At 51.8% G+C, this 70,196-nt stretch overlaps 3 protein-coding genes across 5 annotated transcripts in view; 1 reads left to right on the forward strand and 2 right to left on the reverse strand.

The window, feature by feature from the left end:
• Positions 1-4,521: 4,521 nt before the first annotated feature.
• Positions 4,522-38,486, reverse strand: LOC139249527 (metallo-beta-lactamase domain-containing protein 1-like). 3 transcript variants are annotated; one of them, XM_070872453.1, is made up of 6 exons: positions 38,410-38,444; positions 36,002-36,652; positions 13,991-14,056; positions 11,638-11,807; positions 9,026-9,215; positions 4,522-4,843 (listed from the first exon to the last, which is right to left on the reverse strand). In XM_070872453.1, the coding sequence occupies exons 2-6, from the start codon at positions 36,575-36,577 to the stop codon at positions 4,832-4,834; spliced, it is 1,014 nt and encodes a 337-aa protein (XP_070728554.1). In that variant the 5' UTR covers positions 36,578-36,652; positions 38,410-38,444; the 3' UTR covers positions 4,522-4,831. The 3 variants fall into 3 exon arrangements, with proteins under 3 accessions (XP_070728554.1, XP_070728553.1, XP_070728552.1); XM_070872452.1 differs by lacking the exon at positions 4,522-4,843 and having other exon boundaries at positions 8,682-9,215; positions 36,002-36,655; positions 38,410-38,486; XM_070872451.1 differs by lacking the exon at positions 4,522-4,843 and having other exon boundaries at positions 8,682-9,215.
• A 6,137-nt stretch (positions 38,487-44,623) lies between these two features.
• Positions 44,624-57,597, reverse strand: cnpy4 (canopy FGF signaling regulator 4). Its single transcript, XM_070872449.1, has 6 exons — positions 57,463-57,597; positions 53,524-53,650; positions 51,283-51,379; positions 49,160-49,282; positions 47,621-47,738; positions 44,624-47,304 (listed from the first exon to the last, which is right to left on the reverse strand). The coding sequence occupies exons 1-6, from the start codon at positions 57,572-57,574 to the stop codon at positions 47,132-47,134; spliced, it is 750 nt and encodes a 249-aa protein (XP_070728550.1). The 5' UTR covers positions 57,575-57,597; the 3' UTR covers positions 44,624-47,131.
• Positions 57,598-61,905: 4,308 nt separating this feature from the next.
• Positions 61,906-70,196, forward strand: part of taf6 (TAF6 RNA polymerase II, TATA box binding protein (TBP)-associated factor) — a 36,600-nt gene continuing 28,309 nt past the window's right edge. Inside the window, exons 1-3 of the mRNA XM_070872446.1 lie at positions 61,906-62,147; positions 66,407-66,581; positions 68,366-68,452. Coding sequence (XP_070728547.1) covers positions 66,426-66,581; positions 68,366-68,452 — 243 coding nt within the window. The 5' untranslated portion in view covers positions 61,906-62,147; positions 66,407-66,425. The remainder of the gene's footprint in view (positions 62,148-66,406; positions 66,582-68,365; positions 68,453-70,196) is intronic.

Raw genomic sequence — 70,196 nt, forward strand, 5'->3', positions numbered from 1 at the left:
ACATTCCCAGAGGAGGAGCCAGGGCGCAGGTGGTAAAGTGGATCTGCCCAAATGCTGGACGTGCCCAGGCTACCAATAAAAGAGATTGCATGGTTGTAGGGTCCTGTCACACCGTAAATCTACCAGTGACGCATTGAGTAGGGACTGTGAACCCGACCGTGATAAATCTATACTGTAATCATGGACTTCGAATGCAATCACGGTGCAGTGTTACTGAGCAAAGTGCAGACCTACTGGTGAGATTTTCATCACACACTTAAAATACTATTACACGCATGATTCAGATTCTGTTAAAAGAAAGACTTGCATTGATATAGCGACTTTCACAACCACCGGACGCATTACAGCCAATGATGTACATTTTGTTTTGGAGTGTAGTCACTGTTTTAATGTGGGAAACGCAGCAGCCAATTTGCGCACAGCAAGCTCCCACAAACAGCAATGTGATGGTGAGCAGGTAATCTGTTCTAGCGATGTTGATTGAGGGATAACTGTTGGCCCCAGGGAGAACTCCCCCTTCTTCGAAATAGTGGCCATAGGATCTTTTACATTTAACGCCTCATCCGAAAGATGGCACCTCCGACAGTGCGGCACTCCCTCAGTACTGCCCCTCCGACAGTGCGGCACTCCCTCAGCACTGCTCCTCAAACAGTGCGCCGCTCCCTCAGCACTGCTCCTCCAACAGTGCGGCACTCCCTCAGTACTGCCCCTCCGACAGTGCGGCGCTCCCTCAGTACTGCCCCTCCGAAAGTGCGGCGCTCCCTCAGTACTGCCCCTCCGACAGTGCGGCGCTCCCTCAGTACTGCCCCTCCGACAGTACGGCCCTCCCTCAGTACTGCCCCTCCGACAGTGCGGCGCTCCCTCAGTACTGCCCCTCCGACAGTACGGCCCTCCCTCAGTACTGCCCCTCCGACAGTGCGGCCCTCCCTCAGTACTGCCCCTCCGACAGTGCAGCACTCCCTCAGTACTGTACTGGAGTGTCAATGTAGATTTTTGTGCCTGGTGTGGAACTTGAACCCACAATCATTTGACTCGGAGGCGAGGATGCTACCCACTGAACCACACAATGGATATTCATGGTTATTGAGTATGTTTACTTTTATTGTGCTTAGTATTGAACCAGGTGATAATACTGGTCATCATATAAAAGTTGTTAAATAAGGTCGTGACGGCTTTGTGTCTGACTGTGGTGCCTCTGATGAAGATTTAAATTGTATTTCACTCTGTGATCTTGCTTGTGACAGACTCTACTTGGCTGAATATGATCATGTTTTGGACTGGGTTATGTAGGATTGTGAGCTAATAAAGACGCAGTCCCGGCCTGCAAGACCATCGGCAGGCCGGGGCCATTAGAGGGAGCAGCGTACGGCGGTATACCACTGCAGGGAGCAGCGCGTGCTGCTGCAGGAGGGCGAGGGCTGACTGCAGTTTGGGCAGGGCCCAGGGGCAGCACAGGCCCGGCCCACACTGCGATATGTGAGCGCACTGGGTCCGTGCAGCAGAGCTGGTCTCCAGTCGTCCTGGTTAACCCTTGCCCCTGGACCAAGACCTAGCTCTGTCAAGCCCGTGTGGTGGCTGGTGTACAACGGTCACCCCACGTTAAAACAATCCACCCACAGGCACCTTCCACCCTTCAGGATGTTGTTCGGGATCCGGAATATCATTGAAATAGCTGTGAACTCATCTGTTTTTGGTGTGGAAGCAAGTCATCCTCGCTTCGAGGGACTGCCTATGATGAATATAAGCATCGTATTTGAAAGCCGGGACATAGCCTGAAATGAAATGCTGGAAGAAAGTGAGGTTCATCCGATATCTTTCAACAGAGGTTACCATTTTGTAATTTGTTGATGAGTTATTTCCTGCACCTTGTGGGCGCTGCGCAACATTTAATGTTCACATTTCCAACATAGCCGTACAGGGTGATATGAGATACTTGGCCAGGCCGGGAAGTAGGTTCAGATACACCAGGCCAGCAGGACACATGGGCACGGGTTCAGGGTTGTGAGGGCAAGTTTAGAGTAGATACGTCGAGGCATTTCTTTACCTTTTAGGATCTCCAGTCTGTGCATTTATATATAAGCCAAATGCAATCTGGTGCATGCTCGAGGGGCCTGGACAGGTGACCGAAAGCTTGGTCAAAGAGGTAGGTTTCAAAGAGCATCTTCGAGGAGGAGAGATAGGTAGAGAGGCAGGGAGGTTTAGGTAGGTAATACTAGAGCTTTAGGGCCCAGGTGGTGAAGGCAGGGCCGCTAGTGGTGGAGCTATGAGAATCAGGGATGTGCGAGAGGCCAGAATTGGAGGAGCGCAGAGATCTCGGAGGTTGTGGGGCTGGAGGAGATTACAGAGATAGGGAGGGGCGAGGGCCACGGAGGGATTTGAAAACAAGGATGAGGATTTTAAAATCGAGGCATTGCTAGACCGGGAGCCAATGTAGATGAGCGAGCACAGGGGGTGATGGGTGAACGGGGCTCAGTGCGAGTTAGGGTTCGGCCAACAGAGTTTTGGAGGAGCTTAAGATGACTGGAGGATGGAAGGTGGGAGAAGAAAGCAGCTTCTGTGGGGAGGGGGGGAGAGTATTGCAGGGGGTAGGGGAGAGGACTAAGAAGAATAGTGCCCGAGGAAAATCAGCCCGCTGAAGCAAAAATGTCAAGCTGAAGGTAAGCTAGGCGGCCCGAGTATGGAATCAGGTAAAATAGTGAAACAAGTTCGGCAGGGCCTCCCTGGGGGTGCTGCTTACCTGAGAGCCTGCTTAACTAAACAACAACAACCTGTATTTATAGAGCGCCTTTAACGTGGTGAAACTTCCCAAGGCGCTTCACAGGAGTGTTAAGCGATAAAAATTTGACACCGAGCCGCATAAGTAGAAATTGGCGCAGGTGATCAAAAACTGGGTCAAAGAGGAATGTTTTAAATGTTTGAAGGAGTGTCTTGAAGGATGAAAGAGAGGTTTAGGGAGGGAGTTCCAGAGCTTGGGGCCCAGGCAACAGAAGGCACGGCCACCGATGGTGGAGCGATTATAATCAGGGATGGTCAGGAGGGCAGAATTAGAGGAGCGCAGACATCTCTGTGGGGCTAAAGGAGATTACAGAGATGGGGAGATGGTCCCTTAATAAACCTTGAGCATACTTTGTGTTCAGGTTCCCAGCGTGCTGTTCCCTGGCCGGTGACACTGAGCACAGAAAAGGTCACAGCCGCCTGTGCCTGATTATATGGGGAGCCTTTGCCCAATGTGAATTACCAGCCCCATTGTGTGCTACATGGTTTGATGCCCCTGTACCATGTGTCTGTTCGTCCCTCATGAGCAATGCCACGAGCGCCCTGCTAGTTTAAAATAAAATTCACGAGATGTGGGCATTGCTGGCAAGGCCGGCATTTATTGCCCATCCCCCTAATTGCCCCTTGAGAAGGTGGTGGTGAGCTGCCTTCTCGAACCGCGGCAGACCGTGTGGTGAAGGTGCTCCCACAGTGCTGTCAGGAAGGGATTTAATCCAGCAAGGATGAGGGGAACGTGGAGGTGGTGGTGTTCCCATGGGCCTGCTGCCCTTGTCCTTCTAGGGGGTAGAGGTCGCGGGTTTGGGAGGTGCTGCCGAAGAAGCCTTGGCGAGTTGCTGCAGTGCATTGTGTAGATGGTGCACATTCTTATTTTAACCAATACACAGAATGACCGTACACAACCTATGCTGTCACCATCATAGGCAGTCACTTGGAATCGAGAAAGACTTGCTTCCACTCTTAAAATGAGGTGACTGAACAGTCCAATACGCGAACCACAGTCCCTGTCACAGGTGGGACAGACAGTGGTTGAGGGAAGAGGAGGGTGGGACTGGTTTGCCGCACGCTCCTTCCGCTGCCTGCGCTTGGTTTCTGCACGCTCTCGGCGATGAAACTCAAGGTGCTCAGCGCCCTCCCGGATGCACTTCCTCCACTTAGGGCAGTCTTTGAAACATAGAAACATAGAAAATAGGTGCAGGAGCAGGCCATCCGGCCCTTCGAGCCTGCACCACCATTCAATAAGACCATGGCTGATCATTCCTTCAGTATCCCATTCCTGCTTTCTCTCCATACCCCTTGATCCCTTTAGCTGCAAGGGCCATATCTAACTCCCTCTTGAATATATCCAGTGAACTGGCAGGGACTCCCAGGTGTCAGTGGGGATGTTGCGCTTTATCAGGGAGGCTTTGAGGGTGTCCTTGTAACGTTTCCTCTGCCCACCTTTGGCTCATTTGCCGTGAAGGAGTTCCGAGTAGAGCGCTTGCTTTGGGAGTCTCATGTCTGGGGCATGCGGACAATGTGGCCCGCCCAGCGGAGCTGGTCGACTGTGGTCAGTGCTTCAATGCTGGGGATGTTGGCCTGGTCAAGGACACTAACGTTGGTGCGTCTGTCCTCCCAGGGGATTTGCAGGATCTTGCGGAGTCGTTGGTGATGTGGGAGTGTTTTGATGTCTTTATCCAGCTCCGACACCCTTCAATAAAAGCAAAACATGAAATAAAGCCACCCCTCAATAAGACATCAGTATCTGTGCTTTATTGATAACTGCTCTATTATTACAAGCTTGATGAACTTTTAAACCGTTTGTACAAACAAAAATCACAACCGTACTTGCTTGTTGAGTTTTATAAAAGTTACATTAAAAACAGGGCTGTAGATGAAAAAAGGGAACCCTTGTAGTGAAGGAGGTGGCTCTGCCTCTAAGCCAGTTTTGGAATCCCAAGTTTATGAAGAAGATGAGTTATTCTTATTGCAAGAAGTGCCGTGAGATTTAATTCAATGGCGGCTGGACCGTGTGCAACGTTTTCCAAAATCGTCGCATCACTGGTGACTCCGTCACGTGTTACACAGGGCCCTGTAAATGCAAGAACAGAAGGCCTTTAATGCAAAACCGCGTAAGATAGGTCACGAGCATCACCTTAACTGAATCACGTGGGTTCAGGGTCGCCAACTCTGGGCTTATTCCTGGAGGTTTCATCACGTGACCTCTCGCCTCGAGCCCGCCATTGGTCCATCCCCCAACCAATTGGAAGTGGAACAGCCTAATTGTTACCAAATTGGATCCACCTTGACTGTAGGTGAAACAGCCTTCCCCCCCCACCCCATCTCCAATATTTTTATAATTAATAAATGGAAGTGTTGAAAGAAAATGAGGAAACATTTGTTAATGTCCCTATAGCTTTCTTTCCCTGAGCCTTTGTTGACTGCAGTGCCCTGCAGGTTAATCATCAATTCCTGGAGACTCCAGGCCAGTCCTGGAGGGGTGGGCTATGCTTCCCTTAGGAGCAGGGAAGGACAATCCAGTGAGCCTCGTTCGAGCGAGGTTTGGAGCTGAGGTTCTAAGGCCCAGTCTGCGGACCCCCCCCCCCCCGCTCTCATCCAGCGAGGCTCCAGGCCGAAGGTAGAGCTTTGCGAAATGACCCCCAGGATACTTTTAATACACGACTGACCACAGCGCGTTCTGTTTGTAACACTTGTGGGAAAATCAATGGAAGAAATTTTATCTTAGACTAGTTTTATTCAAGGTGATATGTTTAACAAAAATAAAAGACTTGCATTTTTATAGCATCGGTCACAACCTCAAGATGTCCCAAAGCACTTTACAGCCAATGAAGTACTTTTTGGAGTGCAGTCACTGTTGTAATGTAAGAAATGTGGCAGCCAGTTTGCGCACAGCAAGATCCCACACACAGCAAATATCGACGAGCACACTGGGAAGACCTTGTAATGTATTTACTTCAGGGATTCTTCGCTTAAGAATTCAAAGCAACACATTGCTATTAAGTGCAGGCATCAGCTCCCCAAGGATTGTTGGACATTATATGGACATTGCGTTTTAATATTTCCCACTGCAGAAAAAAGCTGGAAACCTGTTGTGGGAGGGGCCTAGGTACTTGTTGTACTCCACATCTGATGGGCGGGGCTGGGCAGTGAAGTTACAATGGCCAGGAGAAGGCAACTCATCACAGGTAATGAGCAAAGATGGAGGGTCCATTGTTAAACAATGTGAACTCGTCAGAGATAGATCAGATGTATCTGGTCAGTGATCAAACCATTACCTGGATCAGATAACCCTGAGAGGCGGGAAACCAGAACAAAAGAAAGCCATTAAGCCCAGACCGGTTGGAAGCAAAACCCCAACACATGGGCTACTCAGAAGCCTCGAAACAAGGAAAAATTTTATTGGGCCAGAAAAGGCAAACAGATTTGGGAGATAAAAGATGGCCTTGTGGCCATAGCTCTCTCTCTTGCTCCACCTCGACAAGGACCGAGCATTCCGTCTGGGATGGATAGACAGTATGGAACTAGAAGAGACACGTTTTCACCAGGAGAAGCGGCGAGTAAGCCAACAAATCGGTGAGCATCATCCCCACCCACGCATCTTTAAGACCACAGCCACTGTGTGAGGAGGTGGCGTGCGTGCTCCCAACCAAGCCTTAGCAGGGTTTTAGTGGGGAGGTTTATCTGCAAGGACCATAGGGGTACGCCCAGCCAGTCGGTACAGATTCAGGGGTACACTGTGAATTGAGCAGAGGGTTTAGACGTTGGGTACTTCGCGATAGGGGCAGTTTAGACACGCCAGGGTATTGGATAGTACTACATCGTCACTGTGTTTACTTGTAGTTTTGCTGTGTTGAGGTAGCTTTAATAAAAGCATTGCCGGTTGAGACCGAGGTATTTGTCCGTGACTCATTCATCACTCCCAGGTCTAGAACTATTGTAACGTGGGGGTGTGTCGAAAACACCTAAGGGAAACCACTTACATAAGAACTAGTTGGTTTATTAATAAAGATTTAACAATCACATGACACGTTACCAGTTCATCCACTAGGCTCACAACTGTATACCTCATTGTGGATGATCTAGAGCCAACGGGCTGGGGTTTTATTGAGTCTTGTGAACATCACATGACTGGCTAAGCCACTCACAATGCAACAGCCCCACAAATCTGTAAGCATATTCACAGGTGCATACATTACAGACCTCCCCATCTCTTCTTTCCATCTTTTTCGGCCACCCGAGAGAGTAGACGGGGCCTCGGTTTAACAAAATGTCCGATTATGTGTGCAATCTCTGGAGTAGGAATTGAACTCACAGCACTCCTGACACAGGAGGCGAGAGTGCTACCCACTAAGCCACGGCTGTTGGTGTTATTATGATCTGGAACGCGCTGGCTGAAAGGGCAGTGCAAGCAGATTCAATCATAACTTTCAAATGGGTTCAATACTTGAAAAGGAGACATTAACAGAGCTGTGGGGAAAGAGCAGGGGGAGTAGATAGCTCTTTCAGAGAACAGACGCAAGCACGATGGCCCAACTGGCCTCCTTCTGTGCTCTGTGATTCTATGTATACGCAATTATTAAATAAGCTGATTCTCATCAGTCCTGACATATTACCGCTGCTGTCTTGTCTGTATCTGCCTCTTCCTTCACCCTTACACAATCAAACGACTTGACAATTTACAATTATCTTTGTTACCCTTTCTGGGGCTATATTTCAATTAGTGGAAGGGCGAAAAGACATCAATCAGCTTCTTGGGAACATTTTGCCAATACAGGTTGAAACTCCCTTATCCAGAACTCCCTTATCCAGAACCACTCCTGGCCACCAGTGGCGCATGCACAGAACTTCGACACGAGCAAATTGAAGTCCTTCCTCACTGCCGACTCCCGCAATCGCTGGCCTGACCCCACGATCCATGCACCCCGCCCCCACCCCACCCTGCCACGATCTCTCTGCTGCACTCCCAACCTCAAGCCAGCCAACCCCGACATCCCCTTGCTCAGTACCTGTACCATCCAATTTAACGTGACCACCTCTCGTCCAGAAAAATCCCTTATCTGGAACAGGCCAGGTCCCGAGGATCCGGATAAGGGGGGCTTAACCTGTAGTACAATTGTGAAAACATAGGCAACTTCATTGGACACACTAATTTCCCCCCCTCTAGAGCATGTCTCTGAGATGCACTATTTCCCTTCAGTGATTGTCTTCAAGATGTGCCCCCCCTCCCCCCTTGGGGTGCAGAGACAGGAGGAGGCCATTCAGCCCCTCGAGCCTGTTCCGCCACTCAATGAGATCATGGCTGACCTGTGACCTAACTCCATACACCCGCCTTTGCCCCATATCCCTCAATACCTTTGGTTAACAGAAAGCTTTCAATATCAGATTTTAAATTAACAATTGACCCAGCACCAATTGCCGTTTGCAGAAGAGAGTTCCAAACTTCTATCAGCCTTTGTGTGTAGAAATGTTTCCTAATTTCACTCCTGAAAGGTCTGACTCTAATTATTAGACTTTGTCCCCTTATCCTAGACTCCCCAACCAGCGAAAATAGTTTCCCTCCATCTACCCTGTCTGTTCCCCTTAATTACTCGAAAACTTTGATCAAATCACCTCTTAACCTCTATATTCCAAGGTATACAAACCTAGTTTGTGTAAACTCCTCGTAATTTAACCCTTGCAGTCCGGGTATAGTTCTGGTAAACCGATGCCGTACTCCCTCCAAGGCCAATATATCCTCCCTAAGGTGTGGTACCCAGAACTGCTCACAGTGCTCCAGCTGTGGTCTAACTTATGTCCGTACTATCCTTCCATCAATTTCACATTTAAGAAGCAGTGCTGCTGTATATTGATCTGATTGATGACTCTTCCAACCAGCCTGGCATCACGTGTGTGCCTTGCGGCCTTATCGCAACAGGCTTTACAATAGCTTCCCCTGGTGTCATGTGTTTGCTTCATGGGTTCTTTGCTTACGAATTCATAGCAACATATTGTTATTAAGAACTAGTTGGTTTATTAGCAAAGGTTTAACAATCACACGATACATTAACAGTTCATCCACCAGGCTCACAACCACCTGCCTCATCGTGGACACCTCGAACCCAACTGGACGGGGTTTTATTGAGTCTTGTGAACATCACGTGACATGGCTAAGCCACTCCCAACTCAACAGCTCCACCAGCCTGTGAGTTTACTCGCAGGTGCATACATTACACCTGTCAAAGCTGAAATGCTGAAGTTAATATCTGGGACTCACCGCCCCCCTTTTTCCGCAAGTTCCACAAAGACACCCCAAGAGGCCATTGAACATCTGAATCCCGCACAGGATGAGCTCAATGGCGCTGAAGCCTATCAGCAAGGAGAAAAGGATCACGTTGAACACAACCACTTTGTCGGGCCTCGTGCATTTGTTCCAGATCTCGGGATGAAAGAGATAGTTTTTTTCGCTGGTGAATAAATGATATAAGGAGTTAAACTTACAAAACTCTTCCTCGGTGCTTCAGTAGAAATTGAAAAAGCTATTGCAAGTGATACGATCATCAGAAGTGTACAGAAAATAATAGCAGTACGTAATTTTTACAGCACAGAAACCGACCATTTGGCCCAACAGGTCCATGCTGGTATTCATGCTCCACACGACCCTCCTCCTACCCCTCTACATCTCACTTCCTCACCATATCCTTCCATTCCTTTCTCCCTCATGTATTTATCCAGCTTCCCCTTAAATGCATCCATTGTTATTTGCCGTAAGTTCCACATTCAGGTCAATAGTTAAGAGGAATTACTTGTTCAATTATAGTCGACACCTAGGGCATTTGGAGGAGCAACATTCCTATGAAATAAGTCTTGATGGTGCAAAGATACCATGGACTGCCCAGGTTTGACTCTCTCGCCTGACCTTTTCATCTCTCTCTCCCTCCTCCTCATGCCTCTCTCTCTTCAGCTTGTCCTTCCTCCTCCCTCCTGCTCTTCCACACCCCCTCCCATCCCACCTTGGCAAAGAAGTTTCTCCTGAATTCCCGATTTCTTTTATTGGTTCATAGGATGTGGATGTCGCTGTCGCTGGCAAGGCCACACTTATTGCCCATCCTGAAATACCCTTCAGAAGATGGTGGTAAGCCGCCTTCTAGAGGGGCAGTTAAGAGTCAACCACATTGCTGTGGGTCTGGAGTCACCTATAGCCCAGACTGGGTAAGGGCGGCAGATTTCCTTCCGTAAAGGGGGCATTAGTGAACCAGTTGGGTTTTGACGACAATCCGATAGTTTCATGGTCACCATCACTGATACTCGCTTTTTATTCCAGATTTATTTAATTAACTGAATTTAAATTCTCTGGCTGCCGTGGTGGGATTTCAACTCACGTCTCGGGATCAATAGCCCGGATCAATTGGATTTATTAGTGATTATCTTGTACTTATAGCCCCTAATTTTAGACTTCCCACAAGTGGAAACATCTTCTCTACATCTACACTATTGAAGCCCTTCCTAATTTTACAGACCTCTTTTGCTCACTCCTCAGCCTTCTCTATTCTAGAGAAAAGAGAGCCAGCCTGTTCACTCTTTCCTGATATTTATAACCTCCCAGTTCTGGTATCACTTTTGTAAATTTGTTTTGCTCCTCCCCCAGGGCCTTTATGTCCTTTTATGGAGCCTCATTGTCATTGTATAGTCGTTTCAAGAAAAGCAATATGTGCCTTGAAATTTCCTGAGCTGGATGCACAAGTTACTATCCAATACAGAATCTAAAATGAGAATCATAAATACAGTCAAAGTAAATACTATCTCTTCATGAAAGAAAGCATTGCATTTATAGAGCGCTTTTCATGAACTCCAAACATCCCACAAGTTTTACAATCAATGAATACATTTGAAGTGTTGTAATGTGGGACACGCGGCAGACAATCTGCGCACAGCAAGCTCCCACAAACAGCAATGTGATAATGATCGGATCATCTGTTGTAGTGATGTTAATTGAGAGATAAATATTGGCCGGGACACCAGGGAGAACTCCCCTGCTCTTCTTCGAAATGGTGGCCATGGGATCTTTTCCACCACTGCAGAGGGCAGACGGGGCCTCGGTTTAACATCTCATCCAAACGACGGCACCTCTGACAGTGCAGCACTCCCTTGGTACCTGGGAATATCCTGAGTATCAACCTGGATGATGTGCTCAAATCCCCAGAGTGGGAATTAGAATCCATATCCTGGTGACTAAGGCTAGTGATTAGATATTAAGGGGACCGGATAGGGTAGCTAGAGAGAAACGATTCCCGCTGGTTGGGGAGTCTGGGACTAGGGGCACAGTCTTAAAAATTAGAGCCAGACCTTTCAGGAGTGAAATTAGGAAACACTTCTACACACAAAGGGCGGTAGAAGTTTGGAACTCTCTTCCGCAAACGGCAGTTGATGCTGGATCAATTGTTAATTTTAAATCTGAGATTGATAGTATATTTAAGGTGGAGATAGACAGATTTTTGAGTAATAAGGGAGTGAAGGGTTATGGGGAGCGGGAGCGGAAGTGGAGCTGAGTCCATGATCAGATCGGCCATGATCTTATTGAATGGCGGAGCAGGCTCGAGGGGCCAAATAGCCGACTCCTGCTCCTATTTCTTATGTTCTAATGTTCTTATGGTAGCTTTCTGTTAACCAAAGGTATTAAGCGATATGGGCCAAAGGCGGGTAGATGGAGTTAGGTGACAGATCAGCCATGATCCCACTGAATGTGGGAACAGGCTCGAGGGGCTGAATGGCCTCCTCTTGTTCCGGTGTTCCTATGAGTGACATGGTGATGAACACAACCAATGGCAGAGGACGAGTTCATCATTCTCCACTTGGCAAAGAAAAGATGAATATATTTGAGACTCTTACATGTCCTCTAGGTCATAATGGGCATTGTCAAGGTCTCCGCTGAAAGGTCTTGTCCAATTTCCATTATTGTACTCACACGTTGGCCCATTCACTAAGCCAAGTATGGAAGTAATGAGGCAGTATCCCGAGCCCAGTGCTCCCAGTGCCGCAAACAGAATGGAGAGGAACATCTGAAAGTGTGGCAAGATACAGATTTATTATAACATTCAAATATTACCTGCAGATTTCATTGCAAAAGCTCATGCAGACACACACATGTCAATATCAATGTCAATCATTCATTATTTCATTCACTTCACTTTGTAATGTGAGACTGTTCCTCGAAGATAATTTTGTTTTTAATCCATCAGGGTAATAATTTCTCACCCATCTCACCCTCAATCAGCTTCCCGCTGGAGTGAAGCTAATCTACAGAACAAACGGGAAATTGTTCAATCTCCGTCGCCTCCAGTCCAGATCCAAGGTCGGCCCATCCTCTGCCATCCAATTACAGTATGCAGGCGACACTTGCATCGGAGGTCGAACTCCAAGCCGTCGTCAACACCTTCACCCTGTGAGAGACTGTAGGTCCCACATTGGACTCATCAGTCACCTGAGAACTCATATTAGTGTGGAAGCAAGTCATCCTCTACTCCAAGGTTCTGCCTAAGAAGAAGAAGAATTTCTAATGTAGCTGATTGTCCCCTGGTTGCCCCCGACCTGACTCTATCTCAAACCTCAGGACTAGGTCCCTTTGGTTAAAGGACATGCGCCTGCACCATTTACAGCGTTCTCTGGGTGGTAATGTAGGAAACGCGGAAGCCAATTTGCACACAGCAAGCCCCCACAAACAGCAATGTGATAATGACCAGATAATTTGCTTTTGTTAAGATGTGTGAATTCCCTATTGAATTTATTAGTGACCATCTTACATTTATGACCCCTAGTCTTGGTCTCCCCCACAAATGGAAATATCTTCTCTACGTCTACCCTATCGAACCCCTTCATAGTCTTTGAAAGGATGAACGGTTTTGATGGAGTGGATACAGAGAGTGTTTCCACTTGTGGGGAAGAGCATAACTAGAGGCCATCAATATCAGATAGTCACCCAGAAATCCAATGGGGAATTGAGGAGAAACTTCTTTACCCAGAGAGCGGTGAGAATGTGGAACTCGCTGCCACAGGGAGGGGTTGAGGCGAATAGTATCGATGCATTTAAGGGGAGGCTGGACAAGAATATGGGGGAGAAGGGAATAGAGGGTTATGTTGATAGAGTTAGATGGGGAAAGACAGGAGGAGGTTCGAGCGGAGCAAAACACCGGCACGGACTGGTTGGGCCGAACGGCCTGTTTCTGTGCCGTATAGCCGATGTATATGTATGTCATTTTAAAGACCTCAATCAGGTCACCCCCTCAGTCTTTTCTTTTTCTCAAGCAAGGAGCCCCAGCCTGTTTTGATAAATATATCCTTATGTAATGTATTTGCTTCTTGGCTTCTTTGCTTAAGAATCCATAGCAACACATTTCTATTAAGAACTAGTTGGTTTATTAACAAAGGTTTAACAATCGGACTACACATTACCAGTTCATCCACCAGGCTCACAACTGCATACCTCATCGTGGATGACCTAGTATCAACTGGCTGGGGTTTTATTGAGTCTTGTAACATCACGTGACTGGCGAAGCCACTCACAATGCAACAGCTCTACAACTATTTTTAGATAGAACTTTAAATCAAGTGCCTCCTTTTGGTAAGGGCACCAGAACCCGCAAATTTCCAAATCAATTGGGAACTTTGCCAAATCAAATTAAAATTTGGTTGCCGGGGGTAATGATGCACTCCAGTCCTCCGGCACCCACCTCTCGCGGAAGGCCGCGAGCGTACCGGTGGACACCGCGTGCTCCATCTCCAGGGACACCCTGGCTCGGATGTAACCGCGGAAAAGAGGCAGGCAGTCGGGCTGAATGACCCCCTCGACCGCCCGCAGCCTGGACCGGCTGATGGCCCCCTTGGCCAGGCCCAGGAGCAGCCTACGAGGAGGCCTTCCGACCTGCCCGCTCCCCTCCGCACAGGGTGCCCAAAGATCAGGAGTGTGGGACTGAAGTGCAGCCAGAATTTGAGGAGCAGCCCCTTCAAATAATGGAAGAGGGGCTGCAACCTCACACATTGAATGTACACGTGGAACACGGATTCCTCCAGACCGCAGAAATTGCAGGCGGCCTGGGAGGCAACAGCTCTACAAACCTTCCACCAAATCAGGTAATGTCCTTGTGAATATGTTTTGCACCTTCTCCAGTGCCTCCATATCCTTTTGATAATTATGGGGACCCGACCAGTATTCCGGCAAACAGAGTCCAGAACCAGAGGAACTCACCCCACATCTATTTGCACAGCATCCGCCACCGCCTGTTGCATGGATGTGAATCGCCGGAAACAAAATCTGTTGGAAGAAGTTATTAAGAAAAAGCAATTAAAATATGCAAGCATACTCTTAAGGGATTGATATTTAAAGTATTGGGGAAGGAGGCCATTTGGCCCCATCACCTACGTGCTGCCTCCCTCAAAGAGCCATTCCCTTGCCCCATATCCTTTTCATGTTTATTTTGTTTTTGAAACAGCCATTTCCCTTTTACTTTCTACTTCCCCACTGTTTCTGCTAGGGTAGTACATGTCCTAACAACCCTCTGTGGGGGTGGGGGCGATGGGAATCCCTTACCCTCTCCTCTAATTCTACCTTCCTGACCATCCCTAATTATAGTCGCTCCACCATCGGTGGCCGTGCCTTCTGTTGCCTGGGCCCCAAGCTCTGGAACTCCCTCCCTAAACCTCTCCACCTCTCTTTTCTCCTTCAAGACGCTCCTTAAAACCCACCTCTTTGACCAAGCTTTTGGTCACCAGCCCTAATTTCTCCTTATGCAGCTTGGTGTCAATTTTTTTCATCTCAAAATACTACTGTGAAGCACCTTAAGACGTTCCACTACGTTAAAGGCGCTATATAAATATAAGTTGTTGTTGTTCATTGTTTTACATGAAAAAAAGATTGAGGAGGAATTTCTTCACTCAGAGGGGGGGTGAATCTTTGGAATTCTCTGCCCCAGAGGACTGTGGAGGCTCAGTCTTTGAGTATATTGAAGGCTGAGATCGAGAGATTATCGGACTCTCGGGGAATCGAGGGATATGGGGATCGGGCGGGAAAGTGGAGTTGAGATCGAAGATCAGCCGTGATCTCATTGAATGGTGGAGCAGGCTCGAGGGGCCGAATGGCCGACTCATGCTCCTAATTCTTATGTTCATTGCAACAACATCATCTGCTTTGAATAGCTTGGAAACATTGCAAATCACCCTGTCATGCTGTGGGAAGTCTCACTGGAAACAGTAAGAGGTGTGGAAATCTTGATAAGGTGAGCGCTGGGTATAACAATCTCGCTTTTCCTCTTCAGTTTTCAGTCACAGGGTTGGGTTTACATTCTTGCAAATGCTGCTGTTAATACCTGACCAATAATTTCAATTTTATGATAAGGAAGTTAATATTTTAACATAAATGAACTACAAAAGCCTCATTGTCAAAAGCTGGACCAGTTTTTTTCAAAACATTTTTCAAGGTAGTGACACAGAATCCTACGGCCCATCATGTCTTTGAAAGGACAATTAGTCCCACTCCCCTGCTCGTTCCCCATAGCCCTGCATTTTTTTTTCTTTTCAAGTTTATATGAAAGGTTTTGATGGAGCGGATACAAAGAGAATGTTTCCACTTGTGGGGACGAGTATAACTAGAGGCCATCAATATAAGATAGTCACCCAGAAATCCAATGGGGAATTCAGGAGAAACTTCTTTACCCAGAGAGGGGTGAGAATGTGGAACTCGCTACCACAGGGAGGGGTTGAGGTGAATAGTATCGATGTATTTAAGGGGAGGCTGGACAAGTGTATGGGGGAGAAGGGAATCGAGGGTTATGCTGATAGATTTAGATGGGGAAAGACAGGAGGAGGCTCGAGTGGGACATAAACCCCGGCACGGACTGGTTGGGTCCAATGGCCTGTTTCTGGGCCGTGTATCCAAAGTAATATCCAATTCCCGGTTTGAAAGTTACTATTGAATCTGCTCCCACCGCCCTTTCACAACAACTCGCTGTGTAAAAACATTCTCATCTCCTCTCTGGTTTTTTTGCCAGTTATCTTAAATCTGTGTCCTCTGGTTACCAACACTCCTGCCCCGGGAACAGTTTCTCTCTATGTAGTCCATCAAAACAGGACATAATTTTGAACACCCCTAACGACTCTCCCCTTAACCTTCTCTGCTCCAAGGAGAACAACCCCAGCTTCTCTAGTCATCACTAGAATTTCAGTAGTGTTATGGTGATTGAGAGAAATCTTCGCGCCATCTCAATTTTAGCTGTGAGGAGCGCCCAACAGGTACAATGCTAATATTTTGTCGTTCTGAACTTGGGCAGTGCCTGAAGAGAGCGTTTTGCGCTATTTTACACTTGGCTGAAGTAATGGTGGCGACATCCGAAACTGCTAGTGGAAGCAACTGTGTACAGTTCTGGTCACATTACAGGAAAGATGTTAACCGAAGGTATTAAGGGATGTGGGCCAAATGGAGTTAGGTCGCAGATCAGTCATGATCTGATTGAATGGTGGAGCAGGCTCGAGGGGCTGATTGGCCTCCTCCTGTTCCTATGTGATTGCACTGGAGAGGGTACAGAGAAGATTTACCAGGATGTTGCCTGGACTGGAGAATTTTAGCTTTGAGGAAAGATTGGATATACTGGGTATGTTTTCTTTGGAACAGAGGAGGTTGAGGGGATACCTGATTGAGGTGTATAAAATTATGAGGGGCCTGGATAGAGTGGATAGGAAGGACCTATTTCCCTTAGCAGAGGGGTCAACAACCAGGGGGCACAGATTTAAAGTAATTGGTAAAAGGATTAGAGGGGAGTTGAGGAGAATCTTTTTCACCCAGAGGGTGGTGGGGGTCTGGAACTCACGGCCTGAAAGGGTGGTAGAGGCAGAAACCCTCACCACATTTAAAAAGTACTTGGATGTGCACCTGAAGTGCCGTAACCCACAGGGCTACGGACCGAGAGCTGGAAAGTGGGATTAGGCTGGGTAGCTCTTTGTCGGCCGGCACGGACACGATGGGCCGAATGGCCTCCTTCTGTGCTGTAAATTTCTGAGATTCTATGATTCAATTTGAACTGATCATTAAGACTGACAGATGACATTAAAGGATACAATTGCAGCAAGGTTTTCCCTCTGCCCAGACAGTAAATACGCTTGGTGACAATAATGTAAAGTGAGAATTGTCTAAGAGTATCCAAAAGATAATTCAAAACTATACTTGTTATTCTGACATTTAAATTTGTTTCAGCAAATCTTCAAGTGACTAATAAAGGTAGTGCATGTTAACTGCGGTTTCCTGTTCTCCAGGGCAGTGCACCATTAGCTAAAAGCTCAGAAACCAAATAAAGTACTTGAAATCTTTGGGACTTGCCAGAGAATGCTGTGCATTCACTGGCTAATTGTTACTCATTGATCCTCGTGCCTGATTCGTACAGTCCTGGCTAGCAATGTCTGAAGGGCAATGACCAGTTGCTTTGTTCATATATTGCCTGCACTATCTTGGTTAGAACTGCTCGAAGTATTCAGCACGCTTCAGCTGGGTAGCACTCTCACTTCTGAGTCAGAAGGTCGTGGGTTCAAGTCCCACTCTCGGAACTTGAGCGCATAAATCTAGGCTGACACTCCCAGTGCAGTACTGAGGGAGCCCCGCACTGTCGGAGAGGCAGTACTGAGGGAGCGCCGCACTGTCGGAGGGACAGTACTGAGGGAGCGCCGCACTGTCGGAGGGGCAGTACTGAGGGAGCGCCGCACTGTCGGAGGGGCAGTACTGAGGGAGCGCCGCACTGTCGGAGGGGCAGTACTGAGGGAGCGCCGCACTGTCGGAGGGGCAGTACTGAGGGAGCGCCGCACTGTCGGAGGGGCAGTACTGAGGGAGCGCCGCACTGTCGGAGGGGCAGTACTGAGGGAGCGCCGCACTGTCGGAGGGGCAGTACTGAGGGAGCGCCGCACTGTCGGAGGGGCAGTACTGAGGGAGCGCCGCACTGTCGGAGGGGCAGTACTGAGGGAGCGCCGCACTGTCGGAGGGGCAGTACTGAGGGAGCGCCGCACTGTCGGAGGGGCAGTACTGAGGGAGCCCCGCACTGTCGGAGGGGCAGTACTGAGGGAGCGCCGCACTGTCGGAGGGGAAGTACTGAGGGAGCGCCGCACTGTCGGAGGGGCAGTACTGAGGGAGCGCCGCACTGTCGGAGGGGCAGTACTGAGGGAGCGCCGCACTGTCGGAGGGGCAGTACTGAGGGAGCGCCGCACTGTCGGAGGGGCAGTACTGAGGGAGCGCCGCACTGTCGGAGGGGCAGTACTGAGGGAGCGCCGCACTGTCGGAGGGGCAGTACTGAGGGAGCGCCGCACTGTCGGAGGGGCAGTACTGAGGGAGCGCCGCACTGTCGGAGGGGCAGTACTGAGGGAGCGCCGCACTGTCGGAGGGGCAGTACTGAGGGAGCGCCGCACTGTCGGAGGGGCAGTACTGAGGGAGCGCCGCACTGTCGGAGGGGCAGTACTGAGGGAGCGCCGCACTGTCGGAGGGGCAGTACTGAGGGAGTGCCGCACTGTCGGAGGTGCTGTCTTTCGGACGAGATGTTAAACTGAGGCCCCGTCTGCTCTCTCAGGTGGATGTAAAGGATCCCATGGCACTATTTCAAAGAGCAGCAGGGGAGTTTCCCCTGGTGTCCTGGGGCCAATATTTATCCCTCAATCAGCATAATTAAAACAGATGATCTGGTCATTATCACATTGCTGTGTGTGGGAGCTTGCTGTGCGCAAATTGGCTGCCGCGTTTCCCAAATTACAACAGTGACTACACTCCAAAAGTACTTCATTGGCTGTAAAGCGCTTTGAGACGTCCGGTTATCATGAAAGGCGCTATATAAAGGCAAGTATTTTATGTGAGAACGATCATGCCTACATAAGTGAGGATGATTCATTTTGTGTTGTTATGTGTGTTTGAGTGATTGTGTGTGATAAGGAGTAAGGATAAACAAGATTTGGAGACACTGGAGAGGGTGCAGAGAAGACCTACAAGGATGATGCCAGAAATGCGAGATTATATATAACAGGAAAGGATGAACAGGCTGGGTCTCTTTTCTCTTGAATAGAGAAGGCTGAGGGGTGAGCTAATAGAGGTCTTTAAAATGATGAAAGGTTTTGATGGAGTGGATACAGAGAGAATGTTCCCACTTGTGGGGAAGAGTATAACTATCAATATCAGATAGTCACCCAGAAATCCAATGGGGAATTCAGGAGAAACTTCTTTACCCAGAGAGCGGTGAGAATGTGGAACTTGCTGCCACAGGGAGGGGTTGAGGCGAATAGTATCGATGTATTTAAGGGGAGGCTGGACAAGTATATGGGGGAGAAGGGAATAGAGGGTTATGCTGATAGAGTTAGATGGGGAAAGACAGGAGGGGGCTCGAGTGGGACATAAACGCCGGTATGGTTCTGTGCTGTATATCCTATGTAATCCCATCTGTATGTTAATACTTTAGGCCCAACAAGCTCATAATGTGTTCATAGACCATCTCATTACATCCCTCAAGCCTTTCTGTTTCCAGCAACACACCTAGTTGTCCCATTTGTACTGTCCTCTTCAATGGCCTCTCCCCGTAATTTATTCCAACGCTCTTTGGGTGAAAATGTTCCACCTGACTTCCTTCTCAGTCCTAAGCAACGCACTGCCTGAGCGGGCGATGGCAACAGATTCAATAATAGCCTTCAAACAGGAATTGGATAAATACTCGAAGGAGAAAAAAAATTGTAGGGATATGTGGGAAAGAGCGGGGCAGTGGGACTAACTGGGTTACTCTTCGAAGGAGCTGGCGCAGATTCGATGGGCCGAATGGCCTCCATCTGTCGCTACCATATATAAAGTATATATCCACAGATCTTTAAAGGTTGCAGGACAGGTCGATAAAGTCGTTAAAAAGGCATAGTGAATGCTTTCTTTTATTAACCGAGGCATAGAACACAAGAGCAGGGGGGTTATGCTTGAACTGTATAAAACCCTCGTTAGGCCACAGCTGGAGTACTGCGTGCAGTACTGGTCACCACATTACAGGAAAGTTGTGGAGAGGGTACAGAGGAGATTTACCAGGATGTTGCCAGGACTGGAGAATTTTAGCCAAGAGGAAAGATTGGGTAGGCTGGGTTGTTTTCCAAGGAACAGAGGAGGTTGAGGGCGACCTTATTGAGGTGTATAAAATTATGAGGGGTCTAGATAGAGTGGATAGGAAGGCCCCGTTTCCCCTCAATAACCAGGGGGCATAGATTTAAAGTAATTGGTAGAAGGATTAGAGGGGAAATGAGGAAGAATTTCTTCACCCAGAGGGTGGTGGGGGTCTGGAACTCACGGCCTGAAAGGGTGGTAGAGGCAGAAACCCTCACCACATTTAAAAAGTACTTGGATGTGCACCTGAAGTGCCGTAACCTGCAGGGCTACGGACCGAGAGCTGGAAAATGGGATTAGGCTGGGTAGCTCTTTTTCGACTGGGGTGGGCACGATGGGCCGAATGGCCTCCTTCCGTGCTGTAAATTGCTCTGCTTTTGTAAGTCTCTTTGCTCCAGTTCCATGTTAGAGCCTACCTCTGACCTCAGGCTAAATGTACACCCTATGTCTGCAGTGTTGGAGCGGAACAAGATGCAGTGGCTACTCTTTTTGGCCTCAGTAGATGAGCAGTGTGAGAACCCTGTACAATGACCTCGAGCATTTTCTTCATGATAGATGCAAGCCTAACTGAACTGCATTTATATAGCGCCTTATACATAGTAAAAACATCCCAAGGGGCTTCATAGGAGTGATTATAAAACAAACATTTGACACCGAGCCACACAAGGGGATATTAGGGCAGGTGACCAAAAGTTTGGTCAAAGAGGCAGGTTTTAAGGAGTGTCCTAAAGGAGGCAGCGAGGTTTAGGGAGGGAATTCCAGAGCTTAGGGCTCGGGCAGCTTGAGGCATGGCCGCCGATGGTGGAGTGATAGAAATCGGGAGGTGGGGGTACTAGAATTGGAGGAGCGCAGGGATCTCAGGGGGTTGGAGGAGGTTACGGAAATAGGGAGGGGTGAGTCCATGGAATGATTTGAAAACAAGGATGTGAATTTTAAGATCGAGGTGTTGCCGGACCGGGAGCCAATGGAGATCCAGCCTTCTAGCACAGATCATGTGTTGGAGTTTTTCCAATTGTTAACGAGTTGCCGTCAAACTACAGTTGCCAACTCTGGCTGCATGTATCACTAGAGGTTTCATCACATGTCCTCCTGACTCCAATGTCCCCGCCCCCACCAAGCCAATATTTAACTAATAAACGAACGTGTTCAACGAAAATGAGAAAAAAAAAATGCCCCCTATGATTTTTCTCCCGGAGATGAATCGTGAACTTCCTGGAAACTCCAGGACAATCCTGGAGGGTTGGCAATCCTGTCCTCAAACCCCTGACAGAGATAGAAGACTCCCTCTTCAAGTTTTCAAATCAATCTTTTTCACACAAAGTCACTGACAGGTTTTATTCTTCTTATTGTTTGTTGTAGCAGTTTTTGTTACAACTGAGTGGCTCGCTGGGCCATTTAAAAATCAACCACATTGCTGTGGGTCTGGAGTCACATATCGGCCGGCCAGACCGGATAAGGACGGCAGATTTCCTTCCCTGAAGGGTATTAGTGACCCAGATGGGTTTTTACGACAATCCGATATCACTGATACTCGCTTTTTATTCCAGATTTATTTAATTAACTGAATTTAAATTCCCCAGCTGCTGTGGTGGGATATGAACTTGAGTCTCTGGACCATTAGTCCCGGTCTCTGGGTTACTGGCCCAGTAAAATTACCACTATGCTCGCGTTCCCCCTTTAAGTTACCATGCTGCTTTAACAGACAACATTCCAACAGTTAACATCACGACCCTGCTCTGTCACAATAAATATCGGTTAGGATCAACGAGAACTATGTGTTAAACAACAATCGTGTACGGAGACTAAAATGAATTCTCACCAAGATGCCACCTCCAATAATCCCTCCGAGATACAGGACCTCCGGCGTCATTTTGTTGAGGTCTTGCACATATTCCACCTCAAAGTTGGGGAAGAGAAGGAGGACGTTGGCCACGATACACAAGAAAGCAAAGGGGTACAAGGAGACCCCGATACACTGAGCGCATTTCCCCGTGCACATTCTGCTCGAAGGTTACAGGCCAGGTGACAACGAGGGCACTGCACAGAACCTGTCGGGTTTTATCAGCAAAGGGCTGGTGACGACAGTTCAGATAAAGCCTACGTTACACTTTCCTCTCGCGAAGGGCAGGCTTTCTGACTCGTGCCACCAATGAATGTGCAGAAAATCTGGGACTTCTCCATCTCTCTTATCTCTGTTTGTTTTTTCCTCGCATATGTCTACCAATGAACGGTAAAGAGATAAGCATGAGAGAGCAGAGGTTGGATACCAAAGCTTTGAACGGCAATAAATGCAAGCAGAGCAATTGGGTTGTTTTGTGTCCAAAAATGATTAACATCTGGAAAACAAAATGAGCTCACATTACAGTAACGGATATACTGAAATACTCACTTCCCAGTCACTTGGATAGGTCCTTCCTCCTCAAGCACTGTAGCCTAGTTTCAGGGGGCGGTTTTAACCCCACTCAACTCAGCAGAAAGATGGTGTGTGGGCAACAACAACCTGTACTTATATAGCGCCTTTAACGTCCCCGGGAGCTTCACGGGAGCGTGATAAGACAAAAAAATAAATTTGACACCGAGCCAGATAAAAAGAAATTACAACAGATGACCAAAGAACATAAGAATTCGGAGCAGGAGTCGGCCATTCGGCCTCTCGAGCCTGCTCCGCCATTCAGTGAGATCATGGCTGATCTTCGATCTCAACTCCACTTTCTTGCACTGTCCTCATATCCCGCGATTCCCTCAATATCCAAAAATCTAGCGATCTCTGTCTCGAATGTACTCAAAGACTGAGCTTCCACAGCCCTCTGGGGCAGAGAATTCAGAGGTTCACCCCACATTTTCAAAATGGATTGAATGTGAAATAATGTCGGGAAGCACCGCCACCGCCACTATTGAAAGTCTGAGGGCCATGTTTGCCACTCACGGCCTGCCTGACATACTGGCCAGTGACAACGGGCCATGTTTCACCAGTGCCGAATTTAAAGAATTCATGGCCCGCAATGGGATCAAACATGTCACCTCAGCCCCGATTAAACCAGCCTCCAATGGGCAGGCAGAGCGGGCAGTACAAACAATCAAACAGAGCCTTAAACGAGTCACAGAAGGCTCACTCCAAACCCGCCTGTCCTGAGTACTGCATAGCTACCGCACGAGACCCCACTCGCTCACAGGGGTGTCCCCGGCTGAGCTACTCATGAAAAGGACACTTAAAACCAGACTCTCGCTGGTTCACCCCAACCTGCATGATCAGATAGAGAGCAGGCGGCAGCAACAAAATGTAAACGATGGTCGCGCCACTGTGTCACGGGAAATTGATCTGAATGACCCTGTGTATGTGCTAAACTATGGACATGGTCCCAAATGGATCGCGGGCACGGTGATAGCTAAAGAAGGGAATAGGGTGTTTGTAGTCAAACTAGACAATGGACAAATTTGCAGAAAGCACCTGGACCAAACGAGGCTGCGGTTCACAGACTGCCCTGAACAACCCACAGCAGACACCACCTTTTTCGAACCCACAGCACACACCCAAAGGATCAACGACGCCATGCTGGATCAGGAAATCGAATCCATCATTGTATAGGATAATAGTGAGGCCACACCTGGAGTACTGCGTGCAGTTTTGGTCACCTTACTTAAGGAGGGATATACTAGCTTTGGAGGGGGTACAGAGACGATTCACTAGGCTGATTCCGGAGATGAGGGGGTTACCTTATGATGATAGATTGAGTAGACTGGGTCTTTACTCGCTGGAGTTCAGAAGGATGAGGGGTGATCTTATAGAAACATTTAAAATAATGAAAGGGATAGACAAGATCGAGGCAGAGAGGTTGTTTCCACTGGTCGGGGAGACTAGAACTAGGGGGCACAGCCTCAAACTACGGGGGAGCCAATTTAAAACCGAGTTGAGAAGGAATTTCTTCTCCCAGAGGGTTGTGAATCTGTGGAATTCTCTGCCCAAGGAAGCAGTTGAGGCTAGCTCATTGAATGTATTCAAGTCACAGATAGATAGATTTTTAACCAATAAGGGAATTAAGGGTTATGGGGAGAGGGCGGGTAAGTGGAGCTGAGTCCATGGCCAGATCAGCCATGATCTTGTTGAATGGCGGAGCAGCCTCGAGGGGCTAGATGGCCTACTCCTGTTCCTAATTCTTATGTTATCACGCCCAACAGCCCAGCAAGGCCAGGCTCACCCAGCAGCCCTGCAGGGCCAACAACACGCCAGCCCAGCGAGGACACAGCCAACACACCAGACATTTGTATCGAGGCGGTCCACCAGGGAAAGAAAGGCTCCCGAGCGCCTCACCTTGTAAATAGTTTTCACTTTGACTTTGGAGGGGAGTGATGTTGTGTATCTGTAAAGCATGCACTCCCATGTTCCGCCACCAGGGAGCACATCCCCTGAAGTCCCAAGGAATCCCAGCATCCCTTGGGAGCACTGTATATAAGCCGGCCCCTAAGGCCTGTTCCTCATTCTGGAGTGTCTTATTAAAGACTGAGGTCACTGTTACTTTAACCTCCCTGTGTGCAGCCTCATCTGTGTTAGGAACACAATACTCTTCTTGGCAACCCGTAACAAGTGGGGTGCCGCAGGAATCAGTGCTGGGACCCCAACTATTTACAATCTATATTAACGACTTGGAAGAAGGGACTGAGTGTAACGTAGCCAGGTTTGCTGACGATACAAAGATAGGAGGAAAAGCAATGTGTGAGGAGGACACAAACAATCTGCAAAAGGACATAGACAGGCTAAGTGAGTGGGCAAAAATTTGGCAGATGGAGTATAATGTTGGAAAGTGTGAGGTCATGCACTTTGGCAGAAAAAAATCAAAGAGCAAGTTATTATTTAAATGGAGAAAGATTGCAAAGTGCCGCAGTACAGCGGGACCTGGGGGTCCTGGTGCATGAAACACAAAAGGATAGTATGCAGGTACAGCAAGTGATCAGGAAGGTCAATGGAATCTTGGCCTTTATTGCAAAGGGGATGGAGAAATACCATCAACGATGTCTTCGCAAGATCCTGCAAATCCCCTGGGAGGACAGACGCACCAACATTAGCGTCCTCGACCAGGCCAACATCCCCAGCATCGAAGCACTGACCACACTCAACCAGCTCCGCTGGGCAGGGCCACATTGTCCGCTGCCAGATACAAGACTCCCAAAGCAAGCGCTCTACTCGGAACTCCTTCACGGCAAACGAGCCAAAGGTGGGCAGAGGAAACGTTACAAGGTCACCCTCAAAGCCTACCTGATAAAGTGCAACATCCCCACTGACACCTGGGAGTCCCTGGCCAAAGACCAGTCCGCCCTAAGTGGAGGAAGTGCATCCGGGAGGGCGCTGAGCACCTCGAGTCTCATCGCCGAGAGCGTGCAGAAACCAAGCGCAGGCAGCGGAAGGAGCGTGCGGCAAACCTGTCCCACCCTCCCCTTCCCTCAACCACTGTCTGTCCCACCTGTGACAGGGACTGTGGTTCCCGTATTGGACTGTTCAGCTGCCTAAGGACTCATGCTAAGAGTGAAAGCAAGTCTTCCTCGATTGCGAGGGACTGCCTGTGATGATGTGTTTACATATGCATGGACGCCGAGCATCGGATGAGATCATAATTTAAACGGGCCTGAGTGGGGAATTCACCTGGTATTAAAGTTGGAGCTGCTGGCAGCAATTTCGCTCCCCTCCCCTCCCCTCCCAGAAGCAAACCTGTCCCCCCCCCCCCCCCCGCTCCCCGAGTGTTGTATTGAAGTATGCTCAAGCCCTGGTGGTCGCAAAAATAAAGACTTGCATTTATATAGTGCCTTTCACCACCACTGGACATCTCAAAGCGCTTTACAGCCAATGAAATACTTTTGGAGTGTAGTCACTGTTGTAATGTGGGAAACGCGGCAACCAATTTGTGCACAGCAAGCTCCCACACACAGCAATATGATAATGACCAGATCATCTGTTTTAGTGATGTTGATTGAGGAATAAATATTTGCCAGGACACCAGGGAGAACTCCCCTGCTCTTCTTCGAAATAGTGCCGTGGGATCTTTTACATCCACCTGAGAGAGCAGACGGCCCCTCCGACAGTGCGGCGCTCCCTCAGTAGTGTACTGGAGTGTCAGCCTAGATTCTTGTGCTCAAGTCCCTGAATTGGGACTTGAACCCACAACCTTCTGACTCAGAGGCGAGGGTGTTGCCCACTGAGCCACAGCTGACACGATCCATAGTGAAACACTCAATAAATTGTATTAATAATCCGATCATGTCGGCTGTACAACCTTTACACCACAGCTCCAAAATGGTTATGAAAACTGATGACTGGTACTTGTAGTAACAGAATCTGCCGACATAGCACAGTGCAAAGGAGACATTCAAAATGGGTGGCGTACTAAACGTGATATATACCGGGCGTTTTCCCCAAGCTATCTCGCTTCTGGTATGCCTCCCAAGTGGCCATTCTTCATGTGTTACCCCGGATCATAGAATGCTATAGCACCGAAGGCCATCCGGCCTGTCGAGCCTGAGCCGGCTCTTAGAAATGGCTATCCAATCAGTCCCACTCCCCCCCGATCTTTCCCTGTCGTACTGCAATTGTTTTACAGTATTTATCCAATTCCCGGTTTGAAAGTTACTATTGAATCTGCTCCCACCGCCCTTTCAGGCAGCGCGTTCCTGATCACAACAACTCGCTGCGTAAAGAAAAATATTTCCTCATCTCCCCCTCTGGTTCCATCGCCAATTATTGTCAATCTGTGTCCCTCTGGTAACTGACCCTCCTGCCCCGAGAACAGTTTCGCCTTATTGACTATCAAAACCCCCCATTATTTTGAACACCTCGATCAAATCTCCCCTTAACCTTCTCTGCTCCGAGGAGAACAATCCCAGCTTCTCCAGGTAATTGAATTCCCTCCTCCCTGGTAACATTCGAGCTAATCTCCTCTGCACCCTCTCTTACAGTGTTAACATCTTTTTTGCAACTTCTCCAGTGTCTCTGTATCCTTTTTGTAATATGGAGACCAGAACTGTGCACAGTGCTCCAAGTGTGGCCCAACCAAGGTTGTGTACAACTCCCACATAACTTCCCTGCTGCTCAGTTCTATTCTCTCGAAATGAACCCCAGTGCTTGGCCATTTTTTATGGCCTTGTGAACCTGCATTGCTATTTGTAGTGATTTGTGAATGTGTATCCCTGGATCCATTTGCTCCTCTATCCCATTTAGACTGTTATTATCCCAGGAGTATACGACCTCCTTATTCCTACCAATATGCCCCACCTCACACTTACCTACGTGGAAATGAATTTGCCACCTTCACGCCCGTTCTGCCTGTTCCCGCCACACCGTGTGGTGTTGGGCCACTTACCCACCGAGTTCCCAGGTTCTTCCGTTTGTGTCGAGGTGTCTGGTGACAGGGCAGAAGGGTCGATAACCCGGGGGCACAGATTTAAGGTGAGGACCGGAGACGACTTGAGGGAAAACATTTCTCATGCAGTGAGTGGTTAGAGTTTGGAACGCACTGCCTGGATACAGATTCAATAGCAGCCTTCAAAAGGGAATCGGAAAGTACGTGAAGGAGAAATAACTGCAGGGCTACGGGGAAAGAGTGGGGGAGGGTAGGACTAACTGGGCTGCTCTTCGAAAGAGCGGGGCAGGCTCAAGGGGCCGAATGGCCTTCTTCTGTGCTGTACTATTCAACGTGGCATCATCATGTCCCTGGATGAGAGGAAGCAAACAGACAGGTTGGCCACTCCAGACGCTTGCTATGTGTGGTCATGGTGCGAAGACAGGACTAGTGTCAGCTGTCAGGCCCTCCATAACTTTATCGGCACAACAGCAGCTGCTCTCTGTTACATCGGATATACGACACAGAAACAGGCCATTCGGCCCAAACAGTCGTTGACTGCCCGTCCGTCTGGGTTCTCTCACTGTTTAAAACGTGGGGGATTTTTTTATTAATAAATTCAAACATTTCAAAAAGCCAATCATTAGAAATGAATTACTTCGAAGCCATAGTTTGGTTTGTCAGCTGTGGCCCAGTGGGCCAGGTCAGTGATTGGAGCGTGGGCAGGTACAGCAGGAGTGGCGAGAGACTGTGGAGGGATGTGACCGGGGCCCGGGAGAGGCGAGGGCCCAGGGGCAGCACGGGACCAGCCCACACTGCGATATGTGAGCTCACTGGGTCCGTGCAGCAGAGCTGGTCTCCAGTCGTCCTGGTTAACCCTTGCCACTGGACCAAGACCTCGCTCTGTCAAGCCCGTGTGGTGGCTGGTGTACAACGGTCACCCCACGTTAAAACAATCCATCCACAGGCATCTTCCACCCTTCAGGATGTAGTTCAGGATCCGGAATATTAGGTCCTTCATCCCTTTTTGGCGTGGAAGCAAGTCATCCTCGCTTCAAGGGACTGCCTCTGATGAGTGGGTAGCACTTTCTCTCACCTTTGAGTCAGAAGTTGTGGGTTCAACTCCCATTCCAGGGTCTTGAGCACAAAAACAAATCCAGGCTGACACTAACACAGTGTTGAGGGAGCGCCGCACTGTCGGAGGTGCCATCTTTCGGATGAGACGTTAAACCGAGGCCCCGTCTGCTCTCAAGTGGGCGTAAAAGATCCCATGGCATTATTTCAAAGAGTAGGGGAGTTATCCCCGGTGTCCTGGGGCCAATATTTATCCCTCAATCAACATAACAAAATAAAACAGATTATCCAGCCAAGATCACATGGCTGTTTGTGGGAGCTTGCTGTGTGCAAATTGGCTGCTGCGTTTCCCACATTACAACAGTGACCACACTCCAAAAAGTACTTCATTGGCTGTAAAGCGCTGTGGGACGTCTGGTGGTCGTGAAAGGCGCTATATAAATCCAAGTCTTTTTAATTATTTGAGTGAGGGCAGTGGCAGGTCAAGAAATCCATCTTAAGGCTCTGTCGGGTTTTTTCCCACTTGTTCTCAACCACAGACACTGATCACTTCAGAGATTTACATGCTATAATCTTGTAATGAGATAATTTTTTCTAAATGTCATGGACTAAGAATAGATTTTATACACACAGTACTTAGTTCCTGATTACTATATACCACAACATTACATTTGTTATCAAAGTGGGTTACGCAAACGAAGTTGCTCCATATTGTTTGCTGGGATGCACCGTGCACAGTAATGCATGAGTCCAGTGTTAAACCTCAACAAACTTTGCTCTTCGTGGCAATCCTGAGCTTATCATTCTTATCATTCCATCTATCGCCAGTGGGTCAGAATCATCGTCAACACCAGGGAATGTTTCCCAGCCTTCAGTGAGGACATATCTCATACCGGTCAGCACCCAGCGCCCACACCGGTCAGCACCCAGCACCCACACAGGGTCAGCACCCAGCACCCACACACAGGGTCAGCACTCAGCACCCACACAGGGTCAGCACTCAGCACCCACACACAGGGTCAGCACTCAGCACCCACACACAGGGTCAGCACCCAGCACCCACACACAGGGTCAGCACCCAGCACCCACACCGGTCAGCACCCAGCACCCACACACCGGGTCAGCACCCACACAGTGTCAGCACCCACACACCGGGTCAGCACCCAGCATCCACACACCGGGTCAGCACCCACACAGTGTCAGCACCCACACACCGGGTCAGCACCCAGCACCCACACACAGGGTCAGCACTCAGCACCCACACACAGGGTCAGCACTCAGCACCCACACACAGGGTCAGCACCCATCACCCACACCGGGTCAGCACCCAGCACCCACACACCGGATCAGCACCCAGCACCCACACACAGGGTCAGCACTCAGCACCCACACACAAGTCAGCACTCAGCTCCCACACACAGGGTCAGCACCCAGCACCCACACACAGGGTCAGCACCCAGCACCCACACAGGGTCAGCACCCAGCACCCATACACAGGGTCAGCACCCAGCACCCACACACCGGGTCAGCACCCACACACCGGGTCAGCACCCAGCACCCACACACAGGGTCAGCACCCAGCACCCACACACCGGGTCAGCACCCAGCACCCACACACAGGGTCAGCACCCAGCACCCACACAATGTCAGCACCCACACACCGGGTCAGCACCCAGCACCCACACCGGGTCAGCACCCAGCACCCACACACAGGGTCAGCACCCAGCACCCACACACAGGGTCAGCACCCAGCACCCACACACCGGGTCAGCACCCACACAGTATCAGCACCCACACACCGGGTCAGCACCCACACACCGGGTCAGCACCCAGCACCCACACAGGGTCAGCACCCAGCACCCACACACAGGGTCAGCACCCAGCACCCACACACAGGGTCAGCACTCAGCACCCACACACAGGGTCAGCACCCAGCACCCACACACAGGGTCAGCACCCAGCACCCACACAGTGTCAGCACCCAGCACCCACACAGGGTCAGCACCGAGGGGTCAGCACCTTCAGGAGGAGGGGAGAAAGTTGAAAACACTTCAAAAAGGCAAGGTGGTGAAAAAATAAGGAAGTTCTGCATAAATACGTAAAGGAATTATCACAATGTCATAAACGGTTTGTTCCAGATGTGATAACATTTATTGGGCTCATGTACTCAGGCCATTAGTCACTGAATTTTGCAACACGATCGTGCGATTGTCTGAGATTTTATATTTATTTCTGTTCCTCAAGGTCATCGGTTGTCAGTTCCAAAATCCTCTCTCTGTGTACAGACTGAATCATAGACCCGTCACCCTCCCGGAGTTGTATTGAAGTTTGCTATTTAAAAAAAGGTCTTATTTGCATAAGTTACAGATTTATTAAAGTCTGCAGCGGTCCCCATACACTCGGTACGAACTGACACTGGTACAAAACCGTATTTCCTGTCATCGATCAACAACGAATGGATTCTACATCTTACCAACCACTGTTCTCAGTGTCATGTAGGCAATACAGTACTGAGGGAGTGCCGCACTGTCAGAGGGGCAGTACTGAGGGAGCGCCGCACTGTCGGAGGGGCAGTACTGAGGGAGCGCCGCACTGTCGGAGGGGCAGTACTGAGGGAGCGCCGCACTGTCGGAGGGGCAGTGCTGAAGGAGCCCCGCACTGTCGGAGGGGCATTACTGAGGGAGCGCCGCACTGTCGGAGGGGCAGTACTGAGGGAGCGCCGCACTGTCGGAGGGGCAGTGCTGAGGGAGTGCCGCACTATCGGAGGGGCAGTACTGAGGGAGCGCCGCACTGTCGGAGGGGCAGTGCTGAAGGAGCCCCGCACTGTCGGAGGGGCAGTACTGAAGGAGCCCCGCACTGTCGGAGGGGCAGTACTGAGGGAGTGCCGCACTGTCGGAGGGGCAGTACTGAGGGAGCGCCGCACTGTCGGAGGGGCAGTACTGAGGGAGCGCCGCACTGTCGGAGGGGCAGTGCTGAGGGAGTGCCGCACTGTCGGAGGGGCAGTACTGAGGGAGCGCCGCACTGTCGGAGGGGCAGTACTGAGGGAGCGCCGCACTGTCGGAGGGGCAGTACTGAGAGGCGCCGCACTGTTGGAGGTGCCATCTATTGGATGAGACATTAAACCGAGGCCCCGTCTGCTCTCTCAAGTGAATGATAAAGATCCCATGGTACTATTTCGAAAGAGAGCAGGGGAGTTATACTCGGTGTCCTGGCCAATATTTATCCCTCAATCAAAATAACAAAAAAAAAGATTATCTGGTCATTATCACATTGCTGTTTGTGGGAGCTTGCTGTGAACAAGTTGGCTGCCGCGTTTCCCACATTACAACAGTGCCTACACTCCAAAAAGTATTTCACTGGCTGTAAAGTGCTTTGAGATGTCTGGTGGTTGTGAAAGGCACTATACAAATGCAAGTCTTTCATAGAAACATAGAAAATAGGTGCAGGAGTAGGCCATTCGGCCCTTCTAGCCTGCACCGCCATTCAATGAGTTCATGGCTGAACATGCAACTTCAGTACCCCATTCCTGCTTTCTCGCCATACCCCTTGATCCCCCTAGTAGTAAGGACTACATCTAACTCCTTTTTGAATATATTTAGTGAATTGGCCTCAACAACTTTCTGTGGTAGAGAATTCCACAGGTTCACCACTCTCTGGGTGAAGGAGTTTCTCCTCATCTCGGTCCTAAATGGCTTACCCCTTACCCTTAAACTGTGACCCCTGGTTCTGGACTTCCCCAACATTGGGAACATTCTTCCTGCATCTAACCTGTCTGAACCCGTCAGAATTTTAAACGTTTCTATGAGGTCCCCTCTCATTCTTCTGAACTCCAGTAAATACAAGCCTAGTTGATCCAGTCTTTCTTGATATGTCAATCCCACCATCCCGGGAATCAGTCTGGTGAACCTTCGCTGCACTCCCTCAATAGCAAGAATGTCCTTCCTCAAGTTAGGAGACCAAAACTGTACACAATACTCCAGGTGTGGCCTCACCAAGGCCCTGTACAATTGTAGCAACACCTCCCTGCCCCTGTACTCAAATCCCCTCGCTATGAAGGCCAACATGCCATTTGCTTTTTTAACCGCCTGCTGTACCTGCATGCCAACCTTCAATGACTGATGTACCATGACACCCAGGTCTCGTTGCACCTCCCCTTTTCCTAATGTCACCATTCAGATAATAGTCTGTCTCTCTGTTTCCACCAAAGTGGATAACCTCACATTTATCCACATTATACTTCATCTGCCATGCATTTGCCCACTCACCTAACCTATCCAAGTCACTCTGCAGCCTCATAGCATCCTCCTCGCAGCTCACACTGCCACCCAGCTCACACTGCCACCCTTACTCACTTTGTGTTGTGAACGAGTCAATGTTCCAGTCCATTGTTACTGACTAGTCTTTGAAAGAGGGCCCCCATCCCAAAAGGGCCTGTTGTTCAGGGCCATTCGGCCTCATGGTGCTGCAGAGCCACACACTGATCATAGAAACATCGAAATTTACAGCGCAGGAGGCCATTCCGGCCCATCGTGTCCGCGCCGGCCGACAAAGAGCCGCACGGCCCTCGGTCAGCAGCCCTGAAGGTTACATATAAACCTATGAACAATGACGGAAAGGTAAAGAGCACCCAGCCCAACCAGCCCGCCTCACATAACTGCGACACCCCTTATACTGAAACATTCTACACTCCACCCCAACCGGAACCACGTGATGTCCTGGGAGAGGCCAAAACCAGATAAAAACCCAGGCCAATTTAGGGAAAATCAAATCTGGGAAAATTCCTCTCCGACCCATCCAGGCGATCGACACTAGTCCAGGAGATCACCCTGGCCGTATTCTATTCCCTGCAGTACTTACCATTATATCTGCGCCGTCCAACAAAAGGTCATCCAGTCTAATCCCAATTACCAGCTCTAGGTCTGTAACCCTGCAGGTTACTGCACGTTAAGTGCCCATCCAACCATCTCTTAAAAGTGGTGAGGGTTTCTGCATCCACCACTCTTCCAGGCAGCGAGTTCCAGATCCCCACAACCCTCTGCGTAAAGAAGCCACCCTCAAATCCTCTCTAAACCTTCCAACCAACCACCTTAAAACTATGCCCCCTCGTAATAGACCCTTCCACCAATGGAAATAGGCCCTTACTATCCACTATGTCCAGGCCCCTCAATATTTTGTACACCTCAATGAGGTCTCCTCTCAACCTCCTCTGTTCCAATGAGAACAAACCCAGCCTATCCAATCTGTCCTCATAACTAAGATTCTCCATTCCAGGCAGCATCCTAGTAAATCTCCTCTCCACCCTCTCTAGTGCAATCACGTCCTTCCTATAATACGGCGACCTGAACTGCACGCAGTACTCCAGCTGTGGCCTAACCAAAGTATTATACAATTTAAGCATAACCTCCCTGCTCTTATATTCTAAGCCTCAGCCAATAAAGGCAAGCATTCCGTATGCCTTCTTAACCACCTTATCCACCTGGCCTGCTACTTTCAGGGATCTGTGGACAAGCACTCCAAGGTCCCTTTGTTTATCTACACTATTAAATGGTCTACCGCTTAATGTGTTCACCCTTTCCTTATTAGCCTTCCCAAAGTGCATCACCTCACACTTCTCTGAATTAAATTCCATTTGCCACTGCTCTGCCCACCTGACCAGTAGATTGATATCCTCCTGCAGCCCATGACTTTCCTCTTCATTAAAATTGGCTGTGTGGTTGATAGTGTCATCTGCAAACTTCTTAATCATACTCCCTATATTCAAATCTAAATCGTTGATATATACCACAAAAAGCAAGGGACCCAGTACTGAGCCCTGCGGAACCCCACTGGAAACATCCTTCAAGTCACAGAAACATCCATCAACCATTACCCTTTGCTTCCTACCTCCAAACCAATTTTGGATCCAACTTGACACTTTGCCCTGCATCCCATGGGCTTCAACCTTCGTGACCAGTCTACCACGTGGGACCTTATCAAAAGCTTTGCTAAAGTCTATATACTACATCGTACGCACTACCCTCATCGACCCTCCTGGTTACCTCCTCAAAAAGTTCAATCAGGTTAGTCAAACATGATCTTCCCTTAACAAATCCGTGCTGACTGTCCCTAATTAATCCGTTCCTTTCCAAATGCAGATTTATCCTGTCTTTCAGGATTTTTTCCAATAATTTTCCCACCACTGGACATGCTGCCAATAACCGTAAGCAACACTGACCTTCCCATTCGCAGACTTGACAAACCCTCCGGCCATTCTGGGAAACAGCAGTCCCTAGTTATCGCGATCGGTAACATAGTGGTGGTGTTACTGGACCAGTAATCCAGAGACCGAGACAAATGATCCAGAGACGTGAGTTCAAATCCCACCGCGGCCACTGGGGAATTTAAATTCAGTTAATTAAACAAATCTGGAATAAAAAGCCAGTATCAGCGATGGTGAGCATGAAACTATCGGATTGTCGTAAAAACCCATCTGGGTCACTAATGCCCCTTTAGGGAAGGAAATCTGCCACCCTTACCCTATAGGTGGCCTATAGGTGACTCCAGACCCACAGCAATGTGGTTGACCCTTAAATGACCCTCTGGAATGGCCCCTCAGTTATACCAAACCGCTCCGACAAAGTGGGAGTAACACGGACTGCAGCGGTTCAAGAAGGCGGCTCACCACCACCTTCTCAAGGGGCAATAAATGCCGGCCTTGCCAGCGACGCCCACATCCCGTGAACGAATTGTTAAAAAGCTGGTATCGACCCGCTATCCAGACGGACGGGATTGTGGGGTGCCCCCTCATCACTGACCCAGCAGCAGGGGTGCCAGGCCTCGCCCTCCCTCCCTCGGAGACAGTGGGCAGCGACCGACCCAATCCGCACAGGCCATGGACAATGTGGCCTTCCGCTCCACAAGTGGACGATGAGGGAGGACCCGAAGTGCGACTGTGGCCATGAGTCGCAGACCGCGGAACACATCACATCGACCTGCCCACTGCGATCTGCTGCGGGAGGGACCTCATTTTCCCCACTCGGCATCTCAGGAGGCCGGCGAATGGAGAGCCAAACGAGACGAGACGAGACGTCATACCTTGGTGTCATCCTGAAATAATGAGCTTCCGGCCACATATTCGCAGTATAACTCCCTCAGTACTGCCCCTCCGACAGTGCGGGGCTCCCTCAGCACTGCCCCTCCGACAATGCGGCGCTCCCTCAGTACCGCCCCTCCGACAGTGCGGCACTCCCTCAGTACTGCCCCTCCGACAGTGCGGCACTCCCTCAGTACCGCCCCTCCGGCAGTGCGGCACTCCCTCAGTACTGCCCCTCCGACAGTGCGGCACTCCCTCAGTACTGCCCCTCCGACAGTGCGGCGCTCCCTCAGTACTGCCCCTCCGACAGTGCGGCGCTCCCTCAGTACTGCCCCTCCGACAGTGCGGCGCTCCCTCAGTACTGCCCCTCCGACAGTGCGGCGCTCCCTCAGTACTGCCCCTCCGACAGTGCGGCGCTCCCTCAGACAGTGCGGGGCTCCCTCAGTACTGCCCCTCCGACAGTGCGGCGCTCCCTCAGTACTGCCCCTCCGACAGTGCGGCAGTCGCAGTCAAAGATAAAAGCGGCGGGGTATAAAGACGCAGGAATCAGTCGCTTCACAGAACAGGCTGGTACTCCTTTATTACTCTGAAGGGTGGCCCATGCCCAGGAACAATCACGTCAGCCAAGGCCTGCACCTTCTCTCTGTGCTGCGCCTGGAGCTGGGGGTCCTCGCTCAGTTGCTGCCAGCTGCCGTCATCGCCCTCTCGTTCAAACAGGTCCCCGCACACCACCACCGTGCCCTGCTCCGTGCCCCGCACCAGGACGCTGACGTCACTGCCGCAGTGGCCGGGGGTGGCGAAGACCTCGAGGTGCTCGTCGATGGTGAACGGCAGGCCGGCGCGGAAGTCATGGCTCAGGTAGATGTCCCCCCTGCAGATGTCGTAGGACACGATGAAGGTGGCGTCGGGGAACAGGTTGAGGTTGCCCACGTGGTCGGAGTGGCCGTGGGTGCAGACCACGAAGGAGACGTCCTTGGGCTCGAGGCCATGTCTCGCCAGGCTCTGCAGTATTACCTCCCTGTCCCAAGGGTTCCCGGTGTCCACCATCACCACCCGCGGACCTTTAACCAGGGTGATGGAGCCATCGGCTCTGGTGTTGCCGTCTTGGCCCGTGTAGGCGTAGCCCTCTTTGATGACAAAAACCGAGTAAGGGTCACCCAATATGGCGGGTGCGGCCACTGGCTGTGTCCGAATTTTTAAAGCAACACTCATGGTCACACGGCGACGTTGGATAACCGAGAGGAAACTTCAAACGCAACCCAACGGATGTCAACAGATGTTCTTATCCTGCTTCAAGACAAAAAGAAAAGGCATTGAAAACCAAATAAAGCGGCTGCACAAAGCTCGAGACATTCCTGCTTAAATACAATGAGTCTGTATTTGTGTGGCTAGTGGCTGTGGTCAGTGGTCAGCACTCTCTCTCGCCTGGGTCAGAAACACGGAAAATAGGTGCAGGAGTAGGCCATTCGGCCCTTCGAGCCTGCACCGCCATTCAATAAGATCATGGCTGAACATTCCCTCAGTATCCCTTTCCTGCTTTCAGGCTGGTTGTGGGTTCAAGTCCCACTCCAGGCCGACACTCCCAGTGCAGTGCTGATGTCCCACAGCAAGCAGGACAGTGACCAAGGGTTAGTGACTGGGCCGTTTCCCACCCCCTCACCATCACCCCAAGTGTTGCAGAGACATGTCTGTTCCTCCCGCTAATAGGAAGACTCGCATTGATACAGTGCCTTCCAGAGCAGACGGGGCCTCGGTTTAACCTCTTATCCAAACAGCACTGCTAACTGAGCTGGAGGGGAGCCCTGGTACACACAGGTTTAACCAGGATTCTATTTGCTTTGTACACACAGCATTAACAAAGGTAATACATTTCTCTCTCCCCCCACCCCCATCCCTTGCTCCCCCTTGTCCTGCTCGCTCCCCCCTCATCTCTCTCCCCCTCCTCCTCCTCCTCTCTCTCCTCCTCCTCCTCCTCCTCCTCTCTCTCTCCCTCCCTCCTCCCCCTTCTCTCTATCTCTCCTCCCCCTTCTCTCTCTCTCTCCCTCCTCCCCCTTCTCTCTCTCTCTCTGCTTTTGTCACTTCATTACACATCTAGATTTGCTGTGCATTTCCCCTCATTGCAAAGCTTGGGTTAAATTCATCACTTGCTGTGGGACTGAGCCACACAGAGCAGAGAGGAGGGTAGAGGGAAGGAGAGAGAGAGAACAGAGATCCCACAATCTCCACCTCTCACCCCTGCTGGAGAGTGTGTGGGTAACATGGGGAGAGAGAGGGGAGGGGAGGGGGAGAGAGGGAGAGAGAGGGGAGGGGAGAGAGAGGGGAGGGGAGGGAGAGAGAGAGGGGAGGGGAGAGAGGAGGAGGGAGGGGGAGAGGGGGGAGGGGAGGGGAGAGAGAGGGAGGGGGAGGGGAGAGAGAGGGGGAGAGAGAGAGAGGGAGGGGAGAGAGAGAGAGGGAGGGGAGAGAGAGAGGGAGGGGAGGGAGAGAGAGAGGGAGGGGAAGGAGAGAGAGAGGGAGAGAGAGAGGGAGAGAGAGAGAGAGGGAAGGGAGGGAGAGAGAGGGAGGGGAGGGAGAGAGAGAGGGAGGGGAGGGAGAGAGAGAGGGGGAGGGGAGGGAGAGAGAGGGAGGGGAGGGAGAGAGAGAGGGAGGGGAGGGAGAGAGAGAGGGAGGGGAGGGAGAGAGAGAGAGAGGAGGGGAGGGAGTGAGGGGGGGAGAGAGAGAGAGAGGGGGAGGGGAGGGAGAGAGAGAGAGAGGAGGGAGAGAGAGGGGGGAGGGAGAGAGAGAGGGGGGAGGGAGAGAGAGGGGGGAGAGAGAGAGGGGGGGAGAGAGAGAGGGGGGGAGAGAGAGAGAGAGAGGGGGAGGGGAGGGAGTGAGGGGGGGGAGAGAGAGAGAGAGAGGGGGAGGGGAGGGAGTGAGAGAGAGAGAGAGAGGGGGAGGGGAGGGAGAGAGAGAGAGAGAGGGGGAGGGGAGGGAGTGAGGGGAGAGATGGGGTGGAGGGAGGGAGAGGGACTGGAGCAGTGAGGGGGGAGGCCAGGACCCGGGCTAACCTGAAGCGGGGCCGGCCTGCCGGAGCATGCGCAGTGCGGGCCTGCCGGAGCATGCGCAGTGCGGGCCTGAGCTCAGATCCGGGAACCGCCCGCCTCACTCTCTGCTCCCGCCAACCAATAAATCCACCAGCCTAAACACAGGGGACGGGGCCCGCCCGCGCTCACTGCCCAATCAGCCCTGCACTGGGCTGCACCTTGCCTCTTGTCTGCTGCTTGACTGCAACAACTTGCATTTATATAGCGCCTTTCCCCACTTCAGGGGGTCCTAAAGCGCTTTACAGCCAATGAAGTACTTTTGGAGTGTAGTCGCTGTTGTAATGTGGGAAACGCCAATTTGCGCACAGCAAGCTCCCACACACAGCGATGTGATAATGACCCGATCATCTGTTTTAGTGATGTTGATTGAGGGATAAATATTGGCCCCAGGACATCGGGGAGAACTCCCCTGCTCTTCTTCCAAATAGTGCCATGGGATCTTTTACACCCATTCTCATCCTGGTTTACAAATCCCTCCATGACCTCGCCCTGCCCTCTCTCTAACTTCCAGCCGCACACCCCCATCAGATGTCTGCCCTCCTCAAATTCTGCCCTTGAGCATCTCTGATTATAATTGTTCAACCATCGGTGGCCGTGCCTTCAGCTTCTCGGGCCCCAAGCTCTGGAACTCCCTGCCTAAACCTCTCTACCTCTTTCCTCCATTAAAATGCTCTTTAAAACCCACCTCTTTAACCAATCTTTTCATCATCTGCTGCAATTTCTTCTTAGGTGGCTCGGTGTCAAATTTATCTCTTTTATCTTTTACACGGCTGTGAAGCACCTTGGGACGTTTTACTACATTAAAGGCACTATATAAATAAAAGTTGTTGTAGTAATGTAGGAAACGCGGCAGCCAATTTGTGCACAGCAGGCTCCCACACACAGCAATGTGATAATGACCCAGATAATCTGCTTTAGTGACGTTCGTTAAGGGATAAATATTGGCCCAAGGTCAAACTTCCCTGCTCTTCTTTGAATATTCCAGTGGGATGTCCACCTGAGAGAGCAGATGGGCCTCAATTTAACCTCTCATCTGAACAACAGCACCTCCGACAGTGCGGCGCTCCCTCAGTACTGCCCCTCCAACAGTGCGGGGCTCCCTCAGTACTGCCCGTCCGACAGTGCAGCGCTCCCTCGGTACTGTTCCTCCGACAGTGCAGCGCTCCCTCAGTACTGCCCGTCCGTCAGTACAGCGCTCCCTCGGTACTGTTCCTCCGCCAGTGCGGCCCTCCCTCAGTACTGCCCCTCCGACAGTGCGGCGCTCCCTCAGTACTGCCCGTCCGACAGTGCAGCGCTCCCTCGGTACTGTTCCTCCGCCAGTGCGGCCCTCCCTCGGTACTGCTCCTTCAACAGTGCGGCGCTCCCTCAGTACCGCACTGGAGTGTCGGCCTAGATTTTTGCACTCTTGTCTCTGGAGTGGGATTTGAACCCAGAACCTTCTGACTCAGTGACGAGTGCGCTCACCATTCAGCCACAGCTGAAACTGATGATGAGGCTTGAGTGGAACAAATTGCATTTATATAGCCCCTTTAACGTAGTAAAATGTCTCAATGCGCTTCACGGGAGCATAAATCAGGCAAAATTTGACACCGTGCCACGTAAGGAGATATTAGTCAAGTGCTTGGTCAGGTAGGAGCAGCTTAAAGGAGATCGAGGCGGAGAAGTTTAGGAAGTTCCAGAGCTTAGGGCCCTGGCGGCTGAAGGCAGGGCGCCAATGGTGGAGTGATTAAAATCAGGGATCGGCAAGAGGCCAGAGCAGCTGGATTTTGTTGGTATTAAGGGTTACGGAACCAAGGCCGGTAGGTGGAGTCAAGATACAGATCAGCCGTGATGTAATTGGATGGCCGGAACAGGCTCAAGGGGCAAAATGGCCTCCTCCTGTTCCGATGCTTCCTGTGTGACCCTGCCCTGAGTCTCAGGCACCTGCTCTTTCTCCCCTACCGGTACTTGCTGGGTCATGGCTCGTGCTCTGGTACGTCATCTACACTGCGAGCCAGTCCCACGGGGTATTCTATCCTGCCAGGGCACCAGGAACAAGCCCGATAAGGTGAGGCCACGAGGAGAACTGGTCCAATCATACAGGGGCAAAAAGACAAAGGTCCTGCCCACAGATGTTAATCCAGTTGTGCACGCAGGCATCTTGTGAATATCTTGTAGGCTGCCTGTGAATTTCATCGGAGGGCAGTGTGCAGTGATGTGCTCCAGGGTCTGATTGGGAGCTCCACAGTGGCATGATAGGGATGCTTTAATCTTCCATCTAAGGAGAAGGTGGAAGTATCTACCATGACCAGTTCTGAGGCAGTTGATGGTTGTCCAGTTTGTGGGGAAGGTTTGATCCTTTAGGTTGTATTCTAGCTAGTGGGTTCAAGTCGCACTCCAGAGCACAAAAATCTAGGCCGACACTCTGGTGGAGTACTGAGGGAGCGCCGCACTGTCGGAGGGGCAGTAGTGAGGGAGCGCCGCACTGTCGGAGGGGCAGTAGTGAGGGAGCGCCGCACTGTCGGAGGGGCAGTAGTGAGGGAGCGCCGCACTGTCGGAGGGGCAGTAGTGAGGGAGCGCCGCACTGTCGGAGGGGCAGTAGTGAGGGAGCGCCGCACTGTCGGAGGGGCAGTAGTGAGGGAGCGCCGCACTGTCGGAGGGGCAGTAGTGAGGGAGCGCCGCACTGTCGGAGGGGCAGTAGTGAGGGAGCGCCGCACTGTCGGAGGGGCAGTAGTGAGGGAGCGCCGCACTGTCGGAGGGGCAGTAGTGAGGGAGCGCCGCACTGTCGGAGGGGCAGTAGTGAGGGAGCGCCGCACTGTCGGAGGGGCAGTAGTGAGGGAGCACTGCAGGAGGTACCACTATTTCGAAAACAACTGTGAATTTTGAAATTGAGGCATTCCTTAACCAGGAATCAATGTAGGTCAACGAGTACAGTGAATGAGACTCGGTGCGAGTTGGGACACAGGCTGCCGAGTTTTCGATGACCTCGAGTTTACGTCGGGTAGAATGTGGGAGGCCAGCCAGGAGCGCATTGGAATAGTCAAGTCTAGAGCTGTAACAAAGGCACAGATGATGGTTTCAGCAGATGAGCTGAGGAAGGGGCGGAGACGGGTGATGTTACGGAGGTGGAAATAGGTAGTTTTAGTGAAGGCGTAGATATGGTCGGAAGACAAGCTACAATATGCATTATTTTACATCTAAATGAGTATGGTTCGTATACAATACTTTCTATTCACTTAAAAATGATTTTGTTGGATCTCATTACACTAAATAGTTCCCACTCTTATCGTCTTCATGTGTCAAATAATCATCAGATTGGTATCAGCCATCTTTACTTCAGCCATTACAATAAGCAATTTATTGTAATTAATACAATTATTATTACATTTACAAGCAAACAGCTGGTTGGGATAAACCAGACCTTCCAGTTCTTACCTATAGTCCAAGAACTTCAAAGACAGAGTGTATTGTGAAAGAGTCCCTTTATTTTATATATATATATATATTTAAAGTATAAACATATTTAGAAACAATGAACATATGAAACGAATACAATATAAAACTTCTGTGGCTATAGGGAAAGCTACCTTAAAGATGTAACAGAAAATAGTATAGGCTGCAACGTGTGCCTAAAACAATTGAAGTGTCGCTGAGCTGGGGCAGGAGGGCTACACGACGAAACAGAAGTAGTACAGCAGTCTACGGGTGCTTACCGGACAAACCCGAGTGAGCGCGGACAATGGTTCATTGCGAAGGTTTTTAAAACACAAAAGCGCCACGATGCGCGGAGAACATTCACGATCCCGGTTACTGCTAATACCGGATCCTTTGGGACAGTTCCTGCTCTCGCCCCGGCTGTTCCTCCTGGAGCAGTGCTTCCTTCCACCTTGCGTGTGATCCCTTGGAAGATTATGGCTTCAATGGGGGCAGTTTACGAACTCCCTGCACCCACCGGTTCCCCAGGACAATGAGGACAATACCCGGGTAACCCAGGAGAGGGTGTGCAGTGTCCACGGGCTTGATGTCTTCTATAACCAGTGGGCACCAGAGCACAGTCCTGTCGACACGGATGACAGGATAATTTAGTTGGGAAGGTTCCCTTTGCTTTTGTTGGGACTTAGTCCTCACTCCCAGGACTGGAGCACTCCCATGCAGTACTGAGGGAGTGCCGCACTGTCGGAGGGGCAGTGCTGAGGGAGCGCCACACTGTCGGAGGGGCAGTGCTGAGGGAGCGCCGCACTGTCGGAGGGGCAGTGCTGAGGGAGCGCAGCACTGTTGGAGGGGCAGTACTGAGGGAGTGCCGCTCTGTCGGAGGGGCAGTACTGAGGGAGCGCCGCACTGTCGGAGGGGCAGTACTGAGGGAGCACCAAACAGTCGGAGGGGCAGTGCTGAGGGAGCGCCTCACTGTCGGAGGGGCAGTGCTGAGGGAGCGCCGCACTGTCGGAGGGGCAGTGCTGAGGGAGCGCCGCACTGTCGGAGGGGCAGTGCTGAGGGAGCGCCGCACTGTCGGAGGGGCAGTGCTGAGGGAGCGCCGCACTGTCGGAGGGGCAGTGCTGAGTGAGTGCTGCACTGTCGGAGGGGCAGTACTGAGGGAGCGCTGCACTGTCGGAGGGGCAGTACTGAGGGAGCGCCGCACTGTCGGAGGGGCAGTGCTGAGGGAGCGCCGCACTGTCGGAGGGGCAGTGCTGAGGGAGTGCCAAACAGTTGGAGGGGCAGTGCTGAGGGAGCGCCGCACTGTCGGAGGGGCCATCTTCCAGATGAGACATAACACGAGGCCCCGTCTGCCCTCTCAAGTGGACGTAAAAGAGCACATGGCACATTTCGTAGAAGAGCAGGGGAGTTGTCCCCAGTGTCCTGGGGCCAATATTTATCCCTCTATCAACATCACAAAAACAGATTATCTGGTCATTATCGCATCACCGTTTGTGGGAGCTTGCTGTGCGCAAATTGGCTGCCGCGTTTCCCACATTGGAACAGTGAGAACACTCCAAAAGTACTTCATTGGCTGTAAAGTGCTTGGAGACATCTGCTAATCGTGAAAGGCACTATGTAAATGCAAGCCTTAGTTGTTTAATTTGGTTTATTTTAAGTTTGTCTGGAGCCAGGTGTTTTTTTCCCCATATATCGTGGTGCCCTAAACAGGGGCCCCAGTGGTGATGGTTCTGGTTTGGTGACCTTGGACCAACCAGTGTCCTCCTTGAAGGCCCCGGGCCAATGAGGTAGATCACAGACCCGCGGGATACCCGCACACGGTCAGGTGATCAGGGCGCCATCGTGTGCTGCAGATTCAGGCAGAGTGCGGTGGGGACAACCTGATTCATTGGTCTGACAAACCAGTGAGTCTTCAAAGAAGTTAGCAAGGCCACAGGATGGCAAAACGTGGCATTGACCCCAAATTCTGAATAGTGGTGGACACTTTAACAAAAAACATAAACAGGCCAGCACATCGGACGGTGTCTGATGCCAAAAGAATGTCGGATGGAAGGCCTTTGCTGCAATCCCCCAGACCAGTCAGCACAAGCGGTTACCCAACACGGGACCCAGCCAAGAATCGACAGCACCGCTTCAAAAAACATCAAACGCAAAGCCACGGAGCTGGGATAGGGATAAGGAGCTGGATTTAACTCACTCGTTGAGTGTCGGCTACATTTACTTCTGTATAAATACAACCGGCACGAACAATCCGAGTCTAAAAACAGCTACGGCTCCAAGTTAAAGGGTAGCAGGTCCCACCGCATTGTTCTTCATTTAACACCATGGAGCCTCGGACACTGAATGGCCCCATTACTTCATTCGCGGTGAGGGCCGGCCTTACTGGTGGGCGTACCGTAGCCAAGAGGGTCTGATATCAACGGCTTCACCAACGCTGCCTCCGCAAAATCCTGCAAATTCATTGGCAGGATAGGTGACACCGACGTCAGTGTCCCCGACCAGGTCAACGTCCCCAGCATCGAAGCACTCTACTCCTGGCGAGCCCCAGGTGGGCAGAGGAAACGTTACAAGGGACACCCTCAAAGCCTCCTTCATAAAGTGCAACATCCCCACTGACACCTGGGAATCCCTGGTCAAAGACCGCCCCAAGTGGAGGAAGTGCATCCGGGAAGGCGCCGAACATCTCGAGTCTTCGTCGGGAGCACGCGGAAACCAAGCGCAAACAGCGGAAGGAGCGTGCGGCAAACCAAGCTCCCCACCCACCCGTCCCTCCAACCACCGTCTGCCCCACCTGTGACAGAGACTGGAGGTCCCGCATTGGTCTCATCAGTCACCCTAGAACTCACGTTAGTGTGGAAGCAAGTCATCCTCGACTCCGGGGGGACTGCCCGAGAAAGAAGAGGAGAGACGACCTCTGCGAAGAATTTGCCAAATCCAACGTCAGCTTCCAACAGACTGTCATGACCCTCAAGCAGGGCAAACTTAAAAGTTCCAAGAGCAAGTTCCCAAACACGTGGAGAGCAGCGAACGGAGCTTCTCCAAGCTGAGGCTCCTAAAAACCCTATCTGCGATCGACCACGGGAGACGGCAGCCTCTCTCCACTTGCCAGCCGCTCTATCGAGAATGACGCGGCTCAAAGTATCTCGGCGAACCAATTTGTTACTGTTATTTATTATTTTAGTGTTTAATTTAATGTTTAGCTTATTTGGCACTTGGCTATAATGTTTTTTGTAAATATCGTTTAAATTATAAAAAAAACTTTTGAGATTACAGTTTTAGTTCTGAAACTGTGCGCTAATATTATTACAAACGTAAACACAGAGAGAGAGGTGGCAAAGTACATGTTTGTCATTTTCCCTCAAAGGCCGGTTCTGGGTACATGCACACCATTACCACTACTGTAAATCTACCTCGTCTCGCGCTCCTTTAACAACCTCTGTTAAAAAAAAAAAGTCTTCCATCCTCTGACCCAGTGTTTGGTCGCCTGTCCTAATCTCGCTTTACGTGGCTTGGTGCGAATTCTGGTTTGATAATCACTCCTCGGGATGTTTTGCTACGTTAAAGGCGCTACATGATGCAAGCTATAATAAATCCACACTTTGCTCTGGAGTGGTTGCTGTGGCTACAAAACCCCATGTCCAGGAGATGGATCGTGTACAAGTTCTGTGCTTCAGTGCACTGCAGACACGCATCGCCCTGTTTGGGTCTCCGGAACTGCAGACAATTTTATAAACTGGATTTAAACACGGGCCTAAGAACGTGCTCCTTGCCGCCCACCTCAAACAAACTGCGGCACGTTCAGTGTTTGGGGGGGGGGGGGGGGGGGGGGGGGGAGTGCCTTCTGCCGTCTCGGGAGTTTAATTGGGCACCTCGTCCACGTTCCCGGAAGAGGGATAGCTGATGTTTTGCAGGTCTGAGTGCACGAGGGGAGGCAGGGCTCCGAGGAGCCTCTGGGGTGAGGGGGTAACGTTTACAGTGAAAGCCATCCTCTGGGCACTCCCTAGTGACCAGCTTCAGCGTGGCACCGGCAGAAGGTTGACGCCTGGCAACGTGCCTCGTAAAGGAGGTGGCGAACGGGGCCAGCGAAGACCCAACGAAGGAAGCGTTCTCTTAGGGCACCGGCGTTTATTTTTTCACATTAAAGGGCTGGTTGCCAATTCAATAAATCACCAGCAGTGTCCCAACAAGGCCGAAACCCAGTGAAGCGATTTGGACGATACCAGAAACTGTGAGGGAACAGATTTGTTGGTTCAATACGGAGTTTGAGCTCACTGGAGTTACTCTTGTGGACCTCTTAGAGGCCGACCATTTGCAGAGACGACCTTTGGAGGGTCCTGGGAGTGAGTGGATTCCCCGGGTAGCAGGAAATCGGTGCAGGTTTGTGCTCAGCTTCCCCTGCGCATTAAAGTCAGAACATAAGAATTAGGAGCAGGAGTCGGCCATTTGGCCCCTTGAGCCTGCTCCGCCATTCGATGAGATCGTGGCTGATGCAGGATCTTGCGGAGACATCGTTGGTGATATTTCTCCAGCGACTTGAGGTGTCTACTGTACATGGTCCATGTCTCGGAGCCATACAGGAGGGCGGGTATCACTACAGCTGTGATCTTGGCCTCAACTCCACTTCCCTGCCTGCTCCCTTAGCCCTCATTATCGTTCAAAGTACGGACTGTTGCAATATCCACGGGAAACCGATACAGACCTGTACCTAGTGTGCGCCATGCTGACTCTCTCAGGCACCGAGTGGTGCAATGGAGGGGAGTTAGAAAACAAAACATTGAGAGAATGTAACCAACGCGCATTGTACCCTTTACAGCTCTGGGACAAACATGCCCAGCGGTTTGGCGGTTTTGCGAGACCCACACCTGCACTGCAGAGAGTAGCCAAAAGGGAGACTGCTTATTGAAAGGAGTGTCCAAGCGGTTTGTCTTGGGTGGGCAGCTCCGTGGCATGGGTCACGGATAAAGTTTACGATCACAAATTCATTCCAAGTCGCCGATACTGTACTAACTTGAGCGCTCAAACAGGGAGCAAGAAACAGAACCACAAATAGGCCTGGTCAGGCTGGAGTGTCAGAGTTCAAGGCCAGAGGGTCAGGGTTCACGGCCGGAGGGTCAGGGTTCACGTCTGCGTGTGGACTGGATCTCCCTGGATTGAGAGGCTATGCATGAGAGAAAGAGAGCGATGAAGATCAAAAGAGTCTTCATTATCCGTACCGGACAGGATAATCTCGGCGTCGTCAGTCACGGGCATTGCGATCGTTTCAGGCTGCACCTGGTCAGAGTTCAGCCGCATCGTGATGTGCGACTTCCGGTTCGCTCCCCGTCTCCGCTCCTTCGCCAAGTCTGCCGTCGGTCCGCGCGTTCCCTTCCTCTTTCGCTGTCGGCCTTTTCTTCTCCTCGCTGATGGCCGAGTCACCCTTTCGTCCTTTCCATACCTCGAGCAGGCAATCTGCAAACGGAGAGAGCCAAGCCAGTCATAACTGGGACAAAGCAGTTCAGCTTGACCAGCACCCCACACCCCCCCACTTCAACATTCACTCCCTCCACCAATCACTGTAAATCCATGCCCCCTGGTTGTTGACCCCTCTGCTAAGGGAAGAGGCCCTTTCTATCCAGGCCCCTCACAATTTTATACACCTCAATCAGGCCTTCCCTCAGCCTCCTCTGTTCCAAAGCAAACAACCCCAGCCTAGGTCAACCTTTCCCCAGAGTTAGTGAGGGGTAAAGGGCAGAAAACAGCCATGTACCACGCCCACGGGACTGACCTTGATCATCCTTTGTCAGCACATGGCTCGCACACAGAAACCTCTCCAGATTCAGGTCCTGATGGTGAAAGTACCAATCCTCCACGACCTCCTCGTACCGTTCCAGCATGTTCTCGCACTGAAAGCAAAAAGATCAGCAGTTGTGGTACCCGTGGGCGCACTGGAACAAGGACCAACTGTACAGTTCGCTGCCCCCAACTCAGGGCGTCGGCCCCCGCACAATGTTCCCCGTCATTTTTTTTTCGTGCGCGGCCTAAATTTCCGCGCGCACAGCGTAATTTCCATTACAAAGCCAGTTAGAAGCCTGCGCAGGACCGCTAGGCTGTCGCACAGCCGCGTGGCTTAGCGGGGAGGTAGCCTCAGCACCATTTGATTGGTGGAAAAGTGGCCAGGAGTCCCACTCCCGGTTGGGAAAGTGCGGATTGGAGAGGGCGATGCTCCCTGCAGTCGAATAGTCCGAAAAGAACTGATATTTACACAGCGCTTTTAACGTAATAAAACATTCCGTGGCGCTTCACAGGAGCGTTATCAGAAACAAAATCGACACTGAGCCACATCAGTAGACACGAGGGCAGATGAGCCAAAGCTTGGTCAAAGAGGTAGGTTTTAAGGAACGTCTTAAAAGGAGGAGAGGGGTGACAACATTTGTTGGCAAGGGTCACACGTGAAGATTGGCCACCAGGGCACGGTGCCAGTGTCTGTGGAACTGCTAATGCCTTCAGCAGAGAAAGGTTAGAAAATAAAAGGGTGACTCCTATCTGGAGAGGCTCAGGGGGCAGATGCACGGCCCCCTTGGGCGGGAACCAGGAGGAGAGAATGTGGTAAATTTCTATCCTGGACTCTCAGTAATGGCTTTTGTAAACTGCTGTTCCAGGCTGAGAGAGGGGCAGCACTTACAGGCCGCAAACTCACACCCAACTTCACATTTTACACCAGCGACTTCACACTGGGGAGCGGCCATTCACCTGCTTTGTGGATGGGCCATAAAAGAGACGGAGATACAGCGGCCCGGGAGCAGCAGGAGGCGGGCTATCTCAGGGAGCAGCCCGAGCTGGGGCCGGGGACGGGGGCAAACGGATTGGAGGTCACCAAAATCAAGGGCGCTGATTGGAGCGCGGGCAGGTACAGCGGGAGCGGCGAGGTCGGGGCGAAGGAGCGGTGAGAAATTGTAGAGGGACGTGATCGGGGCCCAGGAGAGGCGAGGGCCCAGGGGCAGCACGGACCAGCCCACACTGCGATATGTGAGCGCATTGGGTCCGTGCAGCAGAGCTGGTCTCCAGTTGTCCTGGTTAACCCTTGCCCCTGGACCAAGACCTAGCTCTGTCAAGCCCGTGTGGAGGCTGGTGTGCAACGGTCACCCCACGTTAAAACAATCCACCCACAGGCATCTTCCACCCTTCAGGATCTGGAATATTAGGTCCTTCATTGAAACACCTGTGAACTCATCCCTTTTTGGTGGAGGCAAGTCACCCTCGCTTCGAGGGATCGCCGAAGAGGACCCCAATAAAAACCGACGTAAATGGAACAAGCGCCTTTCACCTGCTTTTTCAAGTCTGTGACCTCAGCCGAGGGCTCGTCCCACATTTCGAACGGTATTCCCAGCTCCACCTTGACACCCTTGTTTACCAGGTTCTTCAGTGTCAACATAGTCTCGCTGGTGCCCTGCAAACAACAGCACGACATGCTCAGGGGGCACAGCACAGTTGGCCACCAGCTTTCCCACAACAAGCCCTACCTGCTACTGATACAACATACAAGTCACACCACCAACAGCTGGCATTTATACAGCACCTTTGACAGAGTAAAAGGTCACAATGCGCTTCACAAGAGCGGTTATCAAACAAAAGCTGACACTTTTGACACCCTGGGATGAAGGGGTTGTCTTATGAAGGAAGGTTGAGCAGGTTTGGCCTATACTCATTGGAGTTTAGAAGAATGAGAGGGGATCGTATTGAAACATACAAGATACTGAGGGGGCTCGACAGGGTAGATGCAGAGAGGATGTTTCCCCTCGTGGGGAAATCTAGAACTAGGGGGCATAGTTTCAGAATAAGGGGTCGGCCATTTAGAACAGAGATGAGGAGGAATTTCTTCTCTCAGAGGGTTGTAAATCTGTGGAATTCTCTGCCCCAGAGAGCTGTGGAGGCTGGGTCATTGAATATATTTAAGGTGGAGATAGACAGATTTTTGAACGATAAAGGAATAAGTGGTTATGGGGAGCAGGCGGGGAAGTGGAGCTGAGTCCATGATCGGATCAGCCATGATCGTATTAAATGGCGGAGCAGGCTCGAGGGGCCGAATGGCCGACTCCTGCTCCTATTTCTTATGACACCGAGCCACATTAGGAGATATTAGGGCAGATGACCAAAAGCTTGGTCAAAGAGGTAGATTTTAAGGAGCGTCTTAAAAGGAAGGAGGAGAGGTAGAGGGGTTTAGGGAGACAATTCCAGAGCTTGTGGCTCTCGACAGCTGAAGGCACGGCTGCCAATGGTGGAGTGATGAAAACCAGGGATGCTGAAGAGCCTAGAATTGGTGGAGCGCAGAGATCTTGGAGGGGTGTAGGGACTGGAGGTGGTTACAGGGATAGGGAGGGGTGTGGAGGGGGAGGGCATTACAGAGATAGTGAGGGTTGTAGGGCTGGGAGGTTACAGAGATAGGGAGGGGTATAGGGGCTGGAGGAGGTTACAGAGATACGGAGGGTTGAAGTGCTGGAGGAGGTTACAGAGATAGGGAGGGATGTAGGGCTGGAGGAAATTCTACACCACTAAATATACACACAAACACACATTACATCAGCCAACATTTTAGAAACATAGTTAATTACATCAAATTACCAACTTGTTTTTACCGTCGCATTTCATGCATTATAATTTTCACATTTAAGAGCATTATGATTTTAATCTGAGAGAATGCATCAATTGTGATTGTGTTTCGAACAGTGGAAAACATCTTTCGTGGTGAAAATCATTTCAGAATGTTCCTGGGTGACAGGTGGTCAGTCAGCAGGGTCCAGATTGCAAGGCAGTGGGGTCGCGCAGCGCATTAATCGCCACTGGATGGACAGGGTGCATTCCCATCCCTGGGTAACGCTGGCCAATGGGCAGTAAGGATTTTGGGGGCAGAATTTGCTGTTGGAATAACAGCAGGGCCAATGGCACTCGCCCTTATTTATACAGGAGCAGTACAGCAGCTACAGGTGAGGAGCAGATACGGAGTTAAACGCGGATATCCGGAGATTACACTGCTCCACCGCTCGCTTTGCCGAAATGGCACCTCGCCCTTAGCCACCCCGTTAGGCCTGGTCATTTCAACCCAGAATCTGCGCATCGCATCTACGCTGAACTGTGTGAAGGCACGATTTAGGACTGAGATGAGGAGGAATTTCTTCAGTCGGAGGGTGGTGAATCTTTGGAATTCTCCACCTGAGAGGGTGTAGAGGCTCAGTCGTTGAGTATATTCAAGGTGGAGATTAATAGATTTTTAGGAAAGAGAATCGAGGGATATGGGGATCGGGCGGGAAAGTGGAGTTGAGGTAGATTAGCTATGATCTTACTGAATGGCGGAGCAGGCTCGAGGGGCCGAATAGCCGACTCCTGCTCCTATTTCTTACGTTATGTGTACACTCACTGGTATTTGTGCTTCTGAAAGTATCTCACTTCTACCTTTGCGTATCTTAAGCTTCCTGGTCGCTCTGCGTGCACGCTGTATTGCAGGATCCGTTCACAGATATTATCCATGGCATCCGTTAATCGAGTCTCCCTAGGGAAACAGGACAGTCACTAGATGTAAACAAAGCCACCGCCACTGACTGAACCCCAACAAGCCCGCCGAGAGGTTTTGGCAAAACAGAAAATTATTGTTTCACTAATTTGGATAAGCAGGAGTTGCTCTGGAATTTTCTCCCTTCTCTCCGTGACATTTTCCCTCTCCCCAAGGCGTCGACTCTTGCTGGGGTCCAGCTTCGGGAGTGACAGCAGCCCTCCTTCATTGAAGAAAAATTTATATAGCGCCTTTCACGACCACCGGACGTCTCAAAGCGCTTTACGGCCAATGAAGTACTTTTGGTGTAGTCGCTGTTGTGGGAAACGCCAATTTGCGCACAGCAAGCTCCCACACACAGCAATGTGATAGTAACTAGATAATCTGTTTTTGTTACGTTGATTAAGGGCTAAATATTGCCCCAGGACAAGGGGAGAACTCCCCTGCTCTTCTTCGAAATAGCACCGTGGGATTGTTTACGTCCATCTGAGAGAGCAGACGGGACCTCGGTTTAACGTCTCATCCGAAAGACGGCATCTCCAACAGTGGGGAGCTCCCTCAGTACTGCCCTCCGACAGTGCGGAGCTCCCTCAGTACTGCCCCTCCGACAGTGCAGAGCTCCCTCAGTACTGCCCCTCCGACAGTGCGGCGCTCCCTCAGTACTGCCCCTCCGACAGTGCGGAGCTCCCTCAGTACTGCCCGTCCGACAGTGCGGAGCTCCCTCAGTACTGCCCCTCCGACAGTGCGGAGCTCCCTCAGCATCGCACTGCATTGTCAGCCTAGATTTATGTGGTCAAGTCCCTGGAGTGGGACTTGAACCCACGACCTCCTGACTCAGAGGCGAGGGTGCTGCCTGCTGAGCCACGGCTGACACTATCTTAACAAGAGAGCGGTGAGAATGTGGAACTCGCTGCCACAGGGAGGGGTTGAGGCGAATAGTATCGATGCATTTAAGGGGAAGCTGGATAAACACACAAGGGAGAAAGGAATAGAGGGATACGGTGATGGGGTGAGATGAAGTTGGTGTGGAGCATAAACACCGGCACGGAGCGGTGGGGCCCAATGGCCTGTAAATTCTATGTAACTTTTGCTAAGGGATAAGATGAGAAGGTTCCTAAACAAATTACATGCTTACTGGGCCTAAAGATTATTTTCATACAGGCGTGAGTACTCCCTATCCCATTCGGTCACTTTCACAGGCACGATCATTCAAACACACACGACACAAAATGAGTCATCCTCATACAGAATCATAGAATGGTTACAGTATGGAAGGACATTCGGCCTGTTGAGCCCGTGCTGACTCTCAGCCAGTCCCACTCCCTTGCCCTTTCCCTCTTGCCCTGCAAACGTTTTTCCTTCACTGTACACTCACATGGGCTCATTCATTCCCACATGCTGCAGATACTTCGAGCAGTTCGAACCAAGATCGTGCAGGCAATGTGTGAACAAAGCAACTGGTCGTTACCCTCCAGTCGAGAACCAGGGGTCACAGTCTCAGGATAAGGGGTCGGCCATTTAGGACGGAGATGAGGAGGAATTTCTTCGCTCAGAGGGTGGTGAATCTTTGGAATTCTCTGCCCCAGAGGGCTGTGGAGGCTCAGTCGTTGAGTATATTCAAGGCTGAGATCGATAGATTTTTGAATATTAAGGAAACCAAGGCATATGGCGATAGTTCAGGACAGTGTTGAGGTTGAAGATCAGCCATGATCTAATTTAATGGCGAGCAGGCTCAAAGGGCTAAATGGCCGACTCCTGCTCCTAATTCTTATGTTCTCTGTCTCTCACTTTCTCTACCTCCATCTCTCTGTCTGTCTCTACCTCCCTCTTATGTCTTACGTTCTTATGATTGTACAAATCAGGCACGAGGATCAATAACTAACTATTAATAGGAGTTACTTCTGAGGAGGTGCTGTTGATTGTAGGAGACCCTTGTGTCAGCAGGAGATGCACTTAAATCAAGCAAAATGCTCTATGCCATGGTCTGATACGAAGTTGTCCCTTCACCCTCTATGCTGTAGGGGGAGCTGTTGGGGGCATGATGGGCTAAAATTTAGAGGATAACACATCGAACATCTGAAAACAAAGCAGAAAGCACCAGCACGGGTTGGTGCGCCCACAGCAGATTATTGTGCTGCACTTACGAGGTGTTGTACTTGATCTTTTTCTTCCTCTTCCCACTGTCCAGCACCTCCCCTAGCTCCAGCACCTCCTTGGAACGTCTGGTCTTGTCCAGTGCGGTCTGCAGTTCCACCGTCAGGAACTTGCACACTTCACACAACACGGGGGAGAAAATGGGAAGTTAGGAAATGGACCCTGCGAGACAGGTGTTTCAGTTGGATTCGCGTCCCCCTGTGCTTACGGTTTAAAATGCCCGCCGGTGTATACAGCTCACGGTGCGCTGCACTGACAGAGAGGTGAGGCCACTGCAAGGGAAAGAACCTGCATTGCTATAGCGCCTTCCACAACCTCAGGACATCCCAAAGCGCTTCACAGTCACTTTGCGCACAGCAAGCTCCTACAAACAGCAATGTGATAATGACCAGATCACCTGTTTTAGTGATGTTGGTTGAGGGATAAATATTGGGCCCAATACACCGGGAGAACTCCCCTGCTCTCCGAAATAGTTGCTGTGGGATCTTTTACATCCACCAGCAGATGGGGCCTCGGTTTAATGTCTCATTCGAAAGGTGGCACCTCCGACAGTGCGGTGCTCCCTCAGTACTGCCCCTCCGACAGTGCGGCGCTCCCTCAGTACTGCCCCTCCGACAGTGCAGCGCTCCCTCAGTCCTGCCCCTTCAGCAGTGCGGCGCTCCCTCAGTACTGCCCCTCCGACACTCCCTCAGTACTGCCCCTCCGGCAGTGCGGCGCTCCCTCAGCCCTGCACTGGGAGTGTCAGCCTAGATTTATGTGCTCAAGTCCCTGGAGTGGGGCTTGAACCCACAATCTTCTGACTCAGAGGAGACTGTACTGCCCACTGAGCCACGGCTGACACTAAAACCCATCCCGAGCTTGGCAGGACAACCCAACACGTCCCACTCCTGACGTGCAATTTCTTCCTTCACTTCATAATTTAAGCACCGAATCATTATGCAGCCTTCACCATGAAAATAATGTACTCTTAAAACTTGCATCTGACTTTTTTTTTTAAAGTTCAAAACAATGATACAGCTCATGCAGGCGGTGAGGATGTGTCAGAACCTCTGCCATAACATGGATGGACCTCACCGAGCTCGATCCTTGGGTCCGAAATTTGCTTCCGATTCACAAGGGAGAACGAACCACCCTTTACTTTTATATTGCCAGGTGATTCCCCCGTGGTTTGTGCATCGTTTCCTAACAAGGGAGCACACTGCCTGAGGGGGTGGAGGACTACTGAGTCGTGGCGACTGAAAAGACATTTTGTTCCATCAACACAACAGAGTATGATGGGGCAAAGCATCACAGGAAGTATACGCTACATACAAGACTTTTAATCTTAATATAACAAAAATCTGACATCTATTTAGATTTACAGCAGAGAGACAACCCATTGGGCCCAACAGGTCCGTGCCAGTGTTTATGCTCCACACCAGCCTCCTCCCACCTTACTTCATCTCACCCTATCAGCATTTCCCTCTATTCCTTTCTCCCTCGTGTACTTACAGCTTCCCAACTTCTTATGGGTTATGGGGAGTGGGCAGAGAAGTGGAGCCTAGTCCACGATCGGATCAGCCATGATCGTATTGAATGGCGGAGCAGGCTCGAGGGGCCGTATGGCCGACTCCTGCTCCTAATTCTATGTTCCCCTTAAATGCATCTATGCAATTTGCCTCAACTGCTCAAGAATTCCACTACCCTTTGGAATAAAAAGAGAGGAAATGCTGCAAATGCTTCAGCAGGCAACCGGTTGTGACGAAAGGTCACCGGCCTGAAACGTTAAGCCCGTTTCTCTCTCCGCAGACGCTGCCTGACCTGCTGAGCGTTGCCAGCATTTCCTGTTCTTTCAGATTTCCAGCATCCGCAGTATTTTGCGTGGGCACAGGTGCACGGACGGACACAGAGAGGCAGGAGTGGGGCGCAGGCGGAGGCAGGAGTGGGGCGCAGGCAGAGGAGGGCAAGGGGCGCAGGCGGAGGGAGGAGTTTGGCGCAGGCGGAGGCAGGAGTGGGGCGCAGGCAGAGGGCGGCGAGGAGCGCAGGCGGAGGCAGGGGCATAGGCGGAAGAGGGCGAGGGGCGCGGGTGGCGGAGGGCAAGGGGCGCGGGCGGAGGAGGGCAAGGGCGGAGGAGGGCAAGGGCGTGAGTGGAGGAGGGCGAGGGGCGGAGGAGGGCGAGGGCGGAGGAGGGCGAGGGCGGAGGAGGGCGAGGGTGGAGGAGGGCGAGGGGCGTAGGCGGAGGAGGGCGAGGGGCGGAGGAGGGCGAGGGCGAGTACGAGGGGCGGAGGAGGGCGAGGGCGGAGGAGGGCGAGGGGCGCGGGCGGAGGAGGGCGAGAGGTGTAGGCGGAGGAGGGCGAGGGGCGGAGGAGGGCGAGGGGCGGAGGAGGGCGAGGGGCGCAGGCGGAGCAGGGCGAGGGGCGGAAGAGGGCGAGGGGCGGAGGAGGGCGAGGGGCGCAGGCGGAGCAGGGCGAGGGGCGCAGGCGGAGGAGGGCGAGGGCAGAGGAGGGCGAGGTCGGAGGAGGGCGAGGGGCGCGGGCAATGGGGGGGCGAGGGCGGAGGAGGGCGAGGGCAATGGGGGGGCGAGGGCAGAGGAGCGCGGGCGGAGGAGGGCGAGGGGCGCGGGCAATGGGGGGGCGAGGGCAGAGGAGGGCGAGGGGCGCGGGCGGAGGAGGGCGAGAGGCGCGGGCGGAGGAGGGCGAGGGTGGAGGAGGGCGAGGGGCGTAGGCGAAGCAGGGCGAGGGGCGGAGGAGGGCGAGTACGAGGGGCGGAGGAGGGTGAGGGACGCGGGTGGAGGAGGGCGAGGGCGGAGGAGGGCGAGGGGTGTAGGCGGAGGAGGGCGAGGGGTGTAGGCGGAGGAGGGCAAGGGGCACGGGCGAGGGGCGGAGGAGGGCGAAGGGGGCAGGTGGAGGAGGGCGAGGGGCGCAGGCGGAGCAGGGCGAGGGGCGGAGGAGGGCGAGGGGCGCAGGCGGAGCAGGGCGAGGGGCGGAGGAGGGCGAGGGGCGCGGGCGGAGCAGGGCGAGGGACGCAGGCGGAGCAGGGCGAGGGGCGGAGGAGGTCGAGGGTAGCGGGTGGAGGAGGGCGAGGGCAATGGGGGGGCGAGGGCAGAGGAGGGCGAGCGGCGCGGGCAATGGGGGGGCGAGGGCGGAGGAGGGCGAGGGGCGCGGGCGGAGGAGGGCGAGAGGCGTGGGCAATGGGGGGGGCGAGGGCGGGGGGGGGGCGAGGGCGGAGGAGGGCGAGGGGCGCAGGCGGAGGAGGGAGAGGGGCGGAGGAGGGCGAGGGGCAGAGGAGGGCGAGGGTGGCGGAGGGCGAGGGGCGGAGGAGGGCGAGGGTGGAGGAGGGCGCGGGGCGGAGGAGGGCGAGGGGCGCAGGCGGAGGAGGGCGAGGGGCGGAGGAGGTCGAGGGGCGCGGGCGGAGGGCGGCGAGGGGCGCAGGCGTTGGAGGGCGAGGGGCGCAGGCGGAGCAGGGCGAAGGCGGAGGAGGGCGAGGGTGGAGGAGGGCGCGGGGCGGAGGAGGGCGAGTGCGGAGGAGGGCGAGGGGCGCAGGCGGAGGAGGGAGAGGGGCGGAGGAGGGCGAGGGGCGGAGGAGGGCGAGGGGCGGAGGAGGGCGAGGGGCGCAGGCGGAGGAGGGAGAGGGGCGGAGGAGGGCGAGGGGCGGAGGAGGGCGAGGGCGGAGGAGGGCGAGGGGCGCAGGCGGAGGAGGGCGAGGGGCGAGGGCGGAGGAGGGCGAGGGCGGAGGAGGGCGAGGGGCGCAGGTGGAGGAGGGCGAGGGGCGAGGGCGGAGGAGGGCGAGGGGCGATACAGCTCCCTAACACCACGCCCTTTGCCGACACCCGGATCAGTCACAGGAGGGGCCAATGGCCCGCCGCCATCTTGGATGCGCGGTTGCTATGGGCGAGCGGCCCTGACCTTTCCCCCCGGGCCCTGACCTTTACCCCCACCCCGGGGCCTCACCCTCGCACTTGGTGGGCAGCCTCTCGTCCTCCACCTCGGCCCCCGCCGCCCCCGGGCCGCTCCGGCCGAGCAGCGACACTGCCAACAGCAGCAGCCCCGCCACGGCCGCCATCTTCGCATCCGGCCCAGCCACCCGCGCCCCCTCTCGGCCAATCGCCGGCCGGCGCCACTGCCCCACGTGGCCCCTCTGCGTCACCGCGCTGCCGACGTGGCGTTTCCCAATCCGGCGCCCCATTGGCTGCTGCTCCAATTTAAATCTCCCGCTCCTTGCCATTGACACTCAGACAGGCGGAAGTGAAGCTGGTTGTGAATGGAAACCAAACATGGAGGGAGGAGGGAGGAGGGAGGAGGGAGGAGGGAGGAGGGAGGAGGGAGGAGGGAGATGGGAGATAACATGGTCACTCATGAATCTAATTGGGTATTCTGAAGATAATGGGTATTCTGAAGATACCTCTTTACCCAGAGAGTAAAGAACTTGCCTTATAACTGACCACACTCCAACAACTGCTCCGTTGGCGGTAAAGCGCTTTGGGGCGTCCAGTGGTTGTGAAAGGCGCTATATAAATGCAAGTCTTTCTTTATTTCTGTAGCGCCTTTCACAACCACCGCGTGTCCCAAAGCGCTTTACAGCCAATGAAGTACTTTTTGAAGTGTCATCGCTGTTGTAACGAACAGCCAAATCACCATTAAAAAAAAAAGGGCAGGTGAAAAGTGTTTGGAGTGTCCCCCAGATCGGGGAGCACTTGATTTAATTTATTATGTTTTCCTCAAAAGAGTTGTAACGAACAGCCAATTATCGCACATCAAGCTCCCGCACACAGCAATGTGACAATGACCCAGAAAACCTGTTTTAGTGATGAGAATGTGGAATTCACCACCACGTGGAGTGGTTGAGGTGAACACCGCAGATGCACTTAAGGAAAAACTAGATAAGTACACGAGGGAGAAAGGAATAGAAGGATATGCTATTAGGGTGAGATGAAGTAGGGTGGGCCTTTTTGATGGGCCATTAAAGACAATGAGTAGCCCCCAGGGTCACCAAAAAATCATCACAGCAATTGCCCCTTTTAGGGTGTCACTAATATGGGATGGTCCAGTCAAACTGAAATGGTGACAAAATAAACATCAAGTCGCACCAAATCGAAGGACATTCTGGCTATTGAGGGTGTGCAGCGATGGTTCACCAGACTGATTCCCGGGATGGCGGGACTGACATATCAAGAAAGACTGGATCAACTGGGCTTGTATTCACTGGAGTTCAGAAGAATGAGAGGGGACCTCATAGAAACGTTTAAAATTCTGATGGGTTCAGACAGGTTAGATGCAGGAAGAATGTTCCCAATGTTGGGGAAGTCCAGAACCAGGGGTCACAGTCTAAGGATAAGGGGTAAGCCATTTAGGACCGAGATGAGGAGAAACTTCTTCACCCAGAGAGTGGTGAACCTGTGGAATTCTCTACCACAGAAAGTTGTTGAGGCCAATTCACTAAATATATTCAAAAAGGAGTTTGATGAAGTCCTTACTACTAGGGGAATCAAGGGGTATGGCAAGAAAGCAGGAATGGGGTACTGAAGTTGCATGTTCAGCCATGAACTCATTGAATGGCGGTGCAGGCTAGAAGGGCCGAATGGCCTACTCCTGCACCTATTTTCTATGTTTCTATGATATCTTCCCAGCTAAATCAGGATGTTATCATTGATGGCGGCAAGAGACTGCGGTGCCTACCGGTTGCAGAAGTCATCAAGTGCATCAGCAAACAATGCACAGTCCTTCTCCAGGGAAACCCGGGCACGGACAAGACTGCGGGAGGACTGCCTGTCCTGGACCTACATATTGCGTTTTAGCCAGGCCCAGGAGCAGGCCGATGAGAAGATCCAATGACTTACCCAACTACCCGGCGCTCTGTACCAGGCGGCCAAGGCATTTCACAGCAGCGTTATCAAACAAAAGTTGACACTGAGCTACATAAGGAGATATTGGGACAGGTGACCAAAAACTTGGTCAGAGCATCTTAAAGGAGGAGAGAGAGGTCAAGAGGTTTAGTGAGGGGATTCCAGAGCTTAGGGTACAGGCAGCTTAAGGTACGGCCGACAAAGCTGGAGTAATTGAAATCACAAAAGGCCAGAATCAGAGGAGTGCTGAGATCTCAGACAATTTCAGGGCTGGAGGAGGTTACAGGGTGATACAGCGGAGGAGGCCATTTGGCCCATCGTGTCCGAGCCAGGTCTTTGAAACCAACAATTAGTCCAGCTCCCTGCAAAATTTTCCCCCTTCAAACATTTATCCAATTCCCTCTATGAAAGTTATTTTTGAATCTGCTTCCACCACCTTGTTCTATGCCCCTTTGTAGTGCACTTTGTGACTTTGCATGTGCATGAATCAGGGATCCAAATAAATGCACTTCCAGTCAATGAGACCTGCCTGCGGATGCCAATAGAGACTGATAGCAAGTCCACAGGTCACTCCCGGTTAAGCAACACCTCAATTTTAAAATTCTTCTCCTTGTTTTCAAATCCATCCATGGCCCTCACCCCTCCCTATCTCTGTAATCTCCTCCAGCCCCACAACCCCCCCGAGATCTTGGCGCTCCTCCAATTCTGCCTTCCTGCGCTGCCCCCGATTTTCATCGCTCCACCATTGGCGGCCGTGTCTTCGGCTGCCTGGGCCCTAAGCTCTGGAATTCCCGTCTTAAATCTCTCCGCCTCTCGCTCTGTACCCCTTTGGTGAAGGTTTTGGTGATCTGCCCTCATTTCTTCTATGTGTCGAATTTTTTGTCTTATAATACTCCTGCGAAGTGACTTGGGACGTTTTACTACGTTAAAGGCGCTATATAAATACGAGTTGTTGTGTGGCTAGGTGTCAAATTTATTTGTTTTGTCTTATCATATCATAGGCGGTCCCTCGAACGAGGATGACTTGCTTCCACGAGTTCACAGGTGTTTCGATGAAGGAGCCGATGTTCCAGTCCTGAACTCCAATCGAAGGGGTGGAAGATGTCATGTATGTAACCACAATGTAACACCACTGTATTACTGTATACACTCAACCTAGATGCACACCTTGACCACAAGGGGTGAACTTGTGGGAGACACTCCTTACCTGATCACACAGGTATAAAAAGGGAGGTCCCACGTAGGGTCATTGTCTTTGGAGTCCTGTAAGTAAAGAGAGCAGGTCACAGAGTGACCTTGTCCCCAGAATGTGCCTCGTGTGTTTTCATGCTGTAGAGTAAGGACTTTACAGAAGATGTTTGTGACTGTTGCACACCAGCCACCACACAGACTTGGCAGAGCGAGGTCTTGGTCCGGTGGCAAGGGTTAACCAAGACGACTGGAGATCTGCTCTGCTGCACGGACCTAGTGCGCTCACATATCGCAGTGTGGGCTGGCCCGTGCTGCCCCTGGGCCCTGGGCTCTTCTGGGCCCCGTACCCTCATCTGTTGCACCTCCGCCACAAACATTCACCGCATCTCGCATCACCGCTTCTGTTACATTGTCTTATAACACTGCTGTGAAGGCTCATCATCATAGGCAGTCCCTCGGAATCGAGGAAGACTTGCTTCCACTCCTGAAGTGAGTTCTCAGGTGACTGAACAGTCCAATACGAGAGCCACAGTCCCTGTCACAGGTGGGACAGACAGTGGTTGAGGGAAGGGGAGGGTGGGACTGGTTTGCCGCACGCTCCTTCCGCTGCCTGCGCTTGGTTTCTGCATGCTGTCGGCGACGAGACTCGAGGTGCTCAGCGCCCTCCCGGATGCACTTCCTCCACTTAGGGTGGTCTTTGGCCAGGGACTCCCAGGTGTCGGTGGGGATGTTGCACTTTATCAGGGAGGCTTTGAGGGTGTCCCTTGTAACGTTTCCTCTGCCCACCTTTGGCTTGTTTGCCATGAAGGAGCTCCGAGTAGAGCGCTTGCTTTGGGAGTCTCGTGTCTGGGGCATGCGGACAATGTGGCCCTGCCCAGCGGAGCTGGTCGAGTGTGGTCAGTGCTTCGATGCTGGGGATGTTGGCCTGAATGAGGACGCTGATGGATAGTGGGGCGTCAAATGTATTTTTTTTTGCCCTAGAACACTACTGTGAAGGGTATTGGGACATTTTAATACGTTAGAGGCGCTATATAAATATAAGTTGTTGTTGTTGTAGCCGCCAATAATGACTGACAGCGAGGGAAGTGATCACGTGGTGAGGGAAGGGCGGTTCCGTGACGTCACGGCGTATCCAGCGTCAGGTCCTGGTTGACAACCAGCTGAGAAAATACAGAATATAATACATTGAGAGGGGCTTCCCTCCTCCGAGGGGCCTGGGTCCCGCAGAGGAGGGTGTACTCCAGCGGGAGGGGGCTGAGAAGATTTATTGAGGGGGGAAGGTGGTGGGTTGGGGGGGGGAAGGAGGGCGGAAGGGGGAGTTGTTCTCTATGCAGCTGCCAGGACCTGGCGGGCCAGCGGGCCGGGCGGCGGGGACAAGATGGCGGATTCTGCCGAATTTGAGGCGCGTCTGCGGCCGGCCTGAGGGCAGCGGGAGGCAGCGGGAGGCCAGAGCCAGGGCCCGAGGCGGCGGGGAGCCGGGCAAGCAGCGCGTCCGGGGCCCGACACACACACATCACAGAGAGAGAGAGACCAACATTATACCGCGTGAAGCGGGGGGTGGAGGGCGCGCCCCCCCACCAGGACCCGCTTCCTCAGCCTCAGGTCAGTGGCACCGGCACCGGCACCGCACCGGGGGCCGCTCCCCCGGCTGTACGTGTGGGCCAGCACTGGCCCTCCTGCCCCACCGCGTGTCCCGCCACAACACGGGCTGCAAACTGGCGCTTCCAGGCGGCCGGTGGTGTCGGCGCTACATCAATGCAACTCTCTCTCTCTTATTTTTCTTTCAGGGTTTAGCTCTCAGAAGGAGAACACTCCGGCACATTTCATATTCCCACACCTTGTACTTGCAGTGCTGAGGGAGCGCCGCACTGTCGGGGGGGGGGGGGGCAGTACTGAGGGAGTGCCGCACTGTCGGAGGGGCAGTACTGAGGGAGTGCTGCACTGTCGGAGGGGCAGTACTGAGGGAGCCCCGCACTGTCGGGGGGGGGGGGGGGGCAGTACTGAGGGAGTGCCGCACTGTCGGAGGGGCAGTACTGAGGGAGTGCCGCACTGTCGGAGGGGCAGTACTGAGGGAGTGCTGCACTGTCGGGGGGGGGCAGTACTGAGGGAGCCCCGCACTGTCGGAGTGGCAGTACTGAGGGAGTGCCGCACTGTCGGAGGGCAGTGCCGAGGGAGCGCCGCACTGTCGGAGGGGCAGTGCTGAGGGAGCGCCGCACTGTCGGAGGGGCAGTGCCGAGGGAGTGCCGCACTGTCGGAGGGGCAGTGCTGAGGGAGCGCCACAATCTCGGGGACTTGCATTTATATAGCGCCTTTCACCACTACTGGATGTCCCTAATCCATTTACAGCCAATGAAGTACTTTTGAAGTGTAGTCACTGACACAGCAGCCAATTTGCGCACAGCAAGCCCCTACAAACACCAATGTGATAATTACCAGAGAATCTGTTTTAGTGATGTTGATTTGAAGGATAAATATTGGCCCCAGGACACCGGGGATAACTCCCCTGATCTTCTTCGAAATGGTGCCATGGGACCTTTTACATCCACCTGAGAGCAGATGGGGCCTCGGTTTAGTGTTTCATCCGAAAGATGTTCTCACATCATTTTTTAAAAGTTTTAAAATTCACTTGAACTCTCAAATGTTAGCCGAAAAACCCTTCCTTTCTGGGTGCATCGCAGCATGAGTGTATAAGTGCTTAAGTAACTTCATTCGAAGTGCAATAAGTTAACGGCGCATGAAGAGACCATTCGGCCCATCGTGCCTGTTCCGGCCGACCAAGAGCTACCCAGTCTAATCCCACTTTCCAGCTTTTGGTCCGTAGACCTGTAGGTTACGCCACTTCAAGTGCACATACAAGTATTTTTTTTAAAGGGTTTCTGCCTCTACCACCTTTTCAGGCAGTGAGTTCCAGACCCCCACCACCCTCTGGGTGAAAAAAGCTCTCCTCAACTCCCCTCTAATCCTCCTACAAATTACTTTAAATCTAGGCCCCCTGGTTATTGACCCCTCAGCTTGGGGATACAGGTCCTTCCTATCCACTCTATCTAGGCTCCTCATAATTTGCGTGTGTTTAATGGTTTTCTTTAAATTATTCTATAAATGGGCTAACAATATGAGTAATATGTTTCTCTCCGAAGTCTGGTCTGTCAAAGCAGTGAGTGTTGTGTACTGTTTGGTGGAGGGTCGATAGCGATTCCTGTAAATACGAAGACTGTAATGTGAATTTTTATCTTTCTCCTCCTCCTTGCTCACTAACGACGGAGAAGAAAAATAGGAGCCAGCTTTTTAACTGGATAGTGGGAGGAGTGTGTTCAGAATAAGGCTGAATGGGTAGGAGGAATCTTCACGTAGTTTGCTTAACTAAGTTCTCGTTAGCCTGCAACTATATTGTGCTGCAGATTCTTGACCTGTTTGGGAATCCCCGTTTCTAAAAGGTTGTATTCGAAGCTCCTTGACACACTGTGTGTGTGTGAGTGAGTGAGAGAGTTGCTACTTGCTGAGAGGGCTAGTTCAAGTGAGGTTGGAATACAGTTACCATCGACTGTAGCCCGTAGAGGGGTATGTCATTTGGCTGTGGCAAACCCGAAAATTATTGTTTCACTCCGACCTTTCCTAATTTGGGTAAGCAAAAAAAATGGTTCTCGAATTTTCTCTCTCCAAACCGCGCCTCTTCCCCCCCCGTGACCCTCTCCCTCTCCTGACGGTGCTGACCCTTGCTGGGGTCCAGTTTCATGAGCAGCCCTCCACTACCTTTACCCAGAGAGAGGTGCGAACATTGAAGCACCTCTCTGCCCCCCTCACCAAGGCCTTGTGTTTAAGACGCACGAGCTGTGACCTCGGCTGCTGTCCTTCCGATAGCTGTTTTACCAGAATGGCACCGCGGAGGAGGGACTCGTTACGGGGAGAGACTGGAGAAGCTGGGCTTGTTCTCCTTCGAGCAGAGAAGGTTAAGGGGAGATTCGATAAAGGTGTTTAAAAGAAAAACAACTTCGTCATTTTGAATTTGTTCCTGGGATGTGGCTGTTGCTGGCCAAGGCCGGCATTTATTGCCCATCCCCCTAGTTGCCCCTTGAGAAGGTGGTGGTGAGCCGCCTTCTTGAACCGCTGCAGTCCGTGTGGTGAAGGTGCTCCCACAGTGCTGTTAGGGAGGGAGTTCCAGGATTGTGACCCAGCGACGATGAAGGAACGGCTGATATATTTCCCAGTCGGGATGGTGTGTGACTGGGAGGGGAACGTGGAGGTGGTGGTGTTCCCATGGGCCTGCTGCCCTTGTCCTTCTAGGCGGTAGAGGTCGCGGGTTTGGGAGGTGCTGCCGAAGAAGCCTTGGCGAGTTGCTGCAGTGCATCTTGTAGATGGTACACACTGCAGCCAGGGGGCGCCGGTGGTGGAGGGAGTGAGTGTTGAAGGTGGTGGAGGGAGTGAGTGTTGAAGGTGGTGGGTAGCGTGTCGATCAAGTGGCTGCTTTGTCCTGGATGGTGTCGAGCTTCTCGAGTGTTGTTGGAGCTGCAACTCATCCAGGCAACTGGCGAGTGTTCCATCACACTCCTGACTTGTGTCTTGTAGATGGTGGAAAGACTCAGGGGGTGAGACACTCACCGCAGAATACCCAGCCTCTGACCCGCTCTTGTTGTCACAGTATTTATGTGGCTGGTCCAGTGAAGTTTCTGGTCAATGGCGACCCCCAGGATGTTGATGGTGGGGGATTCGGTGATGGTAATACCGTTGAATGTCAAGGGGCGGTGGTTAGACTCTCGCTTGTTGGAGATGGTCATTGCCTGGCACTTGTGTGGTGTGAATGTTACTTGCCGCTTATCAGCCCAAGCCTGAATGTTGTCCCGGTCTTGCTGCATGCGGGCACGGGCCGCTCCATTATCTGAGGAGTTGTGAATGGAACTGAACACTGTGCAGTCATCAGCGAACATCCCCACTTCTGACCTTATGGTGGAGGGAAGGTCATTGATGAAGCAGCTGAAGATGGTTGGGGCCTAGGACACTGCCCTGAGGGACTCCTGCAGCGATGTCCTGGGGCTGTGATGATTGACCTCCAACCTCTTGATACAGTAAATAAGGAGAAGCTGTTTCCAGTGGCTGAAGGGTCAGTAACCAGAGGTCATAGATTTAAGATAAATGGCAAAAGAACTAGAGGGAGATGAACATTTTTTTATGCAGCGAGTTATTCTGATCTGAAACGCACTTCCTGCAACTTTCAAAAATATTCAGAGCTGTGGGGAAAGCGCAGAGGGAGTCGGACTAACAGGATAGCCCTTTGAAAGAGATGCGATGGGCTGAATGGCCTTCCTCTGTGATGTATGAATCAGTGAAGTTGTCACCTTGATTGCTCTGCAATATTAGGAACTTTTAGGGTTAGGGTTAGTTTTTTAATTCTGTGTGGCTCATAAGAACATAAGAAATAGGAGCAGGAGTAGGCCATTCGGCCCCTCGAGACTGTTCCGCCATTTAATACGATCATGGCTGATCTGATCTTGGCTTCAACTCCACTTCCCCGCCCGCTCCCCATAACCCTTGACTCCCTTATCGCTCAAAAAATCTGTCTCACCTTAAATATATTCAGTGACCCAGCCTCCACAGCTCTCTGGGGCAGGCAGGGAATTCCAAAGATTCACCACCCTCTGAGAGAATAAATTCCTCCTCATCTCCGTCTTACATGGGCGATCCCTTATTCTGAAACTATGCCCCCTAGTTCTTGTAATTAGGGCATCGCTAATTTGTGGATCACCGTAGGAAACCTGTCTGGCATCTCCTGAGATGTGCACTGGGCAGTTTGGGTGAATGGGACGGTTGTTCGCAAGTGGCTTGTGTTTAATTTCTCCCTCCCTGCCCTGTGTGTTTTTTCACTGCAGAGTATGATGGGAGGTTAGCATGGCTGAGGAGAAAAAGCTGAAGATCGGCAACACACTGCTCCCCACGGAGTCCATGAAAGTGATTGCCGAATCCACCGGAATCTCCCAGCTCTCCGAGGAAACCTGTCAGAGCTTGACTGAAGAGGTCAGCTTCAGGATCAAGGAGCTCGCACAGGTAAATCTGCACTCATACTCTCGTCTGGCTTCACCATCGCCGGTCAATGCGCTCTCCACACCAGTGCGGAAATCCTTTCAGACCAAAGACCCTTCCTCTTGCATGGGAATCTAGTGTGTAAAAGAAACCCAGCGAGCGATGAAATCCAATGCTGCTGGAGTTTGTGCAGTATGTGCTGCATTTACCTGTTCAGTGTCTCTCTCACCTGTACTTGAGCTCAGTTCTCCCTCCCTCTCTCTCTTGTTCTCGCTCTCGCTCTCTCTCCATAACGCGCTCAGTTCTGTCTCTCTCTCTCCATACGAAACAACTGTATACCTGCTTTCTTCTCCTTGACCCTTTCTTCCTCTTCCCTCTCTCCTCTCGCTCTCGCTCTCACTCACTCTCTCTCTCTCTCTCTCTCTCTCTATAACGTGCTCAGTTCTGTCTTCTCTCTCTCGCTCTCTCTCTAACGCGCTCAGTTCTGTCTCTCGCTCTCGCTCTATAATGCGCTCAGTTCTGTCTCTCTCTCTCTCTCTCTCGCTCGCTCTCTATAACGCGCTCAGTTCTGTCTCTCTCGCTCGCTCTCTCTATAACGCGCTCAGTTCTGTCTCTCGCTCGCTCTCTCTCTCTATAACGCGCTCAGTTCTGTCTCGCTCGCTCTCTCTCTCTCTATAACGTGCTCAGTTCTCTCTCTCTCTCTCTCTCGCTCTCGCTCGCGCTCTCTATAACGCGCTCAGTTCTGTCTCTCTCTCTCCATAACTTGCGCTCAGTTCTGTATCTCTCCTGTACTTGGGCATAATCCTATCTCTGTCTCTCTCGCTCTCCTGTGTTTACGCGTAACCCTTGTGTGTGTGTTTCTCTCTCCTGTATTTACGCGCAGTCCTGTCTCTCTTTAAGCACAGTCCTGTGTCTTTCCTGTATTTAAGCGCAGTCCCATGTGTGTGTGTCTCCTGTATTTAAGCGCAGTCCCGTGTGTCTCTCCTGTATTTAAGCGCAGTCCTGTCTCTCTATTTAAGCGCAGTCCTGTGTCTTTCCTGTATTTAAGCGCAGGCCTGTCTCTCCTGTATTTAAGCGCAGTCCTGTGTGTGTGTGTGTGTGTGTATGTGTGTGTCTCCTGTATTTATGCACAGTCGTGTCTCTCTTTCTCTCCTGTATTTAAAACTTACTGAAACGTCCCAAGCTGCTTCACAGGAACGATCAGACAATATGTAACACTGAGCCACTTAAGGTGATTTTTGGGGTGAACAAAAGCATGTTGAGAGATTGATTTTAAGGAGCATTTTTAAAGGGAGAGGTTTAGGGAGGGAGTTCCAGAGCTTGGGGCCCAGGCAGCTGAAGGCACGGCCACCAATGGTGGAGTGATGGAAATCAGGGGATGCTCAAGAGGCCAGAATTGGAGAAACACAGAGCTCTCGGGTGGATTGTAGGACGGGAGGAGCTCACAGAGATAGGGATTGTTGGCAGAAGTCACTCTGTAATCGGTAACAGGTTATGTCGAAGAAGAGCTGAACTCGATTGGGAGCGCTCTCGCCTCTGGGCACATTTTGGGCTCGAGCCCTCTCACCGGCTGGGCAATGGGCCTGTAACCTGAGACTGACCCTCCGGCAGAGTGCTGCAACATGTGGGAGGCATCGCCCTTTGGGGCGAGACGTGTAAACCGCCCTGCCTACCCGTTCAGGCGGGTGGAACGGCTGCACTGGGAAAGGCGGGGTGGGAGGTCGAAGATCCTTCTTAACCCCAGTTAGTCTCGTGGTCAGAGCATCATTGTAACTGTAAACGACGGCCATTTGCATCTCTCCCCACAGGACGCTTTGAAATACATGCACCATGGAAAGCGGAAGAAGCTGACAACTGTAGATATCGATTGTGCTCTGAAGCTGAAAAATGTTGAGGTACCCCAGTCTCTTAACAATCGCTTCCCACCTGCTATTCTTTTACATTTCAGGGGGAGGATGGTTCTTTTTTCATTCATTCACGGGATGTGGGCGTCGCTGGCAAGGCCGGCATTTATTGCCCCTCCCCAATTACAAACAATGACGGACAGGTAAAGACCCTCTGGCCCATCCAGCCTGTCCCACACAATCGCCATACCTTGTGTATCACAACATATACGCTCCACCCCAGCCCAAACCACGTGATCACCTGGGAGAGGCTAAACAACCCAGGCCAATTTGGGGAAGGGAGTCAGGGAAATTCCTCTCCGACCCACCTTGACGATCGAACCTCATCCAGGAGATCACTCCGGCCATTAAATCCCCTGCAGTACCTAGCTTTCTGTAAGAGGTGATCTGCGCCACAGCCAGAAACAAACCCAGCTCTCGCTTGAAGGAATTCAGCGAGTCTGCGTTCACCACATGGAACGGCAGCGTGTTCCTGAGGTCGACTTGAGAAGGTGGTGGTGAGCCGCCTTCTTGAACCGCTGCAGTCCGTGTGGTGAAGGTGCTCCCACAGTGCTGTTAGGGAGGGAGTTCCAGGATTGTGACCCAGCGACGATGAAGGAACGGCCGATATATTTCCCAGTCAGGATGGTGTGTGACTGGGAGGGGAACTTGGAAGAGGTGGTGGTGTCCCCATGCGCCTGCTGCCCTTGTCCTTCTAGGCGGTAGAGGTGGTGGGTTTGGGAGATGCTGTTGGGGAAGAGAGAGAAATGAGAGACGAAACCAGCTGGCTGTACAACTCGTGTGGCCAGGTACCTGGTGGGTGTTGCTCTTTGAGCTGCAGTGCTGAAGCATTGCCATGGAGTGCTCTGCCTCCTGGCCAAATCATAGGCCCTTGTAACACTGGAGGAGGCCATTCAGCCCATCTTGCCTCTTTGAAAGAGCGATCCCATTAGTCCCACTCTTCCCGCTCTTTTCCCCATAGCCCTGCACATTTTCCCTTTTCAAGTATTTATCCAATTCCCGGTTTGAAAGTTACTATTGAATCTGCTTCAGGCAGTGTGTTCCCGATCACAACTCACTGTGTTTAAAAACATTTTTTAAAAAGTCCCTTCATCTCCACTCTAGTTCTTTTGCCAAATCTCTCCAATCTGTGTCCTCTGGTTACCAACCCTTCAGCCACTGGAAACTCTTTCTCTCTATTTACTCTATCAAAGCCCCTCAATTTTGAACACCACCTATTAAATCTTTCCCTTAACCTTCTCTGCTCCTAAAGAGAACAATCCCGGCTTAAATCATAGCATCATTAGACAGAAAGAAGCTGTTCAGCCCATCCGAGCTTCTCTAGTCTCTCCACATAGCTGTCGCCCCCTCGCCCCAGTTCTGGAGTTTCTGCTGGTGACTGCAGTGTATGCACCTGTGTGTATGCTCACAGGTTTGTTGAGCTGTTGCGGCAGAGGGGAGCGGGCAGGTCGGAGGGCCTCCTCGTAGAGCTGCTCCTGGGCCTGGCCAAGGGGGCCATCAGTCGGTCCAGGCAGCAGGCGGTCGAGGGGGTCGTTCAGCCCGACTGCCTGCCTCTCTTCCGCGGTTACATCCGAGCCAGGGTGTCCCTGGAGATGGAGCACGCGGTGTCCACCAGTACGCTCACGGCCTTCCGCGAGAGGTGGGCGCCGGAGGGACTGGAGTGCATCATTACAACAGGGAACAGAATTTTAATTTGATTTATTAAGGTTCCCTTAAAATTTATTTGTTAATTTGT

The sequence above is a fragment of the Pristiophorus japonicus genome, unplaced genomic scaffold (genome assembly GCF_044704955.1).
Source record: "Pristiophorus japonicus isolate sPriJap1 unplaced genomic scaffold, sPriJap1.hap1 HAP1_SCAFFOLD_317, whole genome shotgun sequence".
Lineage (NCBI taxonomy): Eukaryota > Metazoa > Chordata > Chondrichthyes > Pristiophoridae > Pristiophorus > Pristiophorus japonicus.

What these genes read in the sequence shown, in the direction of transcription:
- LOC139249527 (XM_070872452.1), bottom strand. Translation starts at nt 36,577, where the DNA reads ATGAGTGTTGCTTTAAAAATTCGGACACAGCCAGTGGCCGCACCCGCC. An exon ending in GCTGTGCAAATAGATGTGGG is followed by an intron (nt 11,808 to 13,990) that starts GTGAGTTCCTCT and finishes CCACACTTTCAG; the next exon opens with ATGTTCCTCTCCATTCTGTT. An exon ending in CATTATGACCTAGAGGACAT is followed by an intron (nt 9,216 to 11,637) that starts GTAAGAGTCTCA and finishes TTTATTCACCAG; the next exon opens with CGAAAAAAACTATCTCTTTC.
- cnpy4 (XM_070872449.1), bottom strand. Translation starts at nt 57,574, where the DNA reads ATGGCGGCCGTGGCGGGGCTGCTGCTGTTGGCAGTGTCGCTGCTCGGC. An exon ending in GCTGCCCACCAAGTGCGAGG is followed by an intron (nt 53,651 to 57,462) that starts GTGAGGCCCCGG and finishes TGTTGTGTGAAG; the next exon opens with TGTGCAAGTTCCTGACGGTG. An exon ending in GCTGACAAAGGATGATCAAG is followed by an intron (nt 47,305 to 47,620) that starts GTCAGTCCCGTG and finishes CTCCGTTTGCAG; the next exon opens with ATTGCCTGCTCGAGGTATGG.